The sequence below is a fragment of the Urocampus carinirostris genome, chromosome 12, assembly GCF_059441175.1.
Source record: "Urocampus carinirostris isolate Australia breed hairy pipefish chromosome 12, RoL_Ucar_1.0, whole genome shotgun sequence".
NCBI lineage: Eukaryota > Metazoa > Chordata > Actinopteri > Syngnathiformes > Syngnathidae > Urocampus > Urocampus carinirostris.
Window position 1 is genome coordinate 10566126 of NC_142360.1, and position 72089 is coordinate 10638214.

Genomic DNA, 72089 nt, shown 5'->3' on the forward strand with positions numbered 1-72089 from the left:
TCATGGGTAGGACTGCTGACCTGAATACTGTCCAGAAAGCCGCCATTGACACCCTCAAGCAAGAGGGTAAGACACAAAAAGAAATCTCTCAGCTAAAAGGCTGTTCCCAGAGTGCAGTATCAAGGCACCTGAATTGGAAGTCTTTTGGAAGAAAAAAGTGTGGCATAAGACGTTGCACAACCAGAGACCGCATCCTGAGGAAAATTGTGGAGAACGGCAGATTCCAGACCTTGTGGGACGTGAGGAATCAGTGGACTGAGTCTGGAATAGAAGCATCCAGAGCCAAAGTGCACATGTGTGTGCAGGAAATGGGCTACAGGTGCTGTCTTCCCCAAGTCAAGCCACTTTTGAACCAGAAACAGTGGCAGAAATGGCTAACCTGGGTGACAGAGAAGCACTGGAATGTCTCTTGGAAGAAAAACAAATTTTGCATGTCCTTTGGAAATCAATGCTCCAGTGTCTGGAGGAAGCCTGGGGAAAAGGAAATGCCAAAATGATTGAAATCCAGTGCCAAGTACCCACAGTCAGTGATTGTCTAGACCACCATGTCAGCTGCTGGTGTTGGTGCAGTGGGTATTATCAAGAGCAGGGTCAATGAAGCTTGCTATCAGGAAATGATTGAGCACTTCATGCTTCCATCTGCCCTTCACTGTTTGCTTTCAAAAAGAGATCACGATAGTGATGCAGTTAGGGCCATGTAAGACTTCTCTGAAAAAAAAAAAACTAATTTTATCGTGAAACATTTAAAAAAAAAACTTAAATAAACAAGTCAGATTCTAGTTTCACCTGAAAAGTTGACTGGGCTACTAGTCTTTGACCACATCGCGAGTCCAGCTCAGAATGCCAGTGGAAGCATTTGTCAACAATGCATCCTAGTAAGATTAGATAAGATATAAACATTAAATGCTCACAGATTATTGGTAATTTTATAGTTTAGAAGACACTTTAACTAAGGAGGGAAGACACCAATGAATTTTGAACTTGCAAAAAGAGCTGAAAGGGTTCCGAACCACGGATAAAAAATTACAACATGGTCTGAAAATCTTGAGCCATTTATTTGTATTTAATGTACTAGGTTAAGAAATCAAATCAAAGAACAGCAACATGATTGGCCATTAATGACAATTATGTTAACAGTGCATAATAGTCAAAATAATGAGCTTACATCCCATGCAATCTCTTTTGCAGTTGTCCATTATTAAAACCAGAATTAAATTAACACTTATCATAAGGGCCCGGTCACACAGCCGTTTGAGTCTGTATCGAGGCTGAATCACGGCCAGAAATTTCTGCCCGTGAAGCAGACGCTGTTGGACGCTTTGAGATCGCCATATAGACGAGATACAGCAGTGCTTTACTCGCGGTCGGAAATTCACACGCGGTTGGCCGCGCGAAAAAGTTTTGCGCTGCTCAAAACTTTAGACCACGTGTTAACCGCGGGCGGCACACGAGGTAATGACGCGGAAATGACGCGGAACGACATGCTCTGGCCGTGGCCAGGGCGTAGTTACACATGTGTAGGACGCGAAATTTCAGCAGGTAATCGTGGGTGGAGCACGGTCTTAGCATGTTCTGCGCCTGTATCGCGGCGTTATTACGTGAAATTAGTGTGTTACGCGTGTGACGGTCAAACGCCTTTCTCCGCGTATATACAGCGCGATTTGCCAAGCACACATCAGTTGTGCTCGAGACGTCAAGGGGTGAACATGGATCCCCGTCACCGTAGTGACCTCGTCTTAATCCATTTTTATTTCTTGACATTTCTTTTCATTTTATAACAAGAAAATAAAATAAAAATGAAAAACTATTACAATAATAACATATTGGCTTCTTCGGTGCCATAGCTTGAAATCTTGATCTTCACGGGACTGTGTCTTGAGCGGTTATGATTTCTACAGCCCGGTGTTATGCCGAGAAATGCATCCCTGCCGAGATTTGCATCCCCTCGCTACTACAACCACTTTTACCTCGTTTTATCTCACTTTTATATCACTTTTAGGGAATGTAATGGCGAACATATAACCAAATCCACTTCGTCTTGCATTTGTTGGGAATGTAATACAACTTAAACCATTCCGTCTTTGTTTTTGTTGTGAACGTAATCGAACGGTAATGCACACCGTATATAAATCACTTTTGAGAACTGTTATACACTCTACCGTAAAGCTTATTATGCAGAAATAAGCTTTACGGTAGAGTGCATAACAGTTTCAGTACGAGCGATTTGAATAGAAAAAGGCAAAATAAACATGTTACCTGCTCAAAAGTGATTTGTATACGGCGTGCATTACCGTTCGATTACACTCACAACAAATACAAAGACGGAATGGTTTAAGTGTATTACATTCCCAACAAATGCAAGACGAAGTGGTTTTGGTTATATGTTCGCCATTAAATTCCCTAAAAGTGATATAAAAGTTAGATAAAACGAGGTAAAAGTGGTTGCAGTAGCGAGGGGATGCAAATCTCGGCAAGGATGCATTTCTCGGCATAACGCCGGCTCGGCAGCTTTTATACCCGTGGTCCACACGAGAAAATGACGCGGAAATGACGCGATGAGGAAGCGGAACAGTCGCCGGAGTCTGTTTTGCGGGCATACCACCGATGAATAGCGGGTTGGCCAATTTTGCGCATTTTCCATCGCGGGCAACCACGGGCAAAAAAAAAAACGCAAAATGTTACCCGCGATACAGACGCAAACGGCTGTGTGACCGGGCCCTAAAATGATTTGAATATTGTCAAGAACCAGAACAGCATCAGGACCTAAACGCATGACGTTTTTCACACAAGCCTTTTTGCACGTTAGGCAACAGTCTGGCGTGAAATGACGGGAAGCCAGAGGCCGACGAGATCGATACCAATTGCCCGAGTAGATATCGAACAGATGGGGTGGATACCGGACAGGCCGGGACAGACAGGAATGATAATGAAACAGGGTATCGAAATAAAACAGGACAAACTAGAAGGGACCAAAAACTGGAGAGAATAATAAACAGGACAAAAATAGACGGGAACGAAACTGGAAACCGATATTAAACAAGACAAAAATAAACGGGAACAATACCCGACATGAAATGCCAACAGGAAACAAGACAAAAAACCCACGTCTTGCGGGGCAGAGGTTCATTGACGGACTGACAAATGAAGAGTGAGAGCACTGAGCTTAAATCGACAGAAAGCCAATCCGTAAATGAGCCGCAGCTGGCGCCACATGGGCGGGGTCAATTGGGCCCCATGCGACCGTGACAAATATGAAGGATGTGTCCTTTAAATCAAAAAATTGTGTTAAAAGGCTAGTTTGTAACTCGGAATAATCCTTAAAAACTTTGATTAAAAACCCAGGTCAGCATATATAGAGCTATCTTTTTCCATTTAAACCCTACTTTGCCTTTTGAAAATACTTCCTCTGCCTTTAAAAACCTCTCTTGAATCACTTATTTTCGAGCCCTAACAACAGAGAGAAATCCAGCAAGCCAGCTTGAAACCCAAAACAATATTTTAAAACCTAAAACAACTCAAACACAAAACTACTATATTTGTGTCTATGTCATTGCATAGAAAAATCTTTATTTAGTTGAGTAAAAAAATCAAATCTGTATTTTGACTTCAGTATTTCTGAAGCAAATATATTCTGCCACCTTTTTGGGTCAACTAGCATCTGAGCTAGCATCAAAACTAATACTGATGCAGGTGTTTGGCCTTTCATCTTCCTCTACCAATGCATAAAAGATTCATCCAGGACCTGCATATATGTATTTTGCCGCAGAGAGCAGTAACAGAACAGTAAAACATTGATGCAGTCTTTAATTACTTTGATTGTTGGCACATTACGTCTTAAATACACAATAAATGATTTGATGCAATATTAATCTGCCCCTTTTCTCAACTCAAACTCAGAGATAATAGACAATAATTTAAAAAGGCATTTTCCATCTCTGAAATAAGCACATATCATTAAAAAATGAACCGATTGTGTAAATGCTAGTTGTTATGAGACAATATTAAACCAAATAATGACTAAATATTAGCCTAGATGGTGCAATAGCTCATGCAGTATTTCAAATTGTGTAGTCCAAGATTCTGTGTTTTTCTACTGAAAATTTCTGCGTGGTATTAACTGAAGTGTATTACACTATTTCATAGTTGTCTGTTCCTGAGACAAATACTTGCAAGTGACTTTCTTGCACATGAAATATATATAGAATTACATTCCTCCATTTTCTGCTCCACTTATCGTCAGTAGGGTCGCAGGGGTGCTGGAGCCCATCCCAGCTATCTCCGGGCAGTGGGCAGGGGACACCCAGAACTGGTTGCCAGCCAGTCGCAGGGCACACAAAGACATACAACTCACTCGCTCATTCACACCTAGTGACAATTTGGACCGGACAATTAACCTTTTTGGATTGTGGGAGGAAGTGCCCAGGGGAAACCCATACAGGCACGGGGAGAACATGCAAACTACACACGGGGGAGGCTGGTGTATAAGGACTTGAACCCTGGATCTCCACACCTTACGGCTGCATGTTTTTGTGTTGTTTTTTTGCCAAGCGAAACTTGTATCCTGCAGTGAATTACAGGCTAGAAAATAAGATAGGAGTCTTGCATTGACGTGCGGCATGTTTCATGTCTGTTGAGTCACAGCCAGAAATAAATAATCAAATTAACCTACATCTTGTTCATCATTTAATTGACAGAGCAAAAAAAGTAATATATTATCTGCAGCACAGAAAAAAATCGTTTTATTTTACTAACTTATTGTCATGATTATGGATTAGTATCACCTGTGCCCGCTCATTTGGCACCAGCCGCTGCCGGCTACCTGATCGGTACCCTGTCTTTTTTTAGGCCCAGTCCTGTCACTCTCCGGTTGTCAGTCCGTCAGCGAACCTCGGTTGTTGCATGGCAAGCATTTTGACCCTGACTCCCGCCTGTCCCGTTTTTCCACCCATTTTTCCACCCGTCCGTTCCTGATCTCCCCGTTTGTCTCTGGCTCCGACCTGTTTTTGATCCCGACCACTTCCGTATTCGGATCACCATCCCATTGCGTGAGCGGCTTACTTCCCGCGTCCAGCGAGGGTGCTGCCCTTTCTCTTTCTATCAATAAACTTGTGGTTAACGCAACGCATATGGGTTCTGATTCCGTTCTGGTTGTGACACTTATATGTGTAGTCTAGCTGCTGCTCCTTTTGAATAAAAACAATAATCAAAAAGTTATCCTCAATTCTGGAAAAAAAAGTCTATCCAATGAGAAATAAATACTAGATGGCTGTACTTGCTGTTAGCTTGCTAATACTATTGCTGACTATTATTTTGGACTTAGGTGTGCACTAAATCAAACTTCTGTGAGACAAGAGGATTGCGTGCCTCACATTCCATCTGCAGAAACTCAGCGCGGTAACATGTTACCTACTAAATGCATACATATTATTTATAATATGATGTGAAACTTCAGGCTTTTTGAAAAGGAAAAGCCAAAAATTGTGACGTTAAATGAGAAAGAACAGTAACAATAAATTAAATAACCATTTTGTATGTATCTAAGTCTCACCTCCCTCCCCTGACTGCATGCTACTGGAGTCTAGTATCAACCGGAAACAGCATGTCATAGGTTACACAAGAGTACATAGCTTAGCTTGAATATACTCCACGCGGTGCGAAAGTCCGAGAGAGCTCAAGTGTACGTTGCTACGGGGCTAGCGGTTGAAGTGTGCAATATAGCGAATCGATCAGCACTTGCGCCTTCAAAGCTGCGAAAACATCGATCATCTCTAAGTGGAGTCATTAACATACACGCTGTTAACAAGCGCAGCCGCGGTGTAGCGCGTTTGGGCATCAAGACATCCATCGACACGCGCGCTTAGCGGCTAACTCGCGCTCTCGCCGAGTGGATCATGTGCGCCTCCAACCTTTTTATTTCAGCGTGAGAGCGCAGCCATCACAAATTCAGAAGGCAAACGGAGGAGAAAAGGATCCAAGTAGCTGTGCCAAACTCAACCCTTTAGTCTCTATGGAAGCAAAAATGACGAGAATAACTCAAAGACCTATAAAAGCAAAAAGCATCACTCAGTATGCTAAAAGCAGCTTTTAGCAACAAACAGACATCGAGGGAGAGGAAATGGGCCTGGCAACATCCATGAAAAAATACTTCTAGATTGTACGATTGCTGCAGGGGTACCATACAAATGACACAAAATACCAGGCGTTAATAAATATTTTATTTCATTAGTGATACCATGAGTACCCTCTGTTGACTTTACAAAATGTTACCATAGTGATTATTACATAGCTAATCACTATAAGTTGCACCATCAGGATGGCATTTATTATTTTGTTTTGCAGTTCACATGCTACAATGACAATAAGTTCCATTCTAGTCCAGTCTAGTCTAGTCTGTTCTTTTCTGTTCTTTTCTGTTCTGTTCTGTTCTGTTATCGATCCATCCATTTCCTGTGCCACTCATTGTCAGTAGGTTTGCAAGGGTGCTGGAGCTCATCCCAGCCGATTTCGGGCAGTGGGCAGAGGACACCCTGAACTAGTTGGCAGCCAGTTGCGGGGCACACAATGACAGAGAACTCACTCGCTCATTCACACATAGGCGCAATTTGGACTGACCAATTAACCTGACATGCATGTTTTGGGAATGTGGGTGGAAACCAAGAGATCTGAGAAAAAAAACTTGAAATCATGGGGAGAACATACAAACTCTGCATGGTGAGGCTCTGGTAGCCGGAATCGTATCCTGAACCATCGCACCGTGGGGCTGCGTGTTATGCATGATGAATTTATTTTCAATGTTATGAGCCGCTAAAAGCTAGCTTTAGCCATGCATTAAGTTTGTTTTGATTTGTAGACCTAGACTGTGCATGCCCACCCCAGCTGTTTGACTGACAGCATACACAAGCCAATCAGTCATGCATGGAAGCAGTCACGCTCACCCAATACATGCACACATAACCTGCCCCGTGCAGGAACTTGCTGTGTGCCCTCTCTGACCACAATGAATGATACGTAGATATCAAAAGACATTGAAAGAAATTCAATTAAAAATCAGCTGTTTCTACTCGTAAACTTAAACTAACCAGGTTCTTAAATACTGAGTATCAGAAATAACCCAAAACAGGAAAATAGGAGCCTCGGTGAGCTGAAGCAAGAATGGAGTCAAACAAGGTACGGGTGTAACAAACTGAGTAAATGTATTGAGTAGCAGTAGATCAATAGAACTTTAACAAAAAAAACACAGAACCAGGACAAGGGACTAAGGAAGGTATTCCAAACCAAAAACTTAAATAAAGCATCTAAGAAGTAAGGCAGCTAAATTCCAAACAACAACAAAACTAATCCCGTGTTTGGCATGTATAGAGGCCCCTATCTGACCTGCCCCTGGGCCTGGCCGTACCAACATACTACTTAATAGGATTGTAAATCTGGCTGATTAAAAACGTAAACAAACTATTCAACAAAAAGAGAGTCAACAGAAGAGAGTAAACAGCCAAAACAGCGTGTTTTTTACTGAGTAGTTGACTGGCAACAGGCGATGATGATTGCTTGGCAAAACCAGGAAGTGAGGTGGCAGCTGGGCAGGAAACTGCAGTCTTGACGTCTAGAAAACAATGGCAAAATGAAGACAATTCCATCCGAAGGCACCACATGTCCTAAAATCTGCGAAGGAGTGAACCAGCAATAACCAAAGCGAGAAGTAGCGATGGGTCTCTGTACTTGTTGGTAAAAAAATACCTATATCAAATGTGCTTGACATACAAGAAACCAAAAGTCTGTTTCCCACTCTCCTATGCGCAGTCAACAATTGACAACAATGAAGTGCAAATTCAAGGAAAAGTCCTAACCCAAAATAAGTGTCTTTTCAGCTGGTACTGAAGTAAAAACATGGGACACGACATACGATTAAATGTTTAAAGCCGAAGAAAATAGTGACGAAACAATTAACGGTAAAAATGTAAACGGTAAAAAGGTAAAACAATTGGTAAGAAAATAAATACAACCAGCAGGTGTGCAAGTTGGTGTGCAGTCATGAGTGTCCATTTATTTTCTTCCTGGATATGGAGAGAGTTCAGTCTTACTGCCTGGTGGAAAAAGCTGTTTGTGAGTCTACAAGTGCGGGAGTGGAGGCTTCTGTATCTTTTTGCAGATGACATAACCACCCCAAATAAGCGCACAAGACCATGAAAAAGGTATAACTTGCTTATGTAGGAAAAATGGATGTTCATATCTTAATGTCATTGCACTATTTTCCATTGCTCTATTCAATAGAATGTTAAAAATCACCTGCAACTCATGCCAGTCTCTCAACACTACCTTGCAAATATGTTTCCTTATTCATCCTGACATTCTTTTGTCTTTCACGTTTTAGTTGTCACAATCAGAACGGAAGTAGGACCCAGATGTGTAACGTTAATCACAAGTATATTGAGGTATCGAGGAAAGGCAGTGCCCGTGATCCGGTGATCGCTGGACGCGGGAAGCAAGCCGCTGACAGAATCGGAACGTGTTCCGAACGCGGAAGTGGATCTTTCGGAGCGGGAGATCGAAGTGTAGTAGACGGAAAAAACAGGTCGTTAGCCGGGACAGGAGGACAGAATGTGGTCGGGGTCAAAAAACGAGTCGTTAGCTGAGACAAGAAATCAAAACGTGGTCGGGGTCAAAATCGGTTTGTAGCCGGAGACGAACGGGGAAATCAGGAACGGACAGGTGGAAACGGGTGAAAATAGGGACTGACGGGAGTCAAAGTCAAAAATGCTCGCACAGAGATTTGCTGACAGACTGACAACAGGCGAGTGAAAGGACGGAGCTTAAGTAGGACAGGGAACCAATCAGCAAGCCAGCAGCAGCTGGCGCCAAACGAATGGGCACAGGTGAATGAAATCAGTCATCATAATAATAATAATAATAATAATTTCCTTGTATTGTCATTCTGTGTAACAATGTACACAGAACGAAATGTCGATTGCACCTGACCCGTTGTAGCGAGCCGATGCAGCCGCAGCCAACAGAGGGCGCCGCCGACCACTTTTTAAGTCTTAGGAATGACTCGGCCGGGGCGCGAACCACCGACCTCCCAGTCTCAAAGCGGGCGCCTTACCATCTAGGCTACTGAGCATGACATTAGTCTTAAATTCGTGTTTATCCTGGCGTGCCATGTCCAATCTCATTGTAAATAATGTTTAATTTATTGGTCCTCTTGGGGATATTCACTTCCAATGAATGTACCAGGGGAGAACAACAGGCATTTCATTATCCATCCATCCACCCAACCACCAACCCATCCATCCATCCATCCATCCATCCATCCATCCATCCATCCATCCATCCATCCATCCATCCATCCATCCATCCATCCATCCATCCATCCATTCATTCATTCATTCATTCATTCATTCATTCATTCATTCATTCATTTATTCATCCATCCACCTATCTATATCCATCATCTGCACCGCTTATCCTCAGTAGGGTCGCAGGGGTGCTGAAGCCCATCCCAGCTATCTTCAGGCAGTGGGCAGGGGACAACCTGAACTGGCTGCCAGCCAGTCGCAAGGCACATTTCATTATATTACAAAAAAAAACAATAAACAAAGAAATTGCGGGATGACAAACATACATGATAGTGGAACAAGGAAGGCAGACTGATTGGATGGGTCAGCGGGGCTTGTTGTTTAGAAGGGTAATAGCAAAGTGAATCAGGCTTTTCCTGAGGCGGGCCCTTCCCAAATCGTAATGTCCTTTATTTGCGCCCAGACAGTATTAGTATGTACAATTGGTGTAGTGGGTGAGTGATATCTTGGGCTATTGCGTTTGCCATTCGGATAATGGACCTGTTTTCTAAGTATGAGAGTTTGGGTTTGTTTTATTCTGGTTTTCTGGATACTCTTGCCTGATTTTTCGTTTACCGAACAACTGGTCTAATAAAGGACCACCATTTTATTGTGTTGATCTCTGTTTCTACAGTGTGCTTCAGCACCAATATGAGTGAGTTTAATACATAGTAGTCATGAATAACATAAAGTATATTAGTGTGTCCAATGTAGTAAATAATACTTTGTGCTGGAAAAAAAAAACACTTCAATTTTATACGATGTAGGCACAGAAATATTCAAGGCATAAGGTATTGATGCGAGTATATATGAGAATGGACAAAACCACAAGCAGGGAAAAAAAACACACAAAAGGCAAAAACAAGCCAATTAATATTTCAGCAGCGGGCGATTAAACGTCGGGAATTAAAGGCCTTGGAAGAGGTCGACTCATCCCGGGAAGGCCGTAGCGTCCCCGGGAGCAGGGAGCCTCTATCGATCCGACCGTGGCGTCCGCTCGCATCTATCAGCGCCGCCTTTGAAGGAGAAAATCGCGGTTGATGCGAGCCAACCCTGGGATTTCCCCCTCACTCCTCGCTAATAAATGCGCACACGTTAAACCCCTTCCCCACCCTGCCCTAAATTAGCCCTCGGAGGACCTGTACATCAAGTCGGCGTATTTATGGAAGTAATGGCTTCAGACTGGGAGAAAAACAGAGAATTACAAGCACACGTCGTAATTCCGCTATCAGGATATATTTTGTGCCGGTAATGTAGTCGGACAGGAAGTAGCGCCCCCCTCAGGATCTGATCTGATGTCAGCACACGTAACGATTGAATGCCTGAAGCCTCTGCAGAGCAGCGCGTCAATTATTCAACTAGTATTGGCAAACTCAAAGCACCACACATATACGAGGATTTCAAGACAAACTCCTAATCTTTTGTGGTACTCTTTAGTACAGTATTATGTAGAGCTTCAGCAAACTAATAATACTCGGTGATCTATTCTAAATAAAATTACCAATGTTAATTGTAGATAGGGTAAGCACGGCGGCGCAGTGTTTAGTGCGTGTGCGGCACAGTTCCAAGGTCATGAGATCGAACCTTCCTGTGTGGACTTTGCATGTTCTCCCTTTGCGTGGGTTTTCTCCGCACACTCCTGTTTCCTCCCACATTCCAAAAACATGCATGTCAGGTTAATTGGCCGGTCCAAATTGTCCCTAAGTGTGAATGAGCGAGCGAGTTGTCTGTCCCTGTGTGCCCTGCGACAGGCTTGCAACCGGTTCAGGGTGTCTCCTGCCCACTGCCCGATGATTGCTGGGATGGGCTCCAGCACCCCTGCGACCCTACTGAGGACAAGTGGTGCAGATAATGAATGAATGAATGACTGAATGAATGAATGACTGACTGAATGAATTGTAGATAAGGAGTCTATATTCACTGAGGAAGTGCTAAAAGTTTACTATTTTACTGTTAATTTAACATTTTTTTAAGTGTACTCAGTAATAGGGTTAAATTAACAGTTAGCGCGTAAACTTTTAACACTACAACAGTGAACATATGGTCTCCGTGTATTAAATTAACACTGGTAATTTTACTGTGTTGAATACATTGTCGATTCAAAACAAACAAACTATTAATGTTTTCCTTAAAACAGAAAATGAATTGAAAGAAAATGAGTAAAATTAGAATTGTCTTTATTATCATTGTTAACTGGCAAAAACCAGTAAGTCCAAACAGCGAAGTCAGTAGTCCAATAGTTCTTTAGGCTGTAATTGTAATCCGGGGGGGTTGGGCAGGGGTTCATTACACTCAAAAAACCTGAGCGCTGTGATATGGGTGGTTGGAGCATGGCGTTAAAAACAACGAAACAGGAAAGAACCAAAGTGACAAAATGCTGAAAAAGGAAGGAGGAAGAGTTGTGATAGGAGGAAAATTGTGGGGTATTCAAGACAAGTGACTATACTTATGTATTGTAATTGTAGATATACTATGTCATTTATTTAGTTGTATTTTTTTTTACAATTTTTATTTCTCAAGAAAAACAACCTTAAAATATAGTAATACGAGATAAAAAAAGAGTAATGTTTTATTATGCAGGAAAATCTAGTAAATGTAATAAAATGGGATAAAGCTAAAATAAATTAGAAATTGTAATTTATGAAAAAAAAGAGCAAAAGTATCTGATGATGGGATTTTTCTTCCCCAGTGTTCAATATCAAATATCCTCAATGAGACACAAGTTATATGTGCACTTGGCTGATACTTTAATAGGGGTTTGCTAATGAAAAAAGGTTAAGAAACATTGAAATACAGCTGGGCTCACCAACCTTTTTGAAGCTGAGGACGACCATATTTTCACCACGATTGGGCACACCGTGTTAAAAGACGCAATCTCCGTAACTGGTTGTATCTCTGTATTTAACGCTATACAAGGCGCACTCCGCGCTAGGGCGCGGGTGCCCTCTGCTTGCAGCCGTGTTACAACAAGACAAACAAGAAAACAAGTGTGCGTATTCAAAAATACAAAGAAAGCAAAACTGAGTTTTGTTGTGCTTTATCTAAGTATCGATCACAAAGTAAAACACATCCTAAACTTTTAGAAAAGAGCTGGTGCAAAACAGTTGGTCAATAACATTTTTTTCACATTATTCTATAACATTATCATCAAAATACTTGCCCTTTGTGTCTGACCAGAACAGCTTTGCTAAATCTCCATTAAAAGGTTCACTTTTTTTTACTTTCAGAGTCACTTTTCGAAAGCTGTATCACAAATACAAGCGTCGACAATGCATTAATTTCTTTATAATTTGCTGGAAGTTTCTGCACCAATCTAATCATGGTTCTAAGAGGAAAAATTACAACGTTTTATTTAAAGAAAGGACCAAGACATAAACAATAACTGTCAAATTGCTAGATATGCTACGGCGTTAGCGTTCATGAGCGCTTCCGCAAACAATGCATTGCGTGTGACGTCACATGTCCTCTTCTCTTGTGTTGAACTGATGGCCTTCACACAGGAGAAGGTACACTGTTCACAGGAGATAGCTTACATGTCGCATTTTGCTGTAAATGTGCACAATCACACAAAAACATCAAATTTCACCCAAAAATGTTGTACAGTATGTCACAAAAGTGAGTACGCCTCTCACATTTCATCGGAATGTTTAATTGAACACTAAAGAAACACAGTTTGACACAATGAAAGGTAGTCTGTGTAAAGCTATAATAGCAGTGTAAATGTATTTCCCCCCTTAAAAACTTAAAATATAGCCATTAGTGGCTAAGCCCCCGGTAACAAAAGTCAGTACACTCATAAGTAAAAGTTCTGGGAGTTCAATATTTTGTGGGGCCTTAATGATTTTGCAGAACCATTTTAATCCTCCTGGCCATGGATTTCCTCAGAGCCTCATAAATTGCCAAAGGAGCGCTCCTCCACTCCTCCATGACAACATGACTGAACTGGCTGGATATTCAAGACCTTGCGCTTCTCCACCTTCCGCTTGAGGATGCCCCAAGGATGTTTTATTGGATTTAGATCTTGAAACATTATTAGCCAGCCCATCCCCTTTACCCATATCCTCTTTAGAAAAGCATTGGTCATCTTTGAAGTTTATTGGGATAATTGTCAGGCTGGAACATTGCACTGTGACCCAGTTTCTGGACGAAGGGGCTCTTTCTCTGCTTCAGTATTTCACAATACATACTTGGGTTTGTGTTACCCTTAATACTCCCCAATTCCAGTAGCACTCATACAGTCCCAGACCATAACATTCCCAACACCAATGCTTGACTTTAGCCACAACACAAACATGTTTGTACTGATCACCTGGTTGCAGCCACACATGCTCCACACCTTTGTCTCATCTGACCAGGGAATATTTTTCCAAGAAGCCATGGCCTTTGTTTACATACTTCTTTTCATTGTGTCAAAGTGATGCTTCTTCATTGATGTTCTATTAAACATATTAATGTGATATCTGCAGAAATATGAGGGGTGTACTTACTTTTGTGACGTACTCTAAGTCTTGAGGCTCTAACCTGTGACCTCCCAGTCTTGGGAGCAGGTGCCCAACCCTGAGGCCACTGAGCTGGTCTCCATCCGCCACTTTACATGACACACAGGGTGCCTAATGGTTGTGAAAATACAGTACTTTTGTTACTGGTTAGTCTGAAGTGCTACCGGTTTGATATCTCATCTAATCTCCTTAGCTGCACCGCTTATCCTCAGTAGGGTCGCGTGGGTGCTGGAGCCCATCCCAGCAATCATCGGGCAGTGAGCAGGGGACACCCTGAACTGGTTGCCAGCAATTCACAGGGCCCGGTTTGATATGCATTCTTCAAATGACAACTTAAGCTATTATTAAGTCGTTTCTATGTTATTACTAGATAGCAATGATGATTAGATGTAAAATAGGTTCAGTCAAAACAACAAATAAAACATCATGCTACTTACAAATCAAATATCTTAGAAAATCACAATGACCCATCACTGATGAGCTTTTTTTCCAAACCTGTCACTGGTTTACTCAGGTGTTCTAGTGGGCTATGTGTTAGTCACGGGCAACTGGTTGGAGACCATTGTAATGGAGTATTGGAAAGAGTTTGACTATGATGTACACATATTACACAGAGCACAGTAGAGAACCTGCACATTGCCTTATATGATCCCAGGCTTGAATAAACAATTTCAAGAAGTAAAGTGGAAGTGATTTTATTTTCTCTTTAACCTCACAGACACACAAACACCCACACATTCTTCCACCTTTTGTTTCCCTGTTTGAGTGTATGTGTCCATTCTCACATCCGACCACATCCGTATCGCAGGCTTGAATATTTAAACACATTCAAATAGTAAAGCGAGAGTGTTTGTCATCACACACGCTCACAAGCCATCAAAGACCCCACCTGGGTGCACGCGTGCTAGAATGCGTCCCGGGGAGATCTCGCTGATGGACGCTTGCACGGCGAACCAATGGAGGGCGCTACCTCCCTGGGGTCTACCTGCCCCGGTCACATTGGCCTTTTTTCCTTTTTCGCGTCCCTTGTCGAAGGTTTTCAACAACAGTGAGCTCAGGAGCAGCGGCAAAGTGCTCTCGGCCCTCGGAGGACAAAGACAAAAGCTGATGGTAGATGTGAAAATGCATTGCCACCACGAGGGAATGGTTAGTTTTTTTGTCTTTTATTCATTTTAGCACAACGGCACGTCATGTTAAAGATTCAATATTAATGCTAACCAGAATCAAGACAAATGGTAAAAGTTTGACGGATGCATTATTTGGTAATACTGTAAAACTGATCGATATCAGGGTAAGCAGTTTATTCTACGACATGAGTGCTGAGTTAAAGGGAAGGTGTGTATTATTTAGCACCTCTTAGTGGTAAAAAAAAAACAACATATCAATTATTTGAAAAATAAGCAAATATAGGTGAACTATGACATAAACACGCATTTTCTAATAGAAGTCGTTTGAGAAACTTGTATTTATTGTACATAAAATGAGTGAGTTAGAAGAAGCCTACACCGTTGTGCAGGTACCCCAAGATTCATATAACTTTTGGAAGGCTGGGGAAAAAATGAAGAGGAATAGTTCTCTTTGTTCAAGTTGCCGTTGTTTGAACTGACGCTGCCCTACTTACGGACAATTAGTCGTAAGTTGAATTTGTTCGTAAGTTGATTCAGTGCTATATTTTGTATGCTTAAGGTTTATAGAAGTATGTTTAAGGCTTGTATAAGTAACCTGTATTGTTTTTTGCTAAAAAAAAAAAAATAATAATAAAATAATATGCTCCATAAAGATAAATCAAGTTGAGTTTAACTTACTTTTGGAAGATGCGGTTCAAGAGGTCCTCGTCCTTGGTAAAAAGTGGCTGAAAAAAAGCATTCCGAAGCATTTTCTCAACCGCATCAACCTTTCTTATTCCACTTTATTTTTAAAAGAAATGGCTCGCCTCTTCTTTACACCAACCATATTGAATGGGTGCCCAAGATATTAAACAGTAAAAATGTCAAAGTTCGTAGTGCACTGGAGATACAGTATAGAATGTTTGCACACGAACTAGGAAGAGGAAGCGGATATCTTCTTCAGGGTGGATGCTGTGTGACGTCTCACAGCGCCACACGCCGGTAGCAGCGGAGAGAAGAACTACAGTACAGTCCTGTACTCGGAAAAAGGTGCACACAATACAAAATAAAACTTACAGCATTGTCCGGATATTTTTCGACATCCCGAAAAAAATGTTCGTATTTACCGTTTTACGTAAGTCAAATGGTCGTAAGTAGCGGAGCAGCTATTGGTATTGTGTCCCTTCAAATGAGAGAAACTGCCTATCAGAGATTTAAACAAGAGTAAAGGCTTCACAGTGGCTATCTTGCTAAACTTAGCAATGATTAGCATCAGCATGGTAGGACAATATGACTAAAAAGCCAACAGGGAGTAGAAAAACTTCCGGAACATTGTCTTTAACTCAGCATCATATCCCGTGAAATATAAACTTCCTATTTTATTCAAGTTTACACATTATATTCAAAGAGCAATTGTATGTTTTTAGTGCCTCCCAGTGGTAATTTTTTCTAACAATAGTGATTTGAATAATATTCAAAAATACACAAACAATTGTATAAACATGCATTCTTTTACATCCTCGTAGGTCAAGACATTTGTATTTATTTTACATAAAAACCGCAAAAGAGCTGCCGTGATTATCCACCATCTTATTTCTATCAGTACTCAAAAAAATAAAAAAAACTTGTGAAAGACTGGACAAAACACTGAAAAGAAAAATTGGGCAGTAACTAATATTTTATTTTTTCCCAAAAAGTAACATTGTATGATAGTTCATCTATTTTTGCCCAATAATCATATTATTTTTTTTACAGAGTGAAAGTTTTTTGTACCACTAAGAGGCACTGAATATGACACATAGTCCCTTTGAACAAAATAATAACCTGAGCCTTAGTGACCTCAAGTGAGAAAAACCAGCTCAAGGCATAAGCGAGCTAAGCGGCTGCGTAGGGCCCGGCAACCACTAGAGGGCTCTAAAGAGCGGTTACCTTTTTTGTTGCCAACCTTGTCCCCATCGTCACTTTGCGTGTCCACTCAAAAATACTTCTACAGAAATAAAACAAAAATACTACACAATAACTAAAAATAATAATAATAATAATAGTCAAATATCGTGCTTAAAAACGGGTAGCTCAAATTATTTTGCTTTCATTCTGAAAATAAAAACATATTTAAGAATGACAACAAAAATACTACTGCAGTAATACTTTATTACACATTACTACAACAGAATGATTTACTCAAAAAAATACTACAAAAAGTCAACTACAGTATTATAAAAATACTAACAAATACACTCCTATGTAAATATTACTGAAATACTGCTCTGGAATTACATATATTATACTTCTACTAAAATACTTTAAAAATACCAATACACAACACTATATAAAAAAACTACTAGAGAAATTTTACTACAAATATACTATTACAAATATACTACTACAAGAGGATTACAACAGAAATAAAGAAAATCACACCTGCAGCGATACTGCAAAAATGTTCCGATGGAAATATTACAAAAATACTACAAAAATAGGGCAGCACGGCGGCGCAGTGGCGCAAATCCAGCTGCCGGCCCTACTGTGCGGAATTTGCATGTTCTCCCCGTGCTTGCGTGGGTTTCCTCCCAAATTCCAAAGATATGCATTTCAGGTGAATTGGCCGGTCCAAATTGTCCCTAAGTGTGACTGAGCGAGTGAGTTGTCTGTCCCCGTGTGCCCTGCGATTGGCTGGCAACCAGTTCAGTCCCAGCCCACTGCCCGGAGACCCTAATAAGGATAAGCGGTACAGATGAGACTACAAAAATAAAACTACAGTAACACTGTACTACAGAAATACTGCAGATATATAACAAACGTTCTTATTCGTAAATACCACAAAATACAACAGATAGTACAAAAATACTAAAATAAATACTACAGTAATACACCAAAAATATTATAATCATAAAACTACTGTAATATAAAAATACTGTAGATGTACAACAACAAAAAATCTACTTTTGAAATGCAACACAATTATTACAGAAATACTAAACAAAATACTACTATGGAAATACTACATCCAATTACTTCAGAAATGCTACAAAATAGTAAAAAAATAAAACTACAGTGACACTACAAAAAACTAGAGAACTTCAATAAAAATCCGACTTCAGAAATGCAAAAAAAACTATAGTAATACTTCAAAACTAAATAACAAATTAATTGCTTAAACGGTAAATTAACTTACCTGGAAAAACTTTCTACAGTCAAATTTTGGCGATCTGATAATTTAAGATTTAAAAATTAAGAAGAAACACGCACTGGGAAATAATTTCAAACATTTTTGACAGTAGGTATACCTTGAGATATTTTTAATGGAAATAAAATACCTTGGCTCAAAAAAAGTCGAGAAAACACCGCCTCAGTTCATGTCAGACTGCTGAAAATTCTATCGCTCCAACAGATTGTCCAGTTTGGATTCCAAAGTGATGCTAAGACGACCCCTAGCGTCCACTCAAGGATTAACACTTAGACTGATCTAAGAGCTACTGTACGTAGCGCCAAATTCACTGCAGTGTCCTCAGTTCACGTGCGTGACCTCCTTCAAGGCGTCCTTTCACTAAAACGCTTATTATAGATTTTACCTGCGGCAGGGAAGGCTGGAAAGGCGGTGTATTGGGGGCTACCAGGGTCCTACCTGTGAAAAAAAAGATGAAGAAAAAGCTTAAAGGGTCCCAAGTGTTCCAAAAGATGCCGTAGCAAGAGAATCCGGGCCTATCTACTCAGAACTTCTGGAGATAGTAGAGAACCACTGCGCAGAACGCCTCTTATGGGATTACATTGAGGCTGGTTCCCTCTAGCGGTGAATAAATAATTGCAGCCAGTTTTAAACTTACATTTGCACTCAACGTTGAGGATTTTAACGCCTATTTAACGTCGACACATTTCAATAACCGCGTGGAAACATTTGTTGAGAGGAATGGGCGCCACCAGGTTGTACTTGTCCATGACACACCACAGGAAATGGTGCCCCTACCACCCTAGTGATTAAGGGATAACGCTAACATTTCAATTAAAGGGACATATTTAGCGCCAACTCGTGTTAAAGAACTCATTTAAAAACTATCACGGTTCACAGTTCGTGTGCCTAATTTCACACAATATGACTAACAATCAGTTACGAAAAGATGTATTTTTTTATATCTAAATTTGACATTTTTGTTAAATGGTATATTACGGTCTCTCTCTCTCAAACATACACACACCGTCAGCCCTGCAAGGCAACTAACTACCTACTTATCAAGGCATTAGGGATTCAGTGTCTTGCCCAAGGACACGTCGACATATAACACAGAGGAGCCGGGAATCGAACCTGTGACCTCTTGATCACAAGACGAGCAATTTACTTCCTGAGCTACCTTCATATTTTGCATGGCTTATAATAAATGTCCATAAATTATATGTAATCCTTGCTCTCATACACATTTCATAGTGTTTAGGTGTAGCATGCACCTGTCCTTTTAGGCGCGACCCATTGGGGGTAATGCCGTTTCACAGGACAATACTGTACAAACTAATGCCAGCTGCAGTCAATCAAGAGGATATAAGAAATGCAATTGCAAAGCAAAACCACCAAAAAGCAGTGTCCGCGTCATTTGTAAGCAGGCATGTTGAGAAACATGGCATCAATTACAAGCATTTACGAACACATCACCCAATATTCAAGCACTTTTCAATCCTTGAAAACAAAACATTAATAGTCAAGCGTATTCAAGGATTTCAAACACCCGCATGAACCCTAAAGCTAGCAGAACGTTTTGGCGTGTATGGCCATTCCGGACCGCCGGAAAACACACCCACCTACCTATGACCCCTCTTGGCAAACCTCGGGGTGTTTTTTTCGTCCGATCACATTGTTCAGAGACCCAAATACATAAACATTTTCCTTTTTATAGCTTTAAGATGAAGATTCTATGTTGCAAAATCTTTAATATTTAGATAATAACGTTCAGAACGTTCCAGTTTAAAAGGAAGCTTGCTAAGTGCTGTACCTCCAATTTGGATGTGAATTGTTTTTCCTTTAAAAAACAAATGCTGGTGGAATTATCTGAATTATTTGAAAACTAATTGTTTAAACAAAACTTGTATTCATTAATGTTTAAGCCCGTAAAAAATGTTCTTTGGTTTCAGTGTACAATAAGGCATTTAATTGTATAATTGTTTAAACAAAATAAGGGTTTCTACCTCAGATATACTGACACACAAAGCAATTGAATAATTATCCAAAAGACAAACTATTATATAAAAGTGCATCTATTTAAATACTCATGAGTCGAGAAATTTGCATTTATTTTACATATATTATGAGGCTCAGAGAGGGAGCTGACATGAGTGGCCACAATCTAGCCGCTACAGGTAACACTAAAAAACCTTGTGAACAGGTGAGCAAAAAAAGACAAAAATTATGTGGTTTGGTCATTTTGAGTCGCTATAGTTTGTATTCTTCGTTGTGCTTATTAGCACTCATTTCTGATTGCACTACATAATACAGCGACGTCTAGTAATAAAATGTTATACTGGCCCTTTAAAACAACTGACTTAATGTCCTTTGTGTGCATTTTAGTATAGCTTACTAATACATTTATTTTGTTTTGTTTTTAATATTGGACACATGCAAAGAAGTTGGTTATGGATTTTAGTTCTTTACTTTGACAATTGGACCTCAACATTGTCATTATAAATATTATGTACTGTTACATCATTGTCGCTATTGGCCAATCATGTTGCTGCCCTTTGAATTTCACACACTTTAAAGTGGACCTGCCTTTTTTAACATATCCAATTCAATAAAAGGGCTTAAAAGAGGGCTTTTAGAACAGTTTGTTTTTTCTTATCCGAGAGTTAAGTCCTCGTTTGTTCTCATTTTCAAGTCCAAAATCCACTGATGTTTGAGTGTCTTATAAATGTATCACTTACAAAACAATTATATGATTTAAATTGAGATAATCTTCCGCTAGAGTAAATTTAACAGTTGATGGTCCCAGTCTTCCAACGCCTTACTTGAGATTATAAAAAATAATCCGGAATCACAACACATTTTTTCATTTTTCAGCTTTTTTAACTAGCTGAAGCCATTTATTTAAATACCACACTCAGTAGTACAAGATGTTTATCAGAGTAAAACACCAAATTAAAAAAAGTGGTTTGTGGTAGTGTAATGGTCACATGGTTTAGGATGATTGGTCCCTTTGGTCAGTGTTTGAAAACAGAACACAGTGGAATGTGTAAGCCTAAAACAAACAAACTTGTTCCAAATGACGCACTGAGAAATGTTCCGGATCAATACTATTATTTTGGTTCCCTTGCTTTCGGTCTTTAGGACTTTTCGGCCTTTGGCACAAAACGCAAGCCGCAACATTAGGCACACCAGATCAAGCCAATAATAAGGCTGACTTTTGGTTATCTTAAAATTTAAAGCAGTGTTGGGCACGTTAAATTAAAAAAGTAAGTTGTGAAAGTTACTACTCCTTCGCAAAAAAACATAATTATTCTATAGTCAAAGTAACTAGTTATCGGGCAAAGTAACCATTTCCGTGACTTTACAAATAAGTTAAATGTCAAAGAATCTGATATTTTCTGAGCAAAAATGAAACACCGCGGTGACATCTTTGACTGGAGTATATTTGGAGAGAAATTACAACTATTTTTTGGGCTCGGCTCAATTTCGGGTCGCAAACGGCTCTTCAGGTTGTTTTTGTTACTTTAATCTCTCTCTACACTACAGATTATTAAATACCATATTGCATGGAATGACTTAAGAGGGGGGGAGATAAAGAAATAAAGACAAAAATGGGAAAACAAGAAACAAAAGTAAAAATACAATAAAGATGAATCTCCTTTTCTTTCAGAGCATTTGTAAATAATATTTTGCAATCACTATTTAACTATATGATAGGCGTTATTTAGAATGGTGACATGATCGAAGGAGACGTGAACCAAACAACTAAGAGAGCAGAAAACCACACAGCTAAAAACAGCATCAGGTGTGCGGGGACACGCCATCATTGGCGTTCTACAGACAAAGTAATGCACTGCTTTAGACGGTCAGTTACGGAAACGGCATTGCTATGTCCGAAAAAAAATTACTCCCTAACTAAAACATGTAAAATCTCTTATTTATGATAGTGTTATTCCCGACACTGAAATTTAAGTACTGTCTTTTTAGTATTATCGCACCATATTTTAAATAATGTGCCCGCAGCTAACATTATTGGGTTAGTATGACCAAGAGTATTAGTAATACTATCAAAACACATAATCATTAAAATAAATTCTAAAAAATAAGAAAAAAAACATTTGGGAGTGCCAGCATCCAATTTAACAGCAGTAAAAAATGCTAAAAATTGAGAGGAATAAATGTCAGAAAGAAAAAGATTGGAATACTGCAGTTACAAAATCTTATTAAAGGGAAATTATCTGAACTGTGTCCTAATGTTGTGGCTTTATTACGGTGTGTCAACATGTTTTTGGAATTTAAGTTACGAAGAACTAATCAACTAAATCTTGTGCTAAATATAAGCAACAATAGCGGCCACGTGAACTAAATGCAGAGCCACAATAAAAAACAGAAAATCCCTGCTTCAAATGTATACAAACTTGCTCTTCACAGACTTTGGTGATCTTAACGTCTTCCTCCTGAAATGTAATGCTAATGCTAAGTTGCTACATGCATTACTTCAAGGATAACCATAACATGCGGTAATACTTTTCCTCCCAGTGTTTTCAACCATAATTTTTCAACGTTTTACCGTACTCTATGTATCTTTTGCACCAAACGGGTGCCAGCATGAGAGCTGTTAAAATTTGGGATGAGCAAGCTTTAGAAACCAGACGGGATCGCCACCTTTGCCTGACGGTGCACAGAAATCAGTGTGGAAGTGTTTTTCCTTTTTACCAAAATGCCTAAAATATCCAGTGGCGCTGCTGCCTAGACAACTGGCAGCACGGCTGACAGTCAGTACCGTGGCATTACTCACGACGGCATCACTGCTGGTCCTCCTGGTGATACCAAACAGCTGCCTATGTAACAGACAATCTGCACCAGAAAAAACGTGCTTTGGTCCAGCTCGGCTCAGTGTCATAGTATGCGCAAAATTCTTCTTGGCTAAAGAGCAGCTACATCAAACAAATGTTGGTCTAGTGCACACATGGCTTTCCATGTGATAATTTGTTCTGCTAATCAAAATACTTGAATCAACCGCCCTATTCGGCTTGTAAGCTGCAGAACATTAAAGAAAAAAAAACGGGATCACCGGCTTTACACGTTACCGTACATCTACAAAACACTTGCAGCCGTTGGCGAAAGCGGCACCGGATTCCTGGTTAATAATCTCTTTGACCTCCATGGGGAGCGAGTCAAAGAGGTGGTCCTCTACAAGCAGGCAGCATCGGCGTAGAAGGGAGCACTGGCCCAATTGCGCCGGCAAGCGATCCAGGCAGTTGCTCTTTAGCTCCAGGTGGCTTATCTGTGTCAGTTGGCCGATCCGCTCTGGTAGGACGGTGATGCAGTTGTGGCCAAGGCACAGCGTGCGCAATTTGGTGCACTTGAAAAGCTGCTTGGGAACGACCTCCAACTTGTTGCCTGTGATGGCAAAGTGCTGGAGATTTTGCAGAAAGCCCACCTCTGGGGGTACAGCAGCAATGGCGTTGTGGCTGATGTCAAGGTGCCGCAGCTTAAGCAGGGTGAACAAGGAGCTGGGTAGAGACTCTAGCTTGTTGTATGACAAGTAGAGTGACTCGAGGTTCTTGACGTGGCTAATGGAAAGCGGGATGGAGATGATCTTGTTGTGCCAAAGCTTGAGACTTGTCAGCCGCTTAAGGTGTTGGAAACTGATGACCTCCTCGATGGTGCGGATATGGTTGGACTTGAGGTCCAATTCCTGAAGGTTGTTGAGGCTGAATATGGCATGTGGGATTCGCTCCAGCTCGCAGTTGAGCAGCTCCAGCTCTGACAGGTTCATCATCTTCTTCAGGCTGTTGAGGACCAGGAGCTTAGTGCCGTCGTTGTGTACGACCAGCCTGATAAGATGTGGTGACAGATCTGTGATGTTGGTGGGAATTTTGGTGAGGTTGCTCTTCAGATGCAAAACCTTCAGATGGCGCAGGTCTCTTAGAGACTCCAGTCCAATCATTTTGTTGTTCTCGGAGTTCAAATTGCCCACCAGGTATAGCTCCTGTAAGTTCTTCAGTAGGTAAAGCCAACTGGGGATCTCAGCCACGTCTGTGAACTTGACGTGAAGGCATCGCAGGTGGTCCCGTAGAAAGATGAATGCTGTCTGCTCCACCTTGGCAGGACAGTGGTAGAAGTGGAGCTCCTGCAAGTTGGTCATTTGTGAGATCTTCGCCGTGATCTTGGCCTCAGGTATAAGCTCTAGCTTGAGGACCTCCAAGTCGGTGAGGTCAAACACAGCGTCAGGGACCCCTGACAACATAAAGAGATGCAACTCTAGCTTGTCCTGAACGTTGCGGGTCACGTGCTGCCTGAGCTTCTCAAAAGTCCACTCGTGGTTCAGGCTGATCTCCCTCAGTTTGTTCTCGCTGACCTCCGATAGGAATACGCCAAAGCGCTTAGAGTAAAGCTGATCATACTGGTCGACCATATGCAACAGAAAAGCAAAGTCGTTCTTCACGTCGGGAATGTCACTGAAGCTGCTCTCCTCGCGGACTTTCTCAAACGAGTACTCCTTGAGTGGACGTCGGAAGAGCCAAAAGAGCGTGTAGATGCAGATGACACCGTAGACGCAAATGAGCGCGATGTAGCTCACCAGCAGCTTCTTCAACATGAATGCCATGTTGTGCGTACAATGGAATTTCTTGTATCCAATCAGATGTTTGATTTCTGGTTCGCACAAGTGGTAGAAGTCAATGGAGGCAACAAACGTCATGGTGTAGCACAGAATGACAATAAACTTAACAGTCTTGATAAGAGTCTGCAGTGCGTACAAGCGGTAGATCAGATCGCTGTCCTCTACGTGAGCGCGAAATTTGCGTACCTTCTCAAAAAGCGCCTTGGCTTGCTCTCCGTCTTTCTTGTCCAGAATGGTCATGGAGGGCACCTCACTCACAAGCTTCTCGGCAGAGAAAGTGACGCCCGATTTGGTCAGCAGAGGGGCCGACTGGTTGGGGCTGCCGTCCTCGCTGCCGGTGGAGAAGTGCTTGGGGTGAGCTGAAGTCCCTGCCAGGCGCTGCTTGTTCTCTTCCGAGTCCTCACACGCCGTCTCGGAAAGAGCCTTGGTGGTCCAGGGGGACTCGAAACACTTGCCAAGGATAGACACAAAGTGCTCGATCTTGGAGCTGGTGCGGGGGTACTTAAACCAGAAATTGCTGCTCACCATCAGAATGAGCGTGTGGATCAGCGCCAGGTAAGGAAAGTATTTTGAATACCAAGGCAGGGCAACATGGTAGCACATCTGGTTGACAAAGACATACTGCTGAAAGTCCAACTTGGTCCGGAACCCAGTGGGGGCGGGCTCCTGCACTGGCAGTTGCTCTGCAGCTGGCATGAGGGGGGCCGCTTGCTCCCCAATGGAGCCTTCCTTATTCCACAACCTGCCAGACACCTCAGTCGGCGGGGCCGGTGACTCTGCAGGGACGGTGTCCAAATCGGGTAGGCAGACCACCTGGTCCCGCGTTAGCTGCATGGTCCCGGCAAATATAGCTAGCATTAGCATGACAATGCCAAGGTAGTCCATGAAGACGTCCCACCATGGTTTCAGGATGCGGTAAGTTGGCTGGATATCGTTCAGGGAAGCGACTTCGGTGAGGGTGAACATTCCTATATAGAAAAAAAACACAATACAATTACAATTATGAATTTGTGGTATGCACATCTACATTGCAGAAGCAGATATGGATATGAATGTTCAATGCCTGGCTGCCTGATGACTGTATTTGATGGAATATAGACAAAAAAGATAAGTTGGTGACACTCACAACAGATCTAATCGGGACCGTATGTGGAAGAGGAAAAAAAACGGCAAGTCAATGTTTTTCATCACCACTCGAACAAAAGAGCAGTGCGAATATACTAATTGCCTCCATAGGTCATTTTTTTCACAGCATATTAACCAAGTAGTACATGTTGTTACATGTTGACGAAGGTTACACAAACCAGACATGTTCCTTCAACTCTCAGGGACATGCTCATGCAATCGTTCTTTTTGCTGTGTTGTCTGTAAAAATGAAATAATGACCATACCACGCATGACATGTTTTCTCGAATGTCCTTTAATCAGGGCAAGCAGTTGAATCATGCTATGCAAAAAAAAAAAAAAAAAAAAGATACAAAATACAGATCTTAATTTCTTCTAAAATGATAGTTGAGGTACTGCGCAAAAATATTTTTTTACAACAAAGATGAAGCCTGTATTTATGTTGGTGTTTTTATTTATTATGGATCATGAGGAATATTAGATAATCATGATTTTTTTGTATTCACTGTTAAGAAAATATGGTTCATTGCTTTAAAATATTTGATTGCATCCATCCATCCGTTTTCTGAACTGCTTATCCTCACTCAGTCACGGGGGTGCTGGAGCTGATCCCAGCTATACTTGGACAGTAAGCAGGGGAGACCCCAAGCAGGTTGACAGGGCACACAGAGATATACAACCATTCGTTTTGGAACAATTTGGGGGTGCCAATAAACCTGCCATGCATGTTTTGGGAATGTCGGAGGAAACATGAGTGCCTGGAAGAAACCCACGCAGGCACGGACTGCATCCATTTACTCACACAAAAATAATTGTGAATGATTTTATTATTATATACAATCAACTCAGTCTACAAAACTAGGTGTAAGTGGATAGGGTACAAAAGGAATACATAATTTTTATTCAATTCTCCTAGACAAAAAATATTTGTTGAATATTAATTCCTTTTGAAATGTCAAAATCAAAATTATGATTACATTTAAATCACCAAGGGCTACCTGCTAGTTATGATTACTCAAACAGTACACTGGTACAAAGTCAAGCCAACTCACATTTATTTGTATAGCTCTTAATCAGAGTTTCAAAGGGCTGCACGGGTCACAATTACAACATCCCCTGATCTGAAACCAGTACGAGGCCAAAGAATAACTGAAAAACTTTAGCATGAGGAAATTAAGAAACCTTGAGAAGGGATTGCACATGAGGTAATTCCCCTTTTAGAATGACCAGTCTGAAAGATGTTTTATAATCAAAATAATCAATAGAGTAAAGTAACAACTGACAGTGTGCAAAAAGACCAAGACAGCAACGATTAAGCTTCCCATCACGATCAGATTAGTTGATGTAGTATCTCATTTTTTCATTTATCTATAACTTTGAGAAAATAAGAAGTCATGTTGGTGAAGACAAGTCGCCAGTTATCACCAGTGATCAGCAGAGCCGGGGCAATGAGTTTAGATGGGTCAAAGTTTAGCATGCAGCGATTGAAGGGTTGGTCGTTTTGACATTAAAAAGTGGAAGATGCTATTGCGCACTGTAATTTTATAGGCAAAAAACAATCCCTCTTCAGAATATTAAAAACAAAAAAATGGTTGTTCAAAACCGAGGGTGGGAAACTTACCAAATGGGAAATCCGATGCAATCTTTGGAGCGGTTTATTCACGCACAGACTTGGTCTCGTTTCAAGATAAAGCAACTGTGGTTTACAATACTAGTCTCGAGACAATATTTTTTCTATGTCGTTTGAATTTGGAAAGAAAAAAAGATAGATCTTTTTTTAATCTTTAGGTATTTTAGGGGGAGAAAAGTGGTAGTCTCTCACATAAAACAGTAGTAATGGGGAGTATATTGTTGTTGGGCTAGAGACGCCAGCATAACCTAAATGTGATACACCATGCAGGGCAATTCAGTGTTTATCTCTAATAAGAATAAACACCGTTACATAAAACGTAAAAATCTTTGCATTTAAGTTTAATTTAATTTGTTTTTTGTCCATGCATATCAGGCAACTACACCATTTCTCATACATGTCTTTTATACGTTATCCCCGTAAATTATAAGTTCCTTTCAATCATTTTAAATTGTGTACACCGTATAACAATTTTTATTCGGGGAAAATAAAAATCACACGGTTCACGGATCCCTTAACCAACCTGGGTAGTAGGAACACCAATTACTGTGGCTTGTGCAAGTACACCCTGGCTGGGTAGGAGTTTGCTGCACCACAGATGGTACTGGTTTCAATGAATAACAGTAGGAGGAGAAGCCTCCTAATCAGACTCAGACACAGCACCTTCATTGTTCGGTTGTTGTTTTTTGTTTTTTAATATTTCCCGCTCTTCAGAGATCACCCTGACCTCACTATTGACTGACGGGCAGTGGTGTGTGACAAAACTAATACAAAATGTTTTTTATTGTTAGACCGTTCTCATCTGGCTCATTTCGGCTCCAATATATATTGTCTTGGTAATCGGTACCAGAGAACAACGTTATTATAGTTTGCTAATATTGTCGTGGTACACTAGCAAATATCCTCAATCAAGCAATATTTTTAACTAAATGGTGGCAGTTTCTGTTACAGTGTAAAACTATGTGTAGATCAAATGAAGTCTGCAAAATACTGCACTGCTACGTATAATAAAGAGCACTTAAATTGACAATAAGCAGGGGAAGGACTAAGAAAGATGCTGGAATAAATGCTTGTATTGTTAACCTGGTAAGTAAACTTTTTTTACACAAATTATCATTTATTATGGTTATTATTATTTTGTTACCCCGATTTAGCTAACCTGCATTGGCTCCCTGTTATCTTAAGATGTGATTTTAAGGTTCTGCTGGTAGTACACAAAATCATGCATGGACTTGCTCCCTCATATCTTTCAGATTTAATTTCCCCCTATGTTCCGGTCCGGAGCCTTCGCTCTGAAAATGCTGGTCTACTAGTGATCCCAAGAGCCAAGAAAGATCCACAGGTTCGAGAGTGGTCTCCATTCGGGTCCTGGTGCAGTGGAATGCTCTTCCCACTGAGATTTGATCTGCGACCTCAGCAGAAATGTTTAAATCTAAGCTTAAAACACACTTCTATTCTATAGCATATGATTAACCTATATTTTATGTTGACAATATATGTGTATTATTTGCCCTCATGTGGGTTTTAGATCAGGGGATGGTGTCATAATAGTCTGTGGTTTGCAATAATCTGTGGTCTGCGCAGCCCTTTGAGACTCTTAGAGATTAAGAGGTAAACAAATAAACATGACTTGACTTCTACTTTGCAAGTCTTGCTGTGAGCAAATAGGTGCTACGTTGTGTTTGTAAGGTATATGTTAGCTTAATACTAGGAATTGCAATAATAAGGGGAGCAATTATGCTAAGGCTAACGGGTATGAGTTCTGTTTTTATTCAAAGGATGCTGGACTACTGTACTACATTACTGAGAGCTAGCGTATCTCTTAGGCAAGTTAGCCAGCTAGCTTGAAACAATACGCGCACTCTTTACCCAATACAGCCACACGGGTACAGTATAGTGAGTGAGTAATAAACGTGTACAGTACTAAGATTCGAATTGAAATAAATGACGCATGGTCACATTAATTTAATTGGAAACGTATTCCGGGGTCAAGGAGAAATAAGTTGCCTCGTGTCCGAGTCGTCTTTAAACGCAGCATGACTACTTCCGCATTTGTCGAGTTGAAAAAACAACACCACTACCGTCCTAATGGTGTATTTTCAACAGTCAATAAAAACACAAAAGAATAAAAATAAGATAATGAAAAATTATGTAGATCAAAACCAGTTAAATTTGACGGGAAAGAACAATACGAACCTTCGCGGCAGTCCACTCGACGCTCAGTTCTTGTCCTGTTACGCCAGAACCAAAGCTGGGCGCCGGTCGACGGCCGCGTCGAAGGTGTCCATTCTTCCTCGTCGAGTCGCCGCTTGCGCCCGTGCCCAGGCCGCCTTGTAAGCGGCTTAGGGCAGCTGCTGCTCACCCACACCCGCCTTCCTCGCTGTGGACGGTCCGGTCCGGTTTGTTCCGCTTCTGCTGCCTGTCACGGCTGACTAAGTTAGCGATGTCAGTGCGCGCACACGCACAATGTTCTGGTTCAGCTTCCCCTCTGTGGACTGCAGGTGGGAGCCGCGTGTTGCGTCTCGCGTGTCACGTGACTCTGAAAGCCCGCCATGCACCCTTGCACGCACGCGCAATCACGCAAGGGAGTGTCAAGCAACGGTAATTTAGGCCAGATAGTGAGATAACGGAGAGCCCCTATGCAACAAGTGCAGATTGAATTAATAAACAAAAAAAAAAAAACATATTTGACTCTTGATGTAATAGTCAAGTAATTTTTATTTGAATAGCCGTTAATCACAAAGTCTCAAAGGGCTGCACAGATCAAATTATTGCACAGACTATTATTTGAGACAATTATTACACAATCCCCTGATCTGAAACCAACATGAGGGCAAGGTAAAACTCAAAAACCTCAACATGAGGAAAATGAAGAAACCTTGAGAAGGGACCGCACATGTGGTATCCCCCTTTCAGGATGACCAGGCTGCAATGGATGTTGCAATTACAAATAATACAGATATATTGTCACCAAAAAGTATAGGTTATTCATATGCTATAGAATATAAGTGTGTTTTAAGCTTAGATTTAAACATTTCCACTGAGGTTGCAGATCTGATGTAATATTGAAATTTATCATATATTGTTTTTTGTGTGTGCCTTTTTATTTAGGTACTGCACAAAAATAACACCAATCCATCCATTATCTGCAACACTTCTCCTCAATGGGGTCGCGGGGGTGCTGGAGCCCATCCCAGCTAACTTGGGGCAGTGGGCAGGGGACACCCTCAACTTGTTGCCAGCCAGTCGCAGGGCACATAGAGACATACAATCCACTTGCTCATTCAAACCTAGGAGCGGCCAATTAACCTGACACGTATGTTTTTTGAATGTGGGATGAAACCGGAGTGCCCAAAGGAAACCCACGCAAGCACGGGGAGAACATGCAAACTCCGCACAGGAAGGCTGGTCGCCGGATTTGAACCCATGACCTCAGAACTGTGCCACGGACGCGCTAAGCACTCAGGTGCCGCGCCCTTAAAAATCACATTAATCATTCATTAACAAAAGGAAACTAGACTATTTGGACAAAAAACAAAAAAAACAGCTGCACAATACAATAATATTATAATACATAAACAAATGGAGTGGGCTGAAGTTGAAGCTTTTACGCGCCTAACCCTGTTCAATTTTTCCCTCCCGGGACAACATAGTAGTCAAGTCATGTTTATTAGTTCTTGTTTTATTTACTTGAGGTCTCATTTCATCTCATGAAATGAAATGAAATGATCTGCATTTATATAGCGCTTTTCAAGTCAATGACCTCCCAAAGCGCTTTACATTGTGCTTCACATTTCCCAATAGCGGCGTGATCTGTGCAGCCATGTAAGGCGCCAACCTGCTTATTGGGGGTTCAGTGTCTTACCCAAGGACACTTCGGCATGTAACACGGACAAGCCGGGATTCGAACTGAGATCCCTTAATCCTAAAGTGATCGCTCTACCTTCTGAGCTACTGCCGCCGCCTCATCTCATTAGCTGCACCGCTTATCCTCAGTAGGGTCGCAGGGGTGCTGGAGCCCATCCCAGCAATCATCGGGCAGTGGGCAGGGGACACCCTGAACTAGATGCCAGCCAATCGCAGGGCACACAGGGACAGACAACCCGCACGCTCATTCACACCTAGGGACAATTTGGACCAGCCAATCCACCTGAAATGCATGTGTTTGGAATGTGGGAGGAAACCGGAGTGCCCGGAGGAAACCCATGCAAGCACGGGGAGAACATACAAACTCCGCACAGGAAGTCGGTAGCTGGATTTGAACCCACACAGGAGGTTCCCAAGACTGTGAACTGTGCCGCACACGCGCTAACCACTGCCCCACCGTGCTGCCCTACCTGAGGTCTCAATGTATTAATTTATTCTAGTTGTTATACAGTCTCTAACGTTTTTGAAGCTGAGAGCTACTTTTTGTTCCTAATTGTCACTAAGGAATACCAGTTTGATACGAAATTATTAAATATCTTTTCATGTTATTTCTATGTTGTTACTAAGTCATTACTAGGTTGTAACAATAAGAAGTGAAGTCAAAATAGGCTGTCAACCACAAAAACACATTGTCAGTGAGAAATGAACTTCCCTGGAAAATCCCAATGACCTGTCATTGTTGAGCTATTTTCAGAAACTGTGTGCAGGCTCTTCAAATGTTCTTATGGGGCTGTTCATGTTGTGTAGTGAGGATATAGTGGGTAAAATACACGTTAAGAAGAGATATGAGACAAAAACAGTAGAGACAAAAGTTGGAAAATATTTATTTTAATTTGTAAAATGTTATTTAGGGATATGTAGAGCTTTGATTAGGGTGTGGCTCAATATAAAATAGGATATGTGACTTTGTTGTCAGTAAATGTGTAAAAAATAAATCTTTTGGACCATAATACCACCTATAAAAGCGTTTGGGTCACTTACTTTAGTATACTTGCACAATATAAAAAAAACGACAGTATAGAAATAGATGTCATTATATAAATAAAAATTTATAAAAAAGGAAATAGTGTGAATTTTTAATGAGAACAAAATTTTATCACTTCTTAGTCCTTAACCTGGGCTTGCGTGTGTTTTTTTTTTTTTACACAACGGAAAACAATATTATGATTTTTTGTTTTGTAACGTCAAGGCAGCTTTTATTTTGAACACACTATGATTGGAACTTAGATTTGAAGGAGGCCAGTAAGTCCATTTTAGCGTTAATTCGCTGCAATAAACAAGATAAGCTCAGATGATGTGGACCTGACTTACATAGCCCAGAGTCTATGCCCACTTGTAAGGAGAAAACCTTTTTGAAGCATCTTTGCCAATTTGTATGGTTCAAATTTGGATGGACTTTGGTTCCTTTTTGAAGAAACACGTATTTCACAATGACATAATGCAATTTACTTAAACTGGAAAACGGGCATTATAAAAATAGTGCAATTTCTCTGTAGCCTTGTGAAATTCTATCAAACACATGAGGAAGCAAACATCAGGCACTGCAGTGACGATATCTGCATCTTTACTCCGCTTTCATTTGGTCCCTAACATCCGACGGTAGCGTTTCAAATAAGGCATCCTCTAACACCAGGCCGCTACGCTTGAGTGCCCGGCAGCAGCCCAACTCCTGTGGAAGAACCTCAAAATGGTTCCCTTTGAGCTCCAGATGGGTCAGCTGGGCAAGGTAGGCAATCTTTTGTGAGAGGACCGACAGCGAGTTCTTGCCCAATTTCAGGGTCTTGAGCTTCTTGCAGAAGAAAAGCTCATCCGGCAGATTCTCGATTTTGTTGCAGGACACTGAGAAGTACTGCAGGCTCTGTAGGACGCCAATCTCCGGCGGGATGAAGCGGATGTCGTTGTGGCAAAGGTCTAGATAACGGAGCTTGTTGCACAGAAACAGGTGTGATGGCAAAATTTCGATTTTGTTGTGGCTGAAATAGAGGCGCTCTAGGCTGCCCAGTTTCTTAATATGTTCGGGAATGTACATAATGCTGTTGTACCAGAGCTTTAGGCAAGTGAGCTTGCGCAGGTGCTGGAAGCTGACAATTTCCTCGATGGAACGCAGGTTGTTCTCCTTCAGGTCCAACTCTTGGAGACAAGTAAGGCTGAAGATGGCGTGCGGGATCCTCTCCAGGTCGCAGCGAACCATCTCCAGCTCTGACAGGTTGGTCATCTTTTTTAGGTTGCCCAGCATCACCAGCTTGGTGCCGTCATTGTGCAGATAGAGCCGCTGTAAGTGGCTAGACACGTCTACGATGGACTGCGGGATCTTGGTCAGATTGCTCTTCAGTGAGAGTGTCTTCAGGCACTTCAACTCTCTCAGAGATTCTAGAATGATGTTTTTAGAAGCGTCTGGACACAACGACCCTGTGAGATGCAGCTCCTCCAGGTTCCTGAGCCCATACAACCAACTGGGGAACTCCCTGGCATCGTCAAACTTGACACGAAGGACCTTGAGGTTCTCTTTGAGGAAGGACATAGCTGTCGTGTGTAGCTTGATTGAACACTGGTAAAATGAGAGCTCCTGAAGGTTCTCCAGTTTTGACACAGAGGCAGGTATGCTCACATTGTTGATAATCTCCAGCTTGAGAGACTGCAGCTCACTTAGCTCAAAAACTGTGTCGGGCAGGCCCGGCAGCATGAAGAGCTGCAGCTCCAGCCTGTTGTTGGCGTTGACTTGCAGCCTCTGCCGCAGTTTCTCTGTCGTCCACTCGTGGTTGAGGTTGAGCTGCTTAAGCTTGTTCTCGCTGACCTCAGAAAGGAAGACAGCAAACCTCTTAGAGTACAGCGGGTCATACTGGTCGATCATGTGTAGCATGAAGGCAAAGTCGTTCTTCACATCAGGGATGTCGCAGATGCCCGTTTCTTGACGTACATACTCGAAGGAGTACTCCTTCAGAGAGCGGTAGAACAGCCAGTAGGATGTGTACAGGCTGGTTAGTCCATAAACCGCCACCAGGCACAAGTAGCAGTAGGAGAGCTTGGAGAATAAATGTGCCATAGTGTGGTTACACTCAAATTCCTTGTACCCGGTCATGTCCTGTATCTCCACATCGCAGGGTACCCTATTGCGCACTTGATCCACCAAGGAACTGTTGTAGATGACGATCACAAGGAACTTTAAGACCTTAAAAACCGTCTGTCGCACATACATGATGTAGAGGATGTCGCCCTCCTCCACATGCAACCGAAACTTCTTCACCTTCTCAAAAAGCGCCTTGGCCTGTTCGCCCTCTTTTTTATCCAGAACACTTGCTGATGGTTTGTCCACCACGATCTTTTCTGGGATGGATCGTAGTGACTGAGACTTTTCCAAACCGACCACTACCAAGGATGCCACAGCGCCGCTCTTTTTGTGGTCTGTCTCCTCTGGATTTTCTCCAGAAACCTCAGACAGGGCCCTGGTGGTCCAAGGGGAGTCAAAACACTTCCCTAACATGGATATAAAGTGCTCGATCTTGGAACTGGAACCTGGGAACTTGAACCAGAAGTTGCTGCATACCATGAAGACCAATGTGTGGATCAAAACCAAGTAAGGGAAGTACTTGGCATACCAGTGCAAGGCCTTCTCATAGCACATCTGATTGATGAAGCTGTACTGCTGCAGGTCTAGGTCTGTCTTTAGGCCGCTCATTTCTCTGGGCCCAGACGAAATGTTTAAATTGAGTTGTAAAGGTTTCAAAGCCACTTCGCTTGTGTTGTCAGGCGATGATGACGTTCTGTGTGGGAGGCAGATGATCTTGTCTTGCATAACCTAATAAGACAGGTGCAAGACTTTGTCGTTTACAAGCAGTTTGAAAAATATTGGCTATATTTCAGTTTTGTAAGATCACGCAAACGGCTGCAGAGACCCTGCTATGGTTCCATTCAGGTTTTTATTCACTTGAATAAGACAGTCAAGTTACTGCTTTTTAACAAGAATTGTTGTTCATTTGAAGGTATTTGGATTAATCCCATTAACTAGGTAACTGATATCCCACGGTCACTCTCTGCATTTATTCTTCTTCATGGATTATTTGTCTTTGTAACGTATTCTGGTTCTGGTGACGACTAATTTGAAAGGAATCCCATTCTTTGCACACTTGCTTTGTAAACTTAACTTGAATTTTATAAACATATCCGGGTAGCATTCAGCTAAATGCAGCTGACAGTAGCGCTGGGTTGGAATACAAATTGTTTTTGGGGGTTGTTGAAGATCCTATCATGACTTTAAAAACGGCCTTTTAGATTTCTTGTCGAATTATTTCTTTTACAGTTTTGCAAGACAGGGTGAGGCCTGGATTTCTTAACTTCCCAGACAATATCAAAAGAGGCTGTCAAGTTGCTTTCAAAACTGATTTTCTCAGGTCAAAACTCATTTTCTTTAATCTTTGAAAGTAGTTTCAAACACCTGTTTCATGGCTCGATTTGGTCTGGGTCATTGTCAAAAGTAAGATTAAAGATGATAAAGGGATTTTATGTTTTTTGACGCAGTATCACTGCTTTCTTTCACACTACACGTTGAGGCCAGATTTCACTCCGGTTTTATGTGTCACTGGTTGGTTAAAAATGGGCTACGTCCATCTAGAGTTGGCGTTTGGATCAATAGGACCCTTTGCAGTGTCCATCAAGATCACACTCCTAAAAACTCACCGCAGGTGTCCATAGTGTTTTTGAAAGGTACCAATCCAGAGCTGCGTATTTATGGTATACTTAAAACATTTGGGTCAGAAAATAGCATTCTGCCTTGTTCTAAATGAAACAATGTATAAGGTTTTTTCAGAGGAATACACATTTTCTAGGTTTACTTAATCAAAATGTTCACATTTTTGTAGGTGCTTTGTTAAAGCGAGACGACCTGATGTTTTTGTGTTGTTTTGAACACAAATATGTTATAGTTATTTCAAACATAATTACATTTTTAAGCTATTTTGGTAAGCTTAATGTAAATTTTGGAAGTTGTTTTAAATTAAACTGCTTAATATTTTGGTAGGAAACATGGTTTTTGGGCAAAACAACCCAAGAGGTTGAATTTACAGCAATTAATTAGTGGATTGGTCCTGTCTCATCTAAATTGGGTTATTTTTGACCCCTCTGTTTTTAGAACGTAGCGCCTTAAAGGTCAACTGATGGTGGCTGAATTTTCTATGGGAAAATCAGCAACAGAATTTCGTAAATAAAAGCCAAACTCCAGATTTGCTGGCTTCTTGCAGACTGCCTTTCATTGCATAAAAAGCAGCGCCAATGCAAAAGTCTGGCGTCCCTTTCACACAACATACAGGGAGTGCAGAATTATTAGGCAAGTTGTATTTTTGAGGATTAATTTTATTATTGAACAACAACCATGTTCTTAATGAACCCAAAAGTCTCATTAATATCAAAGCTGAATATTTTGGAAGTTGGAGTGGGGCTTTTTTAGTTTTAGCTATTTTAGGAGGATATCTGTGTGTGCAGGTGACTATTACTGTGCATAATTATTAGGCAACTTAACAAAAAACAAATGAATACCCATTTCAATTATTTATTTTCATCAGGGAAACCAATATAACAGCTCAACATTCACAAATATACATTTCTGACATTCAAAAACAAAATAAAAACAAATCAGTGACCAATATAGCCACCTTTCTTTGCAAGGACACTCAAAAGCATGCCATCCATGGATTCTGTCAGTGCTTTGATCTGTTCACGATCAACATTGCGTGCAGCAGCAACCACAGCCTCCCAGACACTGTTCAGAGAGGTGTACTGTTTTCCCTCCTTGTAAATCTCACATTTGATGAGGGACCACAGGTTCTCTATGGGGTTCAGATCAGGTGAACAAGGAGGCCATGTCATTAGTTTTTCTTCTTTTAGACCCTTTCTTGCCAGCCACGCTGTGGAGTACTTGGATGCGTGTGTTGGAGCGTTGTCCTGCATGAAAATCATGTTTTTCTTGAAGGATGCGGACTTCTTCCTGTACCACTGCTTGAAGAAGGTGTCTTCCAGAAACTGGCAGTAGGACTGGGAGTTGAGCTTGAGTCCATCCTCAACCCGAAAAGGCCCCACAAGCTCATCTTTGATGATACCAGCCCATACCAGAACCCCACCTCCACCTTGCTGGCGTCTGAGGCGGACTGGAGCTCTCTGCCCTTTACCGATCCAGCCACGGGCCCATCCATCTGGCCCATCAAGACTCACTCTCATTTCATCAGTCCATAAAACCTTAGAAAAATCCGTCTTGAGATTTTTCTTGGCCCAGTCTTGACGTTTCAGCTTGTGTGTCTTGTTCAGTGGTGGTCGTTTTTCAGCCTTTCTTACCTTGGCCATGTCTCTGAGTATTGCACACCTTGTGCTTTTGGGCACTCCAGTGATGTTGCAGCTCTGAACTATGGCAAAACTGGTGGCAAGTGGCATCTTGGCAGCTGTACGCTTGACTTTTCTCAGTTCACGGGCAGTTATTTTGCGCCTTGGTTTTTCTACACGCTTCTTGCGACCCTGTTGACTATTTTGAATGTAACGCTTGATTGTTCGATGATCACGCTTCAGAAGCTTGGCAATTTTAAGAGTGCTGCATCCCTCTGCAAGATATCTCACTATTTTTGACTTTTCAGAACCTGTCAAGTCCCTCTTCTGACCCATTTTGCCAAAGGAAAGGAAGTTGCCTAATAATTATGCACACCTGATATAGGGTGTTGATGTCATTAGACCACACCCCTTCTCATTACAGAGATGCACATCACCTGATATGCTTAATTGGTAGTAGGCTTTCGAGCCTATACAGCTTGGAGTAAGACAACATGAATAAAGAGGATGATGTGGTCAAAATACTCATTTGCCTAATAATTCTGCACTCCCTGTATTTCTGTGTGCGTAAAAAGTAGCGTACTGTTATGTTGATCATTGCCAAGTTTCTGCTAAAACTAACAAAAAGGCACACAGAAAAAAGGTCAAGCATCTGCAGTTTGCAGCCTCAGAACTGGGTGGGGAATTTTTCACTGATGAATGCTTCCTTTGCTGCCCAGTTTTTATTTTTCTCCCCCCGAAATGAAGAGTCGGCGGGAAATTAGTCTCGGTCAGGGGAAAGACCAACCTGTAGTGTGCATCCGAACACACCGATCATGAGCATGATGACTGAGAGGTAGTCAGTGAACACGTCCCACCACGGCTTTAGGACTCGGAAGGCGGGCTGCTGCTCCGAGAACTGACGGAATTCCATCACGGGAATCATGGCGCCTGTTGTGACAAAGGAATAACAGTTAGAAAAGTCGCTCACTTTCTAAAAAGTCTTGCAGGAGGTCATGTTACTGATGGAATGCATAGCACAGGATGTTTTTTTATTGATTTTCATGAGATACTCCACTTACAATTATGCTATGATTAAAAAAATAAAAGTCCACTAAATAGTTAAAAACAGAAAAGGGAAATTTGTTAGCCGTATTCATGGTGAAATGACCCACACAAAAGTAAGAGAGGTCACCCATGCTAGTTGAAATGCCAGGTAGTGAACAGTGTTGGGAGTAACACATTACAAAGGAACACATTCCTGGAACACAATTACTTTTCTCAATTGCAAATACTGTAATGATAATTAATTAAAATTTGTAACTCAGCTGTTGTTACAATGTGGTGTGTTATTGTAATACTTTTTAAAAGCAAAAAATAAATTACAATATCTTCTGTTCTTCTCTACCCGCCAGCAACACAACTCTGATCACATCGAAATGGGGTGGCCCTATATATATGTACCTACACAGTACAACTGGATACAGTTATAGTGGCGCCGTCTCAAGCACAGAGTACAGGAACACATAATTTCTCCCTACTCTGATATTCTCCCTACCGTGTATACTCACGTCCAAACCGTATTTACAACTATATTCAGTAAAATACTGAAATAAGGGGGTCAGTTTATGTGCCCACAACGGTATTTGATTGTGTGTCACCAGTAGCAAATGGTTGGCAGCGCGTGGGGAGAGGGTGTGGCTTGTACAGAAATAACAAAATCAATGTGGTAAACGTGACCAAATTTACGGTAAAAGAGTACTGAATTTTGGTGTTTTTATTTGTAAAAATATGATGCAATACACCATACCTAGAGAAAAAAATAAAAAAATATTTAGCCAGAAATGGAGGATAAAATCCTCCAGTGGTTTGCAGCCGAGACACGAAATGGATATGGAGTGTCTCAGCTAAATGTTCATTTGCAGGCTGCTCTTAAGATTACACAAGCCAAGAAATATGAATGCTTCCACGGGTGGGTGTGAACATTTTATTGTATTTCTTTTAATTCGTGGCTATTTTGAAGTGTTCTTTGGGGGTCGGCTTCAACGTGAGTATATACGGTAATTTGTAACTACATAGTTACTTTCAGAGAAACTTAATATGTCTGGGTGTCAGTTATCTGGGGAGTAGCGCAATTACATTTTAAATTAAGTAACTGTAACTCATTACTTTTTTCAGTAACGGCCCAACACTGAGTGTGGCTGCATGTGACTAAGCTATCATCGTAGTTCTAACAAACGAATACACGATTAATGCAATCCGTTAGCCACTATTCTCCTTATGTGAGCTTGTTATGACAGCCACAAGAGTTATGTGACCAAGAAGGTCCACTTTGTCTCCAAGAAAGAAAAAATAAGTCCACTCCCCGTCCGATGAGTCAACCGGCAAGCCACACATCCTCCACCTCATCCTTTTCCTGACAGGAAATGTGTTCCCCGTTTCCAAATAAATCCCAAAACAGAACATATTTGGAACACACCCACACTTCTAAGGACAATCAGCTCGCGCATGTGTGCGTGTGTCCTTGGGTGAGGTATAAAAAATAACCGCAGTGCAGGGTGAAAACTAATACAGACACAGAACATGATGTTGCAGTGATTAAAAAAGAAGGAAAAAAGTTACCTTGATAGTTGATCTTACTCTCCGATTTCTTCTTCTTTCAAACGACACCCTGGGGGGGTTTTCCCGTCATAGTCCTCATGCAACGGTTCTTAATGTGCTGCCTCCTGTCCGGGATTTTCCGCCAGACTACTTTCCGACCTCAAGGTGTGGGGGGTTCGGTTCGATCCTTGCACTCTTGCGCAGTGTGAAGCAGATCACGTCGGGCGGGCGAGGATGCTAGCCTTGAACAAGGCGGGGTAAATGGATCGGGGCGTGGACGGAACGGAACGAAGTGAGCCGAACACAACCGAGTTCCACCAAGACAAGTGTCCTCCATCATCCGAATTGATTTATGAACTCAGAGCAGGAAATGTGATGTTTGCACTTGAGAAGAAAGTTACAGTTCCCAAAGCATTCTCACAGAATCAAAATATGTCATGTACCATCACGATGCCTTTAGGCAGGCTTTGATTACTAACTGAACTAGCTGACTGGATAATGAGACAAAAAGGTACCGTTAAACCTAATGTAATTACATGCTTGTCAAACCCAACCAATTGCTCCACTTATTAATGAAGGAAATTCACATCACAGCAAGACCCACTATATGGAATAAAAATAAAGATATTTTTTGTAGACAAGTTTTTTTTTTAATTTACAAAATGAATCAAGAATAACCACGACAATATTGGCAATATACAAAGAATGTATCGTCTGTTACCACCAGTGACCTAGACGACCCGGATAGAGTCAAATGAGCATGATGATCGGTGCAACACAAATTATATTTTATTTTACCCGTCCATTTTTTATACATTGTACACAATTTGAAATAATAAAACGTGTAAAATACAGGGAATTTTTGGTTTGAACAATTTTACTGACACTATTAACAGCAAATAAACAATGTGAGGTTTGAACAATTTTTCTCGACAATTTTAACAGCAATTAAGCATATTCACAATTTCGTTATATCTGACAATATGACGTTTAAACATTTTTTCCGACATTTTTAACAGCAATTAAACACACAATTTCATTATATCATATCCCAACAATATGAGGTTTGAACATTTTTATTGACACTTTTAACAGCAGTTAACTAATGTGTAAAGGGCAATACTATTGTGCTAGGGCATAGCTCTGTCTTCTCAAGTGGGATTCCATCCCACCCTCCCAAGCAGCATCCTCCAGTCCTCTGCCCGGGATGACGGGAAATTATATATTGACAGGTATGGATTACCAGGGCTACCGGGAGTATTTATTTTACAAGGTCTTGATTTTGTTTCTTTTGGATCAAACTAAAAACACGATCAACCTGACGTGTCGTGGTCACGTGGTCCTGAGACAGTACTGTACTCTCAAGTGTGCCAACATAAAATCAGAAAAGTGAATATCAACAGTCATTTCTTATCTGAATACAAAATTACCCGCTGTATTCCTTTATAAATCCATGATAAAACTGTATGATAAGATTTTATTAAACATAATTGGTTGTTTACATGAGAAATAGAACATTATTTTACCGATCTCTCTGTAGGATAACATTGACGTTAGTGTTTCCCTAGTTGCATTTGAACGCATCGTTTTCCGGCTCGTAAGTGTCGCTGCAGGTTTGTTGCCTCGGCACGTTTTGTTGTGTAGTTCACATTTTTTGTGTTATTTTTTATTCTTCCCTGCTACCGGGGAATTGCTATTATACAGTGTTAAACTGAGGATTTTATCATTTTCTTTTTGCTTAGATGGATTGATGTTTTAAATGTTAAGCTGGAAGTCAGATTCAGATTCAGATCTACTTTATTGTCATTCTAGTACACGTGTATACAGAACGAAATGTCGATGCATCTGACCCCCACAGTTTCCTTGAATGTACAGATATAAATAAAGTTGTATTGTAATTGGCTACGTATAGTATTTTACCATAGTGCCGATAGTGCAAGAAGAGTAGCTAACCAGATGTGCAAAATGGGCAGCCAGGTTAACAAGTCAGGTACACAGTAACATTAACACTGTAACAATAACGCTGTAATTACCATAGTGCAGAGAGCAATGTGCAATGAGTGGCAAGCTATAAAAAACTGCCAGTAGTGCAAAAATGACAGATTAGCAGCCGTTTAGATTTAAGTTAACTATATGTTAGATTGACCATTTAAGTCACTGGTGGATGTTATAATTTTATAGTGTTGAAACCGCTCATATTTGGTGCTTGAATGAGTCCTAACTGTACTAGTAATTAATGTAAAAAAAAGTTTTGTCTTAATAAGTATTTCGTAGATTTAGTGTGACTTAGTAAAGGATACATTTCCTTGTTTTCTTCTTTGTCGTCTGAGGGGATTTATTTCGCAGTTGGCGTCACCCGGTGGACCTTTGTGTTACTGCAAAACAATTAAGCCCTGATTAGTTTGTTTGTAAACGCTTTAATTTAGTATGAAATGATGAGTGATAATGATTGCTGTGTTCGATTTTAGAAACACAATTTACTATACTGAGGGAATAATCTAATCCTGTCAAGCCTCTGCTCAGTTGTGCTTTATTTTTGTCCTCTCCTATTAACTCGAACTAAATTGCAGAATGTGCCTTGCCAGTCAGCTCCGTTTTTTCTCCAGATTTATGTTCCGAAGAGGTTTTTGCACCTCGCAGGTACATGGCAAACATTGCCAGTAATCTCATACAGGATTTCGGCAGATGATTAACTTAACTGTGTGCTGCAGCATGCGGCAATGGCGTCCAGACACGGCAACACCAAGAGGATTCAAGGACTGGACAAGAACGTCTGGTAAACGAGTTTCATTTTTTTTCACACCCATGATTATTGGTACTTCACGCTGACATGTGTTTGTGGTGGTTAAATCTAGGGTGGCTTTTACTTCGCTTGCGGCCGATCCTTCTGTGGTCAACCTGGGTCAAGGCTTCCCAGATATTTCCCTGCCACAGTATGTCAAAGATGCTCTGGTGCAAGCATTGTCTGTGGACAAAATGAATCAGTACACCCGAGGCTTTGTAAGTGACACCTGCCTCAGCCTATTTATTTTCTGTTATCACTACCTTAATGCACGTTTAGCCCAGGGGTAAGCAACCTGCAGCTCTGCAGCTGAATGTGGCTCTTTTGCGACGTCCTTGTGCCTCCCTGGAGCTTTTTCATAAATGTTTGGAAATGGGAGAGAAAATTATACATACATTTAATGTGGTGGTGGCCTGGAAGAACACAAACATGACACAAGCATTTGGTTATGTTTTGGACCCAAGCGCAGACAAACAAGCTGACTCTCTCGAGTATTTGGGGGGCAAATGGATATAACAAAAGGCGCTCTGCAGATGGAAGGGGGAAGAAAATGAGTACAAATAACCCACTATGCTAGCAAAGTTCAGGAAGTACAGAAGAGATCGACGACGGGTATGTTCATGCAGGAGATAAGAGCAAATAAAATTCAACTGCTTTTGCTGTTTGCACAGTCCTGTAATTCTGAGTTCCTGATTAGAGTCAGGTGCTGGTAATGAGGAAGAGGGGTGGGGTTATTCAGTTCGTCTGCCTATCGGCACCCTCTGAAGGTCGGTGGTGTGCTGCATCAACATTTCTTAACCTTTTTCAATGCTTTAAAAATATTTAGGAAAAATATTAGATAATAAATGACTAACTTTCATATATGGAGTCCCTTTTTAATCTAAAAATAGATTTATGTAAGGTTTTGATGATTTGCGTCTCTAGACATTTTTGTTTTTGTGCCTGTTGTGGCTCTTCTAAAATGTTGTGTTGCCGACCCCTGGCCTAGTTAAACAGCATGACTGCAGAACTCTTGTCATTTTAAACGCACCACCAATGTCAGCATTAGTCAGCCTACACCTTTGACAAGTCAAGTCAAGTCATGTTTATTTGTATAGCCCTTAATCACAAAAAATCTCAAAGGGCTGCAGAGACCACAGAGTATTGCAAACTACAGACTATTATTACACCATCCCCTGATCTAAAACCCACAGAAGGGCAAGGAAAAACTCAAAAATACTTAGCATGAGGAAAATGAAGAAACCTTGCCCTGCTCCGCAATTTGTTTTGGGTCACAATGCACTCATACACAGACAGATTTAGACAGCAGGATATTTTTTATGTTGCTGTAGGGACACCCAACCTTGGTGAAGGCGCTCTCTCAAGTTTATGGCAAAGTTTCTGGACGATCCATTGACCCGTTGAAGGAAGTCCTAGTAACGGTGGGCGGCTACGGCTCATTGTTTAGCACCATGCAGGCTCTGGTGCAAGAGGGTGATGAGGTCATTATCATTGAACCATTCTTCGACTGTTACCTTCCCATGGTCCGCATGGCAGGCGCCAAACCTGTGTTGATACCACTACGACCTGTGAGTAGCAATCAGACTTTTTTTTTAAATCATGGATGAGCTGTTCATTTTTCATCTCCTCCTTGTGTTAGAAATCAGGCCAGGAAACCACTTCTAGCGCTGACTGGTTCCTTGACCCAGACGAGTTGGCAAGTAAATTTAACTCCAAGACCAAAGCCATCATTATCAACACCCCCCACAACCCCATCGGAAAGGTATGTCGGACATAAGATGACTTCACAAAATGAAAACTGCATCCGCCCACTTGACTGGGTGGCTCTTGTGCAGGTTTTCAGCCGAGAGGAGCTGCAGGTGATTGCAGACTTGTGCGTCAAACACGACACGCTGTGCTTCAGCGACGAGGTCTACGAATGGATGGTCTACCGTGGGCAGCAGCATCATAAAATTGGTATGGGAGGCAGGATTCTGCTGTGGGCGTGTGCCATTCTTTCACCTGACCCAATGATAGGATTTGTATAATTATTTCAAACTTTACCGGAATATTCACTCAATCTATTTAGCAATCACTGTTCTAATTTGCCCGCGTCCCTGCGTCCTAGACTTATCATTTTTGCTGGGGACCCATTGTGTCAAATCAACGTGCAACCCCAGGACGCAACTTTTTTGACACCAAATGTCATTATTACCCGTTTCCTTTTTTTTTTTTCACAAAGATTTACCGCATTCCAAACTTTTCGTCAGGCAGATCCGCTATTGTTGTTTTTGTCTTTTGCCGATCTCGGCAAACGAGATCTCGTTGCTTCGAGATGACGTCTTTGTTTTGGTGGTTGTCGAGTGAAAGAGAAGTATGCCTCTGTAAAAACAGTTGGTATTAGGTGCAAATCAACAAAATATTGGTAATTTCTTTAGTGTCGGTAATAAGTCGAAACAATACAGAAAGTGGTAACAACGGCAACAATTCCGGCACGAAAAAACAGCAGAGAAATTCTTCAGAAAACCGTGAATGCAAGGAAAACACGTGTTTTGAAGCGAACGATTCGACGAAAGACAAACAAAAGAATACTCCTAGCAAGAAAATGACTTTTCTGCCAAAATGGACTCAATTATATTCCTGATTACGCTATGAGGAGGATGATAATGAAGGCTATATGTTCTGTGATGCGTGCACCCAGCGTGGCAAAAAAACTTGATTGCATAAATCATTTAGCAATACAAACTTTCAGAAAAGCACATTGGATCGGCACAACGACAATGAAAAGTACAAATTAGCTATGGAAATTCCGTTGCTGCAATTGGACTTTGAGAAGGCATTAAAACTGTGGCGGGACAGCAAACCAGGAAGAATATATGAACTGAAAAATCTGAAGTGATTAAAACTGCATGAATATATAGACTAATATTTCAGCAATATTATTTTGTATAATGTAAAATATTTTTGTGAACTGAAAAATCTGAAGTGATAACTGCTTTGTATTACCAATTAAGTGTGATGATTAAAACTGAATGAATATATAAAACTATATATTTATTTATATATTTGTCGCCGATTTACAATTACAACCTCAATAACACTAAATTTTGGGGACCCATAGATCTCTGTTGGGACCTATAGATTTTTGAGCATGCGAGTCCCCGGATCCCATCACTTTCCAGAGGTAAAATGAACACTGAGCATCTGAGCAATATATTTTTAATTTTACATAATTTCTACCCTATTATTTATAAATCATGAGATAAAATTAAATTGTACAATCAAAATATTGTAATAGCTATTATCATTACTCTTGAGCAGCACGGTGGAGCAGTGGTTAGCGCTCTCTCTCTCCAGGCCACTCTTATTTGTTAAACTCATGTATGAGCCGAGGCATGGCGTTTGAGAGGTTAGCGTGTCAGTGGCACAGTTCTGAGGTCATGAGATCGAACCTTCTGTGTGGAGTTTGCATGTTCTCCCCATGCTTGTGTGGGTTTACCACGGGCACCGCGATTTCCTACCACATTCCAAAAACATGCATGTCAGGTTAATCGGCCGGTCCAAATTGTCCCTAGGTGTGAATGAGCGAGTGAGTTGTCTATCTCTGTGAGCCCTGCGACTGCACTGGCAACCAGTTCAGGGTGTCACCTGCCCACTGCCCGATGATAGCTGGAATGGGCTCCAGCACCTCCGCTACCCTACTGATGATAAGCGGTGCAGATAATGGATGGATGGATGATTACTCTATTATAACCGGAAACTAGAGAACAAACCTTTTTACAAGCTCAAGCCTTTGTTTACGTCAAAACTTTTCTGAGAACTCCCAAAGCAGAGTCCAGGCTGGCTAATACTTCGATGGGGGACCACATGGGAAAACTATGTGCTGTAAACAGGTCATTTGGCACACCTTCTACTGTGACAACATTGACTGTACACCTTTGTGATTTTTTTTTCCTGCCCCCTATGCAAAATCACCCCAAAACGTGGGTCATGTTATTAAAAAACCCTCAAAACTGGGCCCTTTTGTATAGAAAAACTCAAAAGATGAGTTTGTTTTATACAAAACAACCCAGAATATAGGAGTGCCGGTACATTATGGTTCTATTTTTGGCCAAAGTCTTTTTTAGTGTTTTTAACTTCATTTTTTTTTCTTTTAATGATTTTGTTTCAGAAAAGGACAGACATATTTTTTATTTTATTTTTATTTTATCATTAGTTTATTCAAGTAAATGTCTATAAAATGCAAACATTTACTCAATATTACATTTACAAACATAAATATGGATTGATTAAAAAAACAAAAAAGGTTCGCATAAATTTACTTGAAAATGAATAGTCATTTTGGTGTGCAAAAGCTAACTAACTGCCTTCAATTGCCAATTTTTTGCAGCAACTTTGCCCAGAATGTGGGAACGGACCATCACCATCGGCAGTGCGGGGAAGACTTTCAGTGTTACGGGATGGAAAGTAAGGCGCTGATTTGAATAGGGATGAAATCAAAATTACTACGTCAGTGCTATGGATGGATATAGCTCATGACATTTTCTTGCTTCATTATCTTTTTTTCTGGTAAAAAAACAAAGTTGAACGGTGGCTATTGGCATAAAGGTGTTGAAGTTAAAGCCCCCTTGCTTGGCTAAATGCTTATTGATATTGGCATTATTTGGGGGGGATGTGTTTGAATTTGAGTAGACACTCAAAATAAAATAGAGAAGGGTTTCAAACCAGGTCATTTGTTACGTTGCTGTAGGGACACTCTACCATGGTGAAGGCGCTCTCTCAAGTTTATGGCAATGTTTCTGGACGATCCATTGGCCCGTTTAATGAAGTCCTGGTAACGGAGGGCGACTACGGCTCATTGTTTAGCCCCATGCAGGCTTTGGTGCGAAAAAAACAGAGATAAAGAAAGAGAGAAGCCCTCCCGATAAGGAATTCCAAACCCTTGGAGGCCCTCCCCTGAGCCCTGTCTTTTTATTGCATATCCTAGGTTACAAAATCAAATCCGCCCTAATGGGTGTGAATTTCAAAGAACCACAACTTGATTAGCCAATAGCGCCAATGAAATCCTTTGAAATCTTCTTTCCAGGGTGTCCAATATTAAAATCCGAATAAACTTATAATCGGGATTCTCCTCCCTTTTTTTGTATTTGTTTGTAAAGACATCCAAGCTACGGTAATTGCTCCAGTCTAGGTTCACTGCTATGAAAACAGTTCAGCTAATTTTCCATCTGTTTTACCAGAATGAAACACATCATGTAATGGATGTCACATTTGCACTTTAGCTCGGATGGTCTATCGGACCTGAGCACCTGATTCGCCACCTTCAGACCGTGATGCAGAACACGCTGTACACCTGCCCGACGCCATTACAGGTACGTTTGAGAAAAATCAAAAGTCATCTGAGAGAGACTCCGATTGTAATGACGACAAATCTGGGCAGGAGGCCGTGGCGCAAAGTTTGCTGCTGAACTTTAAGCTGATGGGCAAGCCTGAGTGTTACTTCACCTCATTGGCTGAGGAGCTGGAGGGCAAGCGGGACCGCCTGGCTGCCATTCTGCGAAAAGCCGGACTGTCGCCCATCATCCCTGAGGGAGGCTACTTCATGCTGGCTGACGTGACTGCGCTAAGTGAGCTACGGTGTTAATGCTAGCTACGAGCTACCGTAAATTCTGGCATACAGGCCGCTACTTTTTTTACCATTTTTTTAATACTACAGCTTTAAATATGGTGCCGCTTATTATTATAATTTTTTTTCGTGGCGGCATTGAGGAAAGCGGCGAGCTGCTCTTTTCCACAAAGACAAAATGCTGCGGGATGTTTGGAAACATTTAAAATACCCTTTTAGAGGAGATATTGGCCAATGTTTGGCCAACATTTTTCATAGAATATATAACTGGTGCAAAACAGGAGGTTTAACAGTATTTTAATAGATATTTACAACATACTAGTGATATTTCAATTTTTTTACCCACAAATCAGGTCCTCATTTTATACATCCGAATTAAACAAGTGGAAGGTAACTATATCAAAATCACTACAGTTGTTCTGCCGTATCATCTGCGTCAACGTCATGTTGCTGAATTTCCCTTTAATTATCAAGGAACGATGACAAGCGAATGTAATTTGGTCCAGTACCGTGGCAACCACCAATGACAACAGCACAAAATGTCACATCTGTATTGCAATCTGGTTCTATTCTCCACAGTATTGTCGCTCTGGCTTTGTTGTCTAGAAATATAGGGCTAACATTTTAAGATATTTTCAATCTGTGACGATACATTTTTATCTTGCATTTCTGTAAAAAAAAATAGTACTTAAAATTGGCAAAATGTATATCTGCCAGTGGAAGGAATGTCTTGTTACTATGCCCTACAGCAGGGGTCGGGAACCTATGGCTCGCGAGCCATATATGGCTCTTTCTACGAGTATCTGTGGCTCAGAGACAGATTTGATTGCATGCAAAATTTCTCCATCTTGTCCAAAACTTGAATTTGTCTATCCTATTAAGTTACACGCAAAGACAAACCGAAACTTACTGATAACTGATTACTTCGCAGTATATATATGGCACGTTTTTCACTACAATTTACAGTCAAGGTGTCACACAAAAATATGGGGAAAAAAAAACTCGTTTTAGCTGTACAACGCTAAAGAATCCTTTATATAAAAGTTCACTATGTAATCTGTGTTCAGTGTTCAGATACCTTATGATGAATCCACAGAACTGTAAATACGCCAAAACACCGGAAGAGAACTTAGTCATTTGATTGGGTGAGTGGGAGGGATGGGTGGAGCTATGCAAAAAGTACAAGCACTCCTTCCCATCTCTCGCCAAAGGTAAGCACATAAGGCTCCCTATTCTCAGAATGTTGTGACGTTTTTACAAAATAAATGCTTGCATCTGGTTTTGAAACCAATATGTATGATAAAAAAGGGTCAAAAGGAGTTTAACCGATCTTGAGTCATTGCAAGAAAGAGACAAGTTTAAAGTGGTATGTTTGTTGATTTTGGGACAGGGGCTCTGGCATTATTCTCTTTTCATAATTTTTATCAAATCATTAAAATAAATGTGCTGAAGACTAAGCTTTTGTCTGGGGCGCGGGTTTAGCAATTTAGTAAATTTGTCTCATAATATATGGTGTGGCTCTTTCCCAAAATAAAATTAATATTTTTTGCTTTTATGGCTCTTTGAGTCAAAAAGGTTCCCGACCCCTGCCCTACAGTATTAATAAAAAAGAAGGTGATGAAAAAAATCGGCAAAATTAATTGCAAGACATTTACTTATGATTTTTTTTTTCACTGCATTTTCAAAAGGCTTCATCAAACAAAATAATGTATTAAATACATTACCCTGCACTATGTCATGAGTAGAAAATCCGTATATATATCAAAAAATAAAAAGATCATCCGCTGTAGCAGTACCTACTGTAATGGCCGAATGTTATAGTTACTCGGCTGATCATTGGACAAGAACAAAGATACTGAGCAATGGCATGCTTTTTCACAAAGGTAAAATGGAGGAATTTAACGCAGCACATTGGACAAGGTCTCACAGCACACTAGTTGAATAATGCGGTGAGAAAAGTGATCATTTTGCAACATTCCATTAATTGGTTAAGGAAAATAAATGATGATTACGGTATTTTCACGATTATAAGGCGCACCGTGTTATAAGGCGCACCCCCCAAAAACCTTTTTTTTGTCATATATCTTCCATACATAAGGCGCACTGGACTATAAGGCGCTACAGTGGGAACATCAACAAAACAGTCAGATAGCTCAGTCAAACTTATTAACCCCTTAACATTCCGAGGGCTCGCAAAGAAGCAAATATGATCAAGGGGTTGCAGTCACGTTAGGCTGAATTATAACTGCTAATGTAGCTTTCTGTGATTTCATATTAAGCTGGAAGGAATTGTTCCAAGAATGTTATTATCTTTTCAAATTGGAGACATTGACGAATACATACTTTACATTTTGACACATTCTTCTCCCCGACCATTAGATCAGGACCTGTCACACATGGCCAGCGACGAGGCCTACGACTACAAGTTTGTCAAGTGGATGATTAAAGAAAAGGTGACCCATTAACCCTTTACATGTGTTTGAATTCTTTGCAACGGTCTGCACACTGATTGAATCCAGTATGTGAGACCATGCTGAGAGCTCCCGAAGAAATTATGTCATAACAAAATCACCAGTAGTTTTATATATTTCCAAATGTTGTCTCAAAATTGTCCATGCTCAATTCCAAGGCTTTCTAGTACTTTCATAATTTTAAGTTCACATGTATGTCTCAATAGTCTTGAATACTTTTAAACACTTTTAGAAGTATTTGCCTTTTCAGTACATTTTCCCCATTTTTTTCATTTCATATTTTAGTACTTTTCAGTATTTTTTTCCCGTGTTTTTCCTTTTTATATTCATCCGTGCTTTTCAATACATTTGAATACTTTTAGAAGGTTTTCATTATTTTCAGTACAATTGTCATTTTTTAGTGCTTTTCAGTACTTTTTACACGTTTTTCCATACACGTCAGCATGTTTTTATACTGTTCTGTACATTTTCATTCTTTTCATGGTTTTCTGTACTTTTTAACAGGTTCAAAATTATGTCAAGATGAAATAAGAGACTCTTTTTGAGATACAAACTTATTTATTAAAAAGGAGTCAACAAGTTCGAAAAAGGCAAAAACACTTTTAGATTTTGTCAAGACCAGAACAGAAACAGGACCCAATTGCATTACTTTTCTCACACGTTTTATTAAAAGAAAGAGGAAGGGCTGCAACCACAATCCGGTGTTCGCTAGGCACGGGAAGCAAGTCGCTCTCGTACTCGGATTGTGATCCGAACACGGAAGTGGATCTTCCGTAGCGAGCGATGGCGGTGTCGGGACGGAAAAACAGTTCGATAGCCGGGACCGGAAAGCAAAAACGTGGTCGGGGTCAGAAACAGGTCGAAAGCCGGGACAGGAGAGCAGACGTGGTCGGGATCAAAACCGGTCGTAAGAAGGGACGGAAGAGCAGACGTGGTCAGGATAAAAAACGGGTCAACGTTTTCTACCATATATACCTCGAATCTGTAATTCACCCTTTCCTTTTTTTTTTTTTTCCACTCAAGGCTAACACATCAACCTTCCTTTTAGTCATCATCCTTCCGATCCACTCAGTCGCCTTACTTCCACATCCTCTCACATCCTTGCTATTTTTTCCCTTTTTTTAAATTTTCTTTGTTTTTGTATGCGTTTGTCTTGCTGTTGGTCAACTATCTCGAGGGATATAACCAGGGTAGATAGATAGATAGATAGATACACTAGACAAGGTCTCGCGGCACACTGGTTGAAAAACATTGCTCTAACCTAACGATAAACATGGAAAGAATTTAGTGCACTCTTCCACTAGGAGGCAAGCTAACAAACCAATACAATATGCTCGAAGACCAATTCCTTTGAATGATTCATGTGATACATCACAGCAATTCATCATTAGAAAATAGATAGGAGTCTTGAGAAAACTGCCAGTGGCCTTTAGGTTGTAGACGGGTCAGCAAAAGGAATTCTGTGCACCTGTTTGATAACAGATGTGAGTCTTCCAGTGAGTTCCAAAATGTATTTTTTAATTTGAGACACATTCTTTTGACTTGGGAAATGTATTCTCTTGATAATGAAGGCGCTTGCTCCTGAAAACAACTTGAAAACGTAACTGTTTTTGACTGTATTATGCCAATATATAAAATTATAAACATATAAATGTATATATTGGATAGTATATAGTATAAAAGACACATTTAGACCATAATTTTCCTTACACTTGTTCAGTATGCTTTCCCCAGGCTTCTTTTATTTAGTTTTATTTTATACTTTTCCATAAATGTTTCTACATTTTTTTACCATGTGAGCCTATATCAGTTGGACTTGTGCGTGTAAGACATAGTGGAAAGCTAAATTCATCCCTGACCAACTTCTTATTTCCTTTCCAGCATGTCTTCTGTAGATGCTTTTTGGAATCTTTTTGGGTCTACTTCTGAATCCTAACCCTGTCCATGTTTTTTTTGTATGTATATAATGCTCTAGAAACTGGCAGCCATTCCTGTCACAGCGTTTGTTGGAGAGGAATCCACCAAGGCCTTTGAGAAATATATTCGTCTTTGTTTCATTAAGGTAACTTTTAGGCTAATTATAAAAGGTAAACTGCACAGCTATTTTTTTTAATGATCACTGCATGTTTGTGTGTGTGTTTGCTATGACAGAGAGATGAAACTCTGGATGCGGCTGAACTCATCTTGAAGAATTGGAATTCATCTGGAACCAGTGCCTAATATGTACTTGAATTTATTGGAAATACAACAGAGTGCCTCAGGGTGTGATCTTTTGCCCTACCCCACATTCAATTTATTTTCTTGGTAAAGCAATAATGCTTCTTATCTAGTATTAATCTTAAAAGTCATTAAGAAAGAGCGCGAAACTGTTTGTTTGGGTAAATTATTTACTTTGTAATTAATCAATTACTTTAATATAGGTTCTTAGAAGTTTAAGTGGCAAATTAAACCTTTGAAAATGGGCTATTTTTACATATACATACACCGTGGAACACGCTTGATACAATGAAGTGTCATTTTTAAAAAGTGCAATATAAATATACGAGCATATCCCATTGTCTAGTATGAAGTCTGGTGTGTACACGTTTTTAATAAAACGTTTTTGTACTCTCTTGTTTTGCTTTTCTTTGGTTGGCATGTCGACGGTTTTTTTTGTATGGTACTCAACAGATCGCTAGAGGGAAGCAAAGCACAACATAAATGGAACCAAACGACGTGGGTCTTTGGGTATGCAGGTAAGTTTAGGAAACACATTTTCTTATCATACGCATTTTTATTTGACGGCATGATTGTGTCCTTTTGTAATTCTAACTGAGCAAATGGGATGAACTCCTGTGCTACTTCAGCCTTTGATGTTAGTACAAAACAGCGTGGCTTCATATTTATGCGGACATTGAAACTCACTCGGAGTGAATCATCAAAATATGTGGTGAGTATCCTGTTATGTGAACGGATTGGTGAGCGTGCAGAACTCGGCAACAATGTTTAAATAAACTGAGAACTAATTGGGGCAACTGGTGGCCCTATGCGCGTTTATTCACGTAAACAAAGTTTTGGGACCCATGTACGGTAGATGACTTAACATTTTGTATTTTTTTTTAACATTTCTGTGTTGGTTGAAAAGGTTACATTTGCGATTTTTAACCGTTTCATGCTTATATTAATAACTGTTTACTCGATGGTGTTGAGTTCAAGAAAATAAAATATTCGTTCATTGATTACATTTTTTACAAAAAGTATTTACTTCCGAAATGAGGTGGACAGAACGGTTACTTATACGTACCAGTACTTAAAAGTGAAGTTAAATCCGAAATTGTATGTACCGTATTTTCCGCACTATGAGGCGCACCTAAAAGTCTTAATTTTTTTCAAAAGCTGACCATGCGCCTTATAATACAGTGCGCCTTATATATGGATCAATATTAACTCGCAAAGTCTTGCAACTAATGCAAGCAGCCGCCGACTGGATTTTCCCCCGAATGCGAGGTAGTCCGCGATGTATGCTGGGTTTATATACCGGCGTTTCATTGGCTAACAAATGTGTCAATCATCATTTGAATCGATCACTATTGGCTAAAGTTATTTGGAGGTAAAGGGGGCGGATCCTTTTTTTATCATTTACAGGCTCGCATAGGCTAAAGGGGCAAAACAAACCCTGTAATTAGCCAAAAAAGATGTGTCAATCATCAGTTGAATCGATCACTATTGGCTAAAGTTATTCGGAGGTAGGGGGCGGATCCTTTTTAATCATTTACAGGCTCGCATAGGCTAAAGGGGCAAAACAAACCCTGCAATTAGCCAAAAAGATGTGTCAATCATCAGTTGAATCGATCACTATTGGCTAAAGTTATTCGGAGGTAAAGGGGGCGGATCCTTTTTATCATTTACAGGCTTGCATAGGCTAAAGGGACAAAACAAAGCCTGCAATTGGCCGAAAAAGATGAATGTGAATAGCAAGTTTGGTTGTCTACTGCATAGATAAAACATGTTTTACTATTCTGTATTTGTAAATATTTTACTCTCCTGGATTTACTACACTCACGGATATAAGAGGACCATGGTTGCACATTATTATTGAACGCAACGACTTCGGTGAGCTACTCCGGCTATATATTTTCCCAGTATCTTGTTTCAGAGTGATCTAGATGTTTCTGTGATGGGTCTTTTTTTAAATTAAACTCAATTCCAAGTGTGTATTGTCATATGCACAGTAAAGTTGCGAGCGAAAAAGAAAATAGAAACTAAGGAATGGTTGGCATTCCTTGAATCCCAAGACTTTAACCTTCCGAATGATATTTGGAACGATGCATTTGAGTGACATCGTACGGACACCGCATCCGCACGTGTCTACGACACGTATATGCGTCTCTGCAAGCTTTCGGAATGTTAAGGGGGTATTCAGTTTGACTGGACTATCTGACTGTTTTGTCGACGTTCCCATTCAGATTCAGATTCAGATTCAGATCTACTTTATTGTCATTCTAGTACACGTGTATACAGAACGAAATGTCGATGCATCTGACCCCCACAGTTTCCTTGAATGTACAGATATAAATAAAGTTGTATTGTATTTTGGCTACGTATAGTATTTTACCATAGTGCCGATAGTGCAAGAAGAGTAGCTAACCAGATGTGCAAAATGGGCAGTCAGGTTAACAAGTCAGGTACACAGTAACATTAACACTGTAACAATAACGCTGTAATTACCATAGTGCAGAGAGCAATGTGCAATGAGTGGCAAGCTATAAAAAACTGCCAGTAGTGCAAAAGGTCAGATTACTGCCAGTAGTGCAAAAGGTCAGATTAGCAGCCGTTTAGATTTAAGTTAACTATATGTTAGATTGACCATTTAACAGTCTAATGGCCAGGGGGACTAGACTATTGCGGAGCCTGGTGGTCCTGCACCGCACACTGCAGAACCTCTTCCCAGAGGCTAGCAGAGTGAACAGTCCATGATGGGGGTGAGAGGGGTCCCCGGTAATGTTCTTAGCATGGGATAGGCAGCGCTTCTGGCCAATGTCCTGAATGGAGGGAAGTGTAGTCCCGATTATTTTCTCTGCTGTCCTCGTTACCCTCCTCACACTACCCCAGTCGGTAGCGCTGCAGCCTCCACACCACACAGAGATACAGCTGGTCAGGATACTCTCTATGGTGCCCCTGTAGAATGTGATGAGGGAGGGTGGGGGCAGGTGGGCTCTCCTCATCCTCCGCAGGAAGTACAGGCGCTGCTGTGCCCTCTTAACCAGTGATGCAGTGTTCACGGACCAGGTGAGTTTGTTTGTAATGTGCACCCCTAGGAACTTGATACTGCTGACAACCTCCACAGCCTTGTTGTTGATGCAAAGTGGGGCATGGTTGGGCTGGTTTTTCCTAAAGTCGACAATGATCTCTTTAGTTTTGTCAACATTCAGGACCAGGCTGTTGTCCCTGCACCAGCCCACCAACTGCTCCACCTCCTCTCTGTAGGCTAGGTCGTTGTCATCCCTGATGAGGCCCACCACTGTTGTGTCGTCAGCATACTTCACGATGTGGTTTGTGGCGGACCTAGGGACGCAGTCGTGTGTCATCAAGGTGAACAGCAAGGGGCTTAGGACGCAGCCTTGGGGGGAGCCCGTGCTGAGGTAGATGACATCTGAACTGTTCTGACCTATCCGCACTGATTGGGGTCTGTCACAGAGGAAGTCCAGCAGCCAGTTCCGCAGGGGGGTGTTGAAACCCAGGAGTCTCATTTTTTCTACCAGATGTTGTGGGATGATGGTGTTGAATGCTGAACTGAAGTCCAGGAACAGCATCCGCACATGGGTGTTCTTCTCCTCTAGATGTGTCAGGCTCAGGTGAAGCGCAGAGGAGATGGCATCCCTGGTGGAGCGGTTTGTCCTGTAGGCAAACTGAAAGGGGTCGAATGAGGAGGGGAGACTGGAGGTGATGTGCTCTTTAACCAGTCTCTCAAAGCACTTCATTATGATAGGAGTCAGTGCAACGGGCCGGTAATCGTTGAATGATAAGATCTGGGGTTTCTTTGGCACTGGGATGATGTTGGCAAATTTGAAGCATGATGGTACTTTGGCTTGGTCTAGCGAGGTGTTGAAAATGTCTGTTAGTACACAAGCCAGCTGATCGGCGCACTCCCTAAGTACCCGCCCCGGAATGTTGTCCGGGCCTGGAGCCTTCCTTGTGTTGACCCTTCCCAGGGTCTTCCTAGCGCCTTATAATCCGGTGCGCCTTATTTATGGAAAATATAGGACCAAAAAATATTTTTTGGGGGTGCGCCTAACACCCGGTGCGCCTTATAGTGCGGAAAATACGGTACCTATTTTCTATCCTGTCTTGTTAAAGTTAACATATATTTTTTACGATTAATGCCATTATTCTAGAAAATGTATTAATTACCAAAATCAAGTCAAGTCATGTTTATTTGTATAGCCCTTAATCACAGATCAAAGACTATTGCAAACTATTATTACAGACTATTATGACACCATCCCCTCATCTATACCTACATGAGGCCAAATAATACACATTATCAACATAAAATATAGATTATTCATATGCTATAGAGTAGAAGTGTGTTTTAAGTTAAGATTTAAACATTTCCACTGAGGTTGCAGATCTAATCTCAGGGGGAAGAGCATTCCACAGCTCCGGGGCCTGGATGGAGAACACTCTCGAACATGCAGATCTTTTCTTGGCTCTTGGGATCACTAGTAGACCAGCATTTTCAGAGCGAAGGCTCCGGACCGGAACACGGGGAAATTAAATCTGAAAGATATGAGGGAGCAAGTCCATGCATGATTTTGTGCACTACCAGCAGAACCTTAAAATCACATCTTAAGATAACAGGGAGCCAATGCAGGTTAGCTAAAATCGGGGTAGTGTGATCAAACTCTCTTGTCTTAGATAAAAGCATCGCTGCAGCATTTTGTACTAGCTGAAGGCTCTTGATTTTGGACTTTGGGAGACCGGAGAGTAGTGCATTACAGTAATCAAGACGGTAGGTAACAAACGCATGAATTATAATCTCCGCATCAGACTGAGACAGCATAGGACAAAATTTAGCATTCGTCTCGCCCATTTTGAGGCGGCCATTTTGTTGCTTAGTGGGAAATGTTAATGTTACCAGTGAAACTTAACGCGGGACCATAAAACAAGGGTTATATTTTCAATTAGTTTTGAACAAGCATTAGAATTTCAAAGTGATTTTAAGACGTATAGAGTTAACGTTTGTAAATGAACAGACAAGGATGAGGGCATCCAATATTTTTAACAAGCTAACATTATTTCTAACCCAGGTAGGCACTTGATAATTCAATGATTGTCATCAGGATGTGTGTTGTGATAAGGTGTGAGGACATTTTCCACGCAGCTTATCTACGCCTTTCTCAGACACGTAGCGTGCAGTCGTCACATGCTCACGGATTAGTCGTCTGCCGCCGTAATAATCTCGCCATCATTTATGCAAATGAAGCTGATTGTGACAATAATCTGCTATCACCGTGAATGAGGTTAATGGCGACCTGGAAACCTGACTCTGAGCGCACACGTGGTGTTCTCAATGCCTGTAGCGTCATAACACCCATTAGGTGGGGCTTCAAAACAGGGTTTTGCTTCAAAAGTAAGATCTCTACAAACTGCAATTGGGTTCTGGATGAGTATGTCAAGTAAGGGGAGCCTTTTAAAGGTTTTAAAACGGGATAGGGCTTTAAATCAGCATTGCAACCATAGGTTAGATTTTTTTGTAATATTGAAATGAGTCACTGCGCCTGTTTAGTCTTGAATGTATAATATCTACATTTATAAATTCATCTATTCGGTCGTAATTATGCAACTTCAGTTGTGTTTTATTTGGTAGCGAGAAGTAGCCTCAGGAACTATTGTTCTTTCACCCTACCTATTTGATTCAAATACACAATGAGAAACAGAAAACATCAATTTCAGCTCATGGTATGGGTAAACAAGCACATACCTGTGTGTCAGCGCGGAAGATCACATCAAGCAAAATCAAACTCATCCCTGTTTAGCTAAATGTAATTGATTTTCTCAAGCAATGGTTGAGCGGCTTGAGTAAGTCTTTCCCAGGGATGATGAGGCTATAGTCAGAAGGATACTTTTCAACTGTGGGACACGTTTATATTTCTTTGTAATAGATTACCAATCTGTTTATAGGCTTCCCTTCTTGGATAAGAGTGATAAAGTCTTCACATCAGTGAATTCCTTCAGTCATTGCCGGTCGCACATTTATGCCCAGAATATTCTGTAAATAAAATCTTTAAAAGAAGGGCAGGTCCTTTTTTTCTTTGACTTTCTTTTGAAAACCTATTCTCGATGCCTTAATCAAACGAACATGGGGAATGAACGGTTTGGAGCCTATGACAGTTTTCAAAATAGAGTTTGAAGGCAAAGGTAAGGTTTGTAAAGTCAGGTTTTGTTAGTTCATGTTTGGGTTTCAAAATAGCCCTCGATGCAGGGGTTAATTTTAAGAATTGCATCTCAACTAAAGTTTCAAGGTCTTAGAAGTGTAGGTTTCAAAGAGGAGTGAAGGATTTCAATTTGCTTCTCAAGTAGGGTTTTAAGACTGTCATAGTTTATAATTTAAAGTTTCATGCCAAATCATTATTAGGGTTTCAAGATAGACTTAAGGTTTAAATATGAGTTATCTCTTTCATGTACAATTTCACGTTTCGATTCACTTTAAAATAGTTATTGTCTTTATTTTCATGATAAAAGCTTACAAAAAATAAAGTAAATTTCAGGAAAAATAAGCAAGAATATTTATAAAGTAGTGCTTGGAGACTGGCCTAAATTGTAAGTACATCTAAGCAATTGTGCAATGAAAAAGCAGGCAATAACATTTCGCAGAGACAAAATTCAAAATAAATCCATAGAGAAGAAACAAATACCAATGTTTTTAATCATAGGAAAGCTATACATTCACCAGCCACTTTATTAGGTAAACCGCGCTAGTGACAAGTTTGACCCCCTTTTGCCTTCAGAACTGCCTCGATTCTTCGTGGCATAGCTTCGTGGTAGCATTCCTCAAAGAATTTGGTTCATGTTGACATGATGGCATCACAAAGTTGGCACAGATTTGTCAGCTGCACATCCATGATGCGAACCTCCTGTTCCACCACATCTCAAAGATGCTCCATTGGATTGATATCTGGTGACTTTGGAGGCCATTTCATTACAGTGAACTCATTGTCATGTTCAAGAAACCAGTCTGAGATGATTCCAGCTTTATGACATGGCGCATAGTCCTGCTGAAATTAGCCGTCAGAAGTTGGGTACATTGTGGTCATGAAGGGATGGACATAGTCAGCAACAACACTCAGGTAGGCTGTGGCGCTGCAATGATGCTCATTTGGTACCAAGAAAATATTCTCCACACCATTACACCACCACCACAACCAGACTGAACCGCTGATACAAGGCAGGATAGATCCATGCATTCATGTTGATGAGGCCAAATTCTGACACTACTAACAGAATGTTGCAGCAGAAATTGAGACTCATGTGACCAAGCAACGTATTACCAATTTTATATTGTCCAATTTTGATGAGCTTGTGGTCTTCTGCTAGCGTGTTCAGAGATGCTCTTCTGCCTACCTTGGTTGTAACGAGTGGTTACTTGAGTCACTCTTTGCTTTTCTATTAGCTCAAAACCAGTCTGGCCATTCTCCTCTGATCTCTTGCATCAACAAGGCATTTCCGCCCTCAGAACTGCCACTCACTGGATATATTTTTATTTTTCAGACCATTCTCTGTAAACCCTAGAGATGGTTGTGTGTGAAATTCCCAGTAAAACAATAGTTATTGAGGTACTCAGACCAGCCCTGGTAGCACCAACAACCACGGCATGTTCAAAGTCACTCAAATCCCCTTTCTTCCTTCTACTGAAGCTCAGTTTGAATTCCAAGAGAAGGTCTTGACCATGTCTACATGCCTAAACACACTGAGTTGCTGTCATGTGATCGGCTCTTAAGAAATTAAGTGCTAATAAGTAGTTAGACCGGTGTACCTAATAAAGTGTCTTGTGCGCTTGTTTAGGGTGGTGATGGCCCTGTGAAAGAGTGAGTCATGGATTTCATGTCAGTCATGTTCAGGGCTTCAAATTACTGTTTCAGCCATTGAGGTTTTAAAAAAGGGTCTTTTAATTTAAATTTCGGTTCCCTTAAAAACGTTGCATCCTCAACGGAAGTTTTTAAATCGAGGCTTAAGACACTTCTATTCCAAAGCTTATGATTGATGCCCACATCATCTTCTGTATTGTCCTGTCTTTTTCCGACTGCCTGCCTGGCTGATACGAAGGAGAAGGACGATTTGAGATGAGTCAGCAGACCAGCGTCTGAAGCATGTCAACCCCTGCATTTACCAGCTGGCAGAGATGGGAAGCTGCGTCGTGGCCGTCATAGACTTTCTGGACTAGTTTACAGGCTGGGGGCGGCGTTGGTGTCGTGCTCTTTACGGACATTTTCAACATCTTACCTAGTGTTTACTATTTTGTGTACAGTAATGCTAATGCTAATTGTGATTCACCCTGGTCAATCCTAGAAGGGGGTTTCTCTTCTCCTCACGCTGAGGTTTCTGGGTTGTTTCTTGCCCGCATGCTGGTTTGAGATCAGTTAATTGTGTCATTGTAATCCTGTGCAGTCCTTTGAGACATTTTTGTGATTAAGGGCTATGTAAATAAATGTGACTTGACTAGATTTTGTCATATAATGTCGGCTTTAATTTCTCATTATAAATCACCTCTCTTCCTCCCAAGTCCTCCCAAATAAAATATGAATGGTTAGGTTTGCTCCGGGCTAGGTCCTGCAAATTAGATTAATTGGCTCGGGCTTGGGTTGGGTCGGGCTGTAACATCCTCGGGCCCGATCATACCTCTACTTCAAAGTCATTGAAAATCTTGTCAAAATCGGAGATTGAGTTCACAGGCCTACATAGTGACACGGTCCCGCCCTCAAATATCTGTGAGAATTTAAGAGTGTCTGACTCCCCCCTCATTGCCCAAGCTCACAAACTCCCCCCAATAACCTCTCCATTAATAAACGTTCCCACACTGTCCATATGGCCTGCAGCTTGACAGATTGCCGGACGCATAATTAATTTGCGGTGGCGTCTGCCTGTTTATTTTCCAACCTACATTTCCCTGATTGCGCCGACGAGCTCCAATTCAAAACGGATATTGTCATCCTCGATACGTCGCCGATGATGTTCCCGGCAAACTCCCGCTGCTAGTTTCTATCCGGCGGGGAAATGAATAAGGCAGGGATCTGAAACACGCAGCCCAGGGGTCAATTGCAGCCCAGGGGATGAAAGTTTAAAGGGACAATGGGTTTTATATGGTGCAACCCAGTGGTGAAAATTATTTAAAAGACAATATTTAATGACTAAATAAGCAAAAATACATGAACTATGACCTAATCCTGCCTTTTTAAAACACTAGTAGATGGAGAAAATTGTATTTAATTCACATAACATGAGGCGCACCTAAAATCAGCAGATGTTATTATCTGCTATCTTGCTGCTACTTCTACCTCTAAAAAACTGTCTCTTGTTGTTTTCTTTATACAAAATCATGCATGGACTTGCCACCTCATATCTTTCATATTTAATTTCCCCCTTTGTTCCGGTCCGGAGCTTTCGCTCTGAAAATGCTGTTCTACTGTGATCCAACGGGCCAGAAAGGTTCCAGAGCGCTCTTCATTCGGGCCCCGGTGCTGTGGAATGCTCTGCCCAATGTTTCACAATGTTGATACCAATGACAATAAAGACAATTCAATTATTTCTTTTTATTTTGTTCTTTTTTTTTTTTTTTTTTTTTTTTGCTTTTCTTATTTTTTCCTCATTACTTTTCTTTTTTTCTTGCTTTTCCTTCTTTTCCTTTTCGTTTTTCATTTTTTCTTGCTTTTTCACTTTTTGTTTCATTGCTTTACCTTTTATTTTTGTCCTTTTCCCCTTGTTTTTTCTCTTTTCTTTTTTTCATTTTGTTTTGCTTTTCCGTTTCTTTCGCTCTTCTTTCTTTTCCTTTTTCCCTTTTTTCTTTGTATTTGTTTTTTTCTTTTTAGTTCCCTTTTTTCTTTCTCTTTTCATTTTTATTTTTGGTCTTTTCCCTTGTTTTTTTCATCTTTCATTTCCCACCTTTTTTATGAATCAATTTTTTTTGTTGTTTAATTTTTTTTTCATAGTTTTTCCTTGTTTTTCCTTTTTCCTGTATTCTTCCCTCTCAAAAGGCGGGCAAAAAATGAGGAGGAATATGAACCCTTTGGTCACTTTTAGTCTCTAGTTGGTGTTCTTCTTCCTTGTGCTTTTTTGCACTTGTTTTTGGTTGCTCTAGCCCAGGGGTGTCAAACTCATTTTAACTCGGGGTCCACAAGATAGAACAAACATTCTCTCAGGGGCCGGACTAATGAGGTAGGAAGAATGAAAAGGAGAGATGGACAGAAAGAAAGAAAGAAAGAAAATAAAAGATGGAGCAAAAGAAAGAAAGAAAGAAAGACAGAAAGAAAAAATGAAAAGAAAAGATGGAGCGAAAGATAGAAAGAAAGAAAGACAGAAACAAAGAACGAAAGAAAGAAAAAAGAAACAACGAAAGAAAGAAAAAGAGAAGGAAGGAAAGACTAGTAGATTATGGAGAAAGAAAAAGAGAAAGAAATAAGAAAAAGAGAGGCAGAGAACAAGAGAGACAGTGGGGCGAAGAAAGAGAGAAAGGGAGAAATAGAAATAGAAATAGTGAGAGAGGGGGAAAGAAAGAGAGAGAAAAAGAAATCTAAAAAGAAATACATAGAGAGAAAGGGAGAAGGGGAGAAAGAGAGAAGGGGAGAAAGAGGAGGTTGATGCAAAAGAGAGAGAGTAAAGACAGCGAAAAGGAAAAAAAGGATGGGAGAGCAAAAGAAGGTAAAAATACACAGATAGACTAAGAGAAGAAGAGGAAAAAAGAAAAAGAGCGAGTGAAAAAGAGAGATAGAACGTGAGAGAAAAAAGGAGGACGAGCGAGAGAGTGAAAGAGAGAGAAAGAAAGAAATACAAGTTCAGCGTTTGTGAGAGGTCCCTGGCTTTGGCAAAATCAAGTGGACATATTTCAACCTGCAGCTCCTTTTTCTCTTGCGCTTCCCTCAGCTTTGTCTCGCGGGCCGGATTCAATCCCTTAGCGGGCCTGATCTGGCCCGCGGGCCGGCAGTTTGACACCTGTGCTCTAGCCCATTGGTGTCCAAACCTTTCAGAAAGCGGGCCAAATTTTGTGAGCTAAAAATGTTTGAGGGCCGACTATTCAGCCTGGCATTCTTTGAGCGTTCTTTAATACATTGACCCTTCGTGAAATGTTTGCTGTGCTTGGCGATCATCGCCTTTGTAGCACTTTAACTTAACTCGCTGGGTCCTTTGCAAAAGCTCTGCCCTGCCGTTAAAACAGCCACCAGTTTCTTCACCTTTTCACAGTGTTTGTTTCCAGTTAGCTTTTTGTAGTCAGCATGCTTCCTCTGGCAATGCCTCCTGAAATTATATTATTTGAAAACAGCCAGTCTCCTGGCAAATTAGGCAGACACAGTTGTTTCCGATTTTGGTGAAAGAATAATCTAATTTCCACTTGTCCTGGAAGCGCCTTTTTTTATTTAGTCGCCATGTCGGAACTTGGGTGGGCTAAAATTCTCACAGTAAGCCAAGGACAAGGTGGCCAAAGGGCAACTGTCATCTTCTGGTGATTTTTTTTTTCTTTTTCTCTCTTCTCTTTTTGGTCAAATTGGGGTTGTGTGTGTGTGAAGAACCCAATTCGGCCCAACCTCAACCAGACCATAGCTCCCGTGGCCCCCAAGTCAATTGAGTTTGAGACCCCTCAAATAAAGCAATCGCAGGGTACCTTCCAGTCATTTACTTGCAGTCTTGCAGTATGTCGTCAGGCCAACAGAGAGAGCTAAAGCACAGTCAATTTCCTGTCAAAGTAAAATCAGATAAATAACGGTTTTTAAAAAAGAAAAGAAAATGAACATCTCAAGGCCTACTCAAATAAAGTGAAGTTAGATTACGAATTGGGTTAAAAAAAAAAGTTAACACTTGACATGTAAGTCCGTGCGGAAATTGCACGGCGTGAATGCAAATGGCGCCTGCTTCATCATCGGGATGATTATTTTGCTATCTGAGCGATCCGTGAGATAGGCAACGTTGCGCCGAGATAAATCCTTAATTAGAAAAGCTGAATACGAATGAGGTGCCCTCATTGTCTTACATTAATAGGTTTAATTTGATGCTGCCACAGCGAGTGATTACAGAAAGCAAATCATAATAATAATGGTAATAATTAGCTAAGCCAAATGGTGTTTGGAGGTGTCACGTGACCCTTTGGTCCTTAACGGTTCAGGTTCTTCACTGCTGAGTGTCATTGATTACTTTTGGAGTATCAAAAGAGCAGAAGTGACCGTATCAAACGCTCCGATGACTTTTACAGGCCTTTACTGCAGCATATTCAGTTCCTTTTTTGTTTTTGGTTCCTAAGGGGTTTTGCCCCTCAGTGTCCTTGATAGAACTCTTACTACAGTAATCCCTCGCTTTTTGCAGGGCTGTGTTGCCAAAACAACCCGTGATACTCAAAACCCACAAAGTAGAAATCTTTATTAATTTATTGGGTTTAGGCCTTCTACTAGTTTTTAACGAATTGCTAATGTTAATAAAGAGTCGGTCTGCGAGAATAATGTTGATTAAAACTGCTCTGTGGTACAGAAAAGTTGTGGGCCACTACTTCAGATTATATTTTGTCGGCATCCTGTGGTTGTTATAGGGAAAAGAAAAATGTGGCATCAAAACTGCTTTTAGCCCAAATTTATTGGCGATAGAAAGCATCTTCTTCAATCCTTTGTTCTTTTGTGGGTCAAGGGCATTTTGTTGACACGATGGCTTTTAGAAAACGCAAAATCGTAAAATATTTGCATGTACTCAATGTAGGTTCTGAAGGATTTTATACATAATACTATAAAGGATTTTATAAAGCAAGTTACATTTATCGAGTGCAATGAAGATTTTCACTGAGTGGGCTTCAGGTTCCAAGTGCGGAGTGTTTTGGCTGGGGAATTTTGATAACAGAACTCTGACGCAAAAGGCAGGCATTGTTTGGAGAAGTAGTTCTGATAAGCGCTCTAACGTTTTGACAATTTTAGACATCGAGGCGAAGCGGTGGAGGAGTGGAGCCCACGTGGGGGGTTTTCCTGACGCGCCCATGGGAGGAGCCGGCGCACCAGCTGACGGAAAAAGGCGTGGGCCGGGAGAACTTTGAGAAAATCGAGAGGGAGAACAAGAGAGAATGCTTGACGGAGACTTGAGTGACACTAATTCGGCTAATTCGATGGAGTTCCCTCAGTTAAATTCATCCATCCATCCATCCATCCATCCATCCATTATCTGCACTGCTTATCCTCAGTAGGGTCGCAGGGGTGCTGGAGCCCATCCCAGCCATCTTCGGGCAGTGGGCAGGGGACACCCTGAACTGGTTGCCAGCCAGTCGCAGGGCACACAGGGACAGACAATTCGCTCGCTCATTCACACCTATGGACAATTTGGACCTGGCAATTACCCTGACATGAATGTTTTTGGAATGTGGGAGGAGACAGGAGCGCCCAGAGGAAACCCACGCAAGCACGGGGTGAACATGCAAACTCCGCACAGGAAGGTGGTAGCTGGATTTGAACCCATGACCTCAGAACTGTGCCGCACAGGCGCTAACCACTGCGCTGCCGTGCTGATCTTAGTTAAATTATTTAAGTAATTAAATTTGCCCCCGTGTGGAAATGCCGATCTCTTGTCCGTCTTTTCACATCAAGAAACGAGCATGCATTGTTAGGTGAATGAAGGTTGTGTTTGGTTAATGGAGTTAGATAACTAATTCAAACAATTTGGTAAACGGTACATTTTAATAGTTTATTTCCTAACAGTTCATCAAAGTGCTTTACATGCGGGCACAACTTAAACTCCAGTGTTATTGACGCACAGGCAGACACGGGCAGAAAAGAGTCAAGGCGACTGTTTAATAAATTGGAACGCAAAACACAATGCACGACGAAACTCTGCAAAGTAACGAAACCGAGAAAACTGAGCTTCAGTGCGCGGTTACCGGGTCTTGGTTTTCACATGGGCAGTTTTCTTTCTGATTGGGTGGCGCGTCTAATTGGGGGAAGGCGTTACCTCGAACAGTAGGGGGGTTAATCACCTGCCTCCCTCCAAGAGCCTGCATCCCCCACCTTGCCAACCATCCTCACCCCCTGCAGCGCTGATTTGCAAGAGCAGATTAATCAGAGCATGCACGAGACCCTGATGAAATTTTGCTGTTATTGTTCCCAATTTTAGCAACATCTTTTATTGTCTTCATCACTCATTGACATAAGAAGGGAGGGGGGTGCATAGCGTTGAGCAGCAGGGGAAGAGTGGAGGGGGGGTTACACATGCGTCAATTATGCAAATGAAGTCGCATACTTTTGCAGATTACTTCACTCGGCGGCTGTTGTTTGCGGGGGTTTTGATTATTAAATATTATTATGCTTTTTTTTTTCTCCATGTAGCCCATCTGCTGCAATCAAAGCTGTGCACAAACTCAATTTAAGAGCTTCAAACTAGCACAAACCAGACCCACGAAGCAAGATAGAACAGAGAGGCTCGCCCGCGTTCAACCGCCCCAACAGTTGAATTCACGTTTATTTCAATTAAGGGGGTACCTCATGATATTTTAATCTGACGCCTTTCATTTTAGGCAACGGGCTGTTGAAAGGTTTGCCGGGCCGGAATGAGGAACACGCCGATTTGACGTCCAGATCTTGGACGGCGATAGGAAATGAAAGCTTTTATTGGCGCTGTTTTCTTGTTAAAACACTTCAGTCGCTATCTTTCTGGACGGACGATAAGAACATTAATCTTTTTCTGCAAATGCTCTTTTCTTTATTTATTTAAAAATGGCTCCGCTATATTTAGAAGGATTTCATTATGGAGAGGTTTTAACCTTATACCTGGCAAAAAGTTCCGAAATTATTTCAATAAGTGATACTTTTTACGCTATTTTGCTATCTGATAAATAGTCCTCCTGACTTTCAAGAAATCATATCAAGAAATCTAAATTTCGGCATAGGAGTACGCTAGCTTTTCATAGTTAGTGTAGAGGACACTAATTTTCTGTGTGGAAAGAGCCTATGCTAGTTTTCCTCCAAAACTGCTTACAAAAAGACACTATCTTTCCACAGAGTATATGTTAATTTTTTGGGCTATGAATATGACGTTGCTCATTTATTTCATAGGATATGATGCTATCTGGCAGCACAGCAGTGGAATAGTTAGCGCTAGTGCGGCACAGTTTCGAGGTCATAAGATCAAACCTTCCTGTGTGCAGTTTGCATGTTCTCCCCATGTAATTTTTTTAAGTCAAGTCATTTTTATTTGTATAGCCCTTAATCACAAAGAGTCTCAAAGGGCTGCACAGGTTATTGCAAACCACAGACTATTATTACACCATCTCCTGGTCTAAAACCTACATGAGGGCAAGGAGAACTAAAAAAAAAACTTCAATATGAGGAAAATGAAGAAACCTTGAGAAGGGACCGCACATGTGGTAATCCCCCTTCCAGCATGACCAGGCTGCAATGGATGTTGCCATAACAAATAATACACGTATATTGTCAACAAAAAATATAGGTTATTCATATCCTATAGAGTAGAAGTGTGATTTAAGCCTAGATTTAAACATTTCCACTGCACAGGAAAAGCATTGGACAGCATCGGGGCCCAGATGGAGAAGGCTCTAGAGCCTGCGGAAATCTTCTTTGCTCTTGGAATCACCAGTAGACCAGGGCTTTCAGAACGAAGGCTCCGGACCGGAACATAGGGGGAAATCAAATCTGAAAGATATGAGGTAGCTAGTCCATGCATGATTTTGTATAATACCAAGAGAACATTAAAATCACATCTTAAGCTAACAGGGAGCCAATGCAGGTTAGCTAAAATCGGGGTCATGTGGTCAAACTTTCTTGTCTTATTTAAAAGCCTCGCTGCAGCATTTTGTACCAGCTAAAGGCTTTTGATTTTGGACTTCGGGAGACCGGAGAGTAGTGCATTACAGTAATCGAGACGGGAGGTAACAAACGCGTGAATTATAATCCCCGCATCCGACTGAGACAGCATAGGACGAATTTTAGCAATGTTGCGAAGATGGAAAAAAGCTGTTCTAGTAATATTCTTCATGTGTGTTTGAAAGGACATGTGACAGTATGAAGGACAATATGACACCTACATTTTTAACTGAGTCACTCTCGGTTATCTTATATTTGTCAATGTTTAGAGCAGTTTTTGAGAACAAGTCACGGCATTTAGATGGACCAATAACTAACATTTCGGTCTTTTCAGAGTTAAGGCGCAAGAAATTGAGTGACATCCACTCTTTTATCTCAGTGAGGCAGGCCTCCAAATTTCCACAATTTAGTGTGGAAGATTCTTCCGTTGGAAGATATAGTTGAGTGTCATCTGCGTAGCAGTGGAAACGCATATTAAGGTGCGAATAATATTACCGAGTGGAAGCATGTAAATGCTGAAAAGAAGGGGGCCAAGTACTGAACCCTGCGGAAACTGAACTACTGAACCCATGCTTGCGTGGGTTTCCTCCGGGCACTCCGATTTCAAGTCAAAAATTGTCAAGTCAAATTTATTTATATAGCCCTTAATCACAAAAATGTCTCAAAAGACTGCACAGGATTACAATGACACAATTACCTGATCTTAAACCAACATGCGGGCAAGGAACAACTCAAAACCTCAGCGTGAGGAAAAAGAGAAACCTTGAGAAGGGACCTCACAAGTGGTATTCCCCTTTCAGGATGACCAGGGTGAATTACATTTAGAATTACAGTACACAAACATAGTAAACACTAGGTAACATGTTGAAAATTTGTCCAGAAAGTGCATGACAGCAGCCTGTAAACTAATCCAGAAAGTCTATGACGGCCACGACGCAGCTTCCCATCTCTGCCAGCTGGTTCATGCAGGCGTTGACATACTTCAGGTCAAACGCTGGTCCGCTGAGTTCTCTGAGTTCTTTGGGATGACGAAATAAAGAGCTCCCCCTCATGACAAGGCCTCCTTGTACTTGATTAAATCACGTAAGAAGACTTAAAAGATATCGAACCTGCATTTTCTCCAACACTCAAATCGTTCTTCTCCTTCGTATCACCACCAGGCAGGCAGTCGGAAAAAGACAGGACAATACAGACTATGAGGTGGGCATCAATCATAAGCTTTGGAATAGAAGTGTGTCTTAAGCCTTGATTTAAAAACTTTCATTGAGGTTGTAGATCTTATATCCGGAGGCAGGGCATTCCATAGCACCAGGGCCCGGATGGAGAACGCTCTCGAGCCTGAAGACTTCTTGGCTCTTGGAGTCACAAGTAGACCGGCATTTTCCGAGCGCAGACTGTGTGCAGGAACATAGGGGGAAATCAAATCAGAGAGATAAGAGGGTGCAAGCCCATGCAAACAGTTATATGTTAATAAGAGAACCTTAAAGTCACATCTTAAGTGGACGAGAGCCAGTGCAAGTTGGCCAATACAGGAGTAATATGCTCAAACTTTTTGGTCTTAGTTAAAAGTCTAGCTGCCGCATTCTGAACCAGCTGCAAACTTTTGATGTTAGACATCGGGAGACCAGAAAGCAATACATTACAGTAATCAAGCCGAGAAGTAATAAATGCATGAGTTAAAACCTCTGCATCTGATTGGGACAGCATCGAACGAATCTTCGCAACGGAGGTGGTAGAAAATTATTCTAGTAATATTTTTCACGTGTGACTGAAACAACAGATTAGGATCAAATATAACACCTAGATTTTTGACCGAGTCACTATGGGTGATATTACATTTGTCTAGGTTGAGGGTAGTGTTTGAAAACAACTGACGACAGTGAGCTGGACCAATAATCAACATTTCAGTTTTTTCTGGGTTAAGGCGTGAAAAATTAAGTGACATCCATCTTTGAATCTCGGTAAGGCAAGCCTCCAGATTTCTGCAACTTAACTGTCCAGTTGTCTCCAGTGGCATATACAGTTGAGTGTCATCTGCATTGCAATGGAAACTAATATACTTGCGGATAATGTCACCAAGCGGGATCATATAAATACTAAAAAGAAGGGGGCCAAGTACAGAGCCCCGTGGAACACCACAAGGGACATTAGAGTGTTTAAAGGTCAGATTGCCATAGTTAACACATTGCATCCTGTCTGACAGGTAGGACCTAAACCACGAGAGTACAGTTCCCGAGATACCAATGCATTCCAGACGAACAAGTAATATGTTGTGGTCGACAGTATCAAAAGCAGCTCTGAGATCCAGCAGCAGTAACATTGATGAGGCACCGGAATCTATTGCAAAAAGTAGATCATTGGTTACTTTAGCCAGGGCTGTCTCAGTAGAGTGATTTGCCCTAAATGCTGACTGAACAGTTTCAAAGAGGTTATTTTCTGACATGAAGTCATTTAGCTACTGTGCAACGACCTTTTCAAGTAATTTTGCAAAAAATGGCAGATTTAACACTGGCCTATAATTACCGAGGCTTTCTGGGTCAAGGTTAGGTCGCTTAAGCATGGGTTTAATGACGGCAGACTTGAATGCTACAGGAACAATACCCGAGGATAGCGATATATTAATAATACTTAAAACTGATGGTCCTAAGATTCCAAACAGATCCTTCACCAGTGAAGCTGAAAACGTATCAAGCAGGCATGTAGTTTTTTTGGCCCTACTGACCATCTGTGTTGGACTATCAAGGGACAAATCATTGAAACTGGAGAATGTTTCCGAACAACCGCCGACACGGTCCTTACCTAACACCTCCACATCTTTGATATAGGAGGAGGTTACAGATTGTTCTTTTAAAATTCATTCCTGATTAGTTGAATCTTTTTATTAAAAAAATCCATTATGTAAT

The 72089-nt window shown here is 41.0% G+C and overlaps 3 protein-coding genes across 4 annotated transcripts; 1 reads left to right on the forward strand and 2 right to left on the reverse strand.

Moving 5' to 3' along the window:
• Window positions 1-20275: 20275 nt before the first annotated feature.
• Window positions 20276-30041, reverse strand: lrrc8db (leucine rich repeat containing 8 VRAC subunit Db). Its single transcript, XM_088349626.1, has 2 exons — window positions 29680-30041; window positions 20276-25696 (listed from the first exon to the last, which is right to left on the reverse strand). The coding sequence occupies exon 2, from the start codon at window positions 25692-25694 to the stop codon at window positions 23187-23189; it is 2508 nt and encodes an 835-aa protein (XP_088205752.1). The 5' UTR covers window positions 25695-25696; window positions 29680-30041; the 3' UTR covers window positions 20276-23186.
• Window positions 30042-32222: 2181 nt separating this feature from the next.
• Window positions 32223-42653, reverse strand: lrrc8c (leucine rich repeat containing 8 VRAC subunit C). Its single transcript, XM_088349100.1, has 4 exons — window positions 42597-42653; window positions 40318-40680; window positions 38504-38646; window positions 32223-35206 (listed from the first exon to the last, which is right to left on the reverse strand). Exons 3-4 carry the CDS (start codon window positions 38639-38641, stop codon window positions 32975-32977), a joined length of 2370 nt encoding a protein of 789 aa, XP_088205226.1. The 5' UTR covers window positions 38642-38646; window positions 40318-40680; window positions 42597-42653; the 3' UTR covers window positions 32223-32974.
• Window positions 41860-53764, forward strand: LOC148354923 (kynurenine--oxoglutarate transaminase 3-like). Of its 2 annotated transcripts, XM_088349102.1 has the most exons (13): window positions 41860-41909; window positions 42867-42936; window positions 43008-43072; window positions 43152-43296; window positions 44410-44646; window positions 44718-44840; window positions 44914-45034; window positions 47448-47524; window positions 48340-48429; window positions 48498-48684; window positions 51063-51136; window positions 53130-53216; window positions 53306-53764. In XM_088349102.1, exons 2-13 carry the CDS (start codon window positions 42868-42870, stop codon window positions 53372-53374), a joined length of 1344 nt encoding a protein of 447 aa, XP_088205228.1. In that variant the 5' UTR covers window positions 41860-41909; window position 42867; the 3' UTR covers window positions 53375-53764. The 2 variants fall into 2 exon arrangements, with proteins under 2 accessions (XP_088205228.1, XP_088205227.1); XM_088349101.1 differs by lacking the exon at window positions 41860-41909 and having other exon boundaries at window positions 42454-42936.
• The last annotated feature ends 18325 nt before the right edge of the window (window positions 53765-72089 follow it).

What these genes read in the sequence shown, in the direction of transcription:
- lrrc8db (XM_088349626.1), bottom strand. Translation starts at nt 25,694, where the DNA reads ATGTTCACCCTCACCGAAGTCGCTTCCCTGAACGATATCCAGCCAACT.
- LOC148354923 (XM_088349102.1), top strand. Translation starts at nt 42,868, where the DNA reads ATGTGCCTTGCCAGTCAGCTCCGTTTTTTCTCCAGATTTATGTTCCGA. An exon ending in GGACTGGACAAGAACGTCTG is followed by an intron (nt 43,073 to 43,151) that starts GTAAACGAGTTT and finishes GGTTAAATCTAG; the next exon opens with GGTGGCTTTTACTTCGCTTG. An exon ending in CCTGCCCGACGCCATTACAG is followed by an intron (nt 48,430 to 48,497) that starts GTACGTTTGAGA and finishes AAATCTGGGCAG; the next exon opens with GAGGCCGTGGCGCAAAGTTT.
- lrrc8c (XM_088349100.1), bottom strand. Translation starts at nt 38,641, where the DNA reads ATGATTCCCGTGATGGAATTCCGTCAGTTCTCGGAGCAGCAGCCCGCC. An exon ending in TGTTCGGATGCACACTACAG is followed by an intron (nt 35,207 to 38,503) that starts GTTGGTCTTTCC and finishes CTGTCTTATTAG; the next exon opens with GTTATGCAAGACAAGATCAT.